The sequence below is a fragment of the Nicotiana tomentosiformis genome, chromosome 7 (genome assembly GCF_000390325.3).
Source record: "Nicotiana tomentosiformis chromosome 7, ASM39032v3, whole genome shotgun sequence".
In the NCBI taxonomy this organism is placed as follows: Eukaryota; Viridiplantae; Streptophyta; class Magnoliopsida; order Solanales; family Solanaceae; genus Nicotiana; species Nicotiana tomentosiformis.
The window spans coordinates 1142816-1214904 of NC_090818.1; the positions used below are offsets into that span (position 1 = coordinate 1142816).

The 72089-nt window shown below is 37.7% G+C and overlaps 4 protein-coding genes and 1 long non-coding RNA gene across 9 annotated transcripts; 3 read left to right on the top strand and 2 right to left on the bottom strand.

Moving 5' to 3' along the window:
• Positions 1-20956: 20956 nt before the first annotated feature.
• On the bottom strand, positions 20957-25571 carry LOC138896394 (uncharacterized). The gene is made up of 2 exons (XR_011409445.1): positions 21843-25571; positions 20957-21730 (listed from the first exon to the last, which is right to left on the bottom strand). It is a non-coding gene; the product is annotated as an uncharacterized lncRNA (long non-coding RNA).
• Positions 25572-26570: 999 nt separating this feature from the next.
• Positions 26571-41130, bottom strand: LOC104098661 (uncharacterized). 3 transcript variants are annotated; one of them, XM_009605450.4, is made up of 15 exons: positions 40985-41130; positions 40674-40746; positions 39045-39580; positions 38696-38951; positions 34422-34717; positions 32937-33119; positions 32009-32743; positions 31817-31911; positions 31670-31729; positions 31455-31543; positions 29700-30302; positions 29518-29592; positions 28701-28771; positions 28555-28612; positions 26571-27778 (listed from the first exon to the last, which is right to left on the bottom strand). In XM_009605450.4, exons 3-15 carry the CDS (start codon positions 39458-39460, stop codon positions 26906-26908), a joined length of 3810 nt encoding a protein of 1269 aa, XP_009603745.1. In that variant the 5' UTR covers positions 39461-39580; positions 40674-40746; positions 40985-41130; the 3' UTR covers positions 26571-26905. The 3 variants fall into 3 exon arrangements, with proteins under 3 accessions (XP_009603745.1, XP_018627129.1, XP_009603746.1); XM_018771613.2 differs by having other exon boundaries at positions 40981-41127; XM_009605451.4 differs by lacking the exon at positions 40985-41130 and adding an exon at positions 40833-40854.
• A 4155-nt stretch (positions 41131-45285) lies between these two features.
• Positions 45286-46317, top strand: LOC138895068 (uncharacterized). Its single transcript, XM_070179799.1, has 3 exons — positions 45286-45868; positions 45917-46036; positions 46121-46317. The coding sequence occupies exons 1-3, from the start codon at positions 45286-45288 to the stop codon at positions 46315-46317; spliced, it is 900 nt and encodes a 299-aa protein (XP_070035900.1).
• A 4132-nt stretch (positions 46318-50449) lies between these two features.
• LOC138895069 (uncharacterized) lies at positions 50450-51175 on the top strand. Its single transcript, XM_070179800.1, has one exon. The coding sequence runs from the start codon at positions 50450-50452 to the stop codon at positions 51173-51175; it is 726 nt and encodes a 241-aa protein (XP_070035901.1).
• A 10638-nt stretch (positions 51176-61813) lies between these two features.
• LOC104098659 (mitogen-activated protein kinase kinase SIPKK) lies at positions 61814-66620 on the top strand. 3 transcript variants are annotated; one of them, XM_009605448.4, is made up of 9 exons: positions 61814-62036; positions 62138-62222; positions 62579-62713; positions 62804-63028; positions 63110-63292; positions 63471-63694; positions 65158-65203; positions 65287-65386; positions 66235-66620. In XM_009605448.4, exons 1-8 carry the CDS (start codon positions 61960-61962, stop codon positions 65374-65376), a joined length of 1065 nt encoding a protein of 354 aa, XP_009603743.1. In that variant the 5' UTR covers positions 61814-61959; the 3' UTR covers positions 65377-65386; positions 66235-66620. The 3 variants fall into 3 exon arrangements, with proteins under 3 accessions (XP_009603743.1, XP_009603744.1, XP_033512657.1); XM_009605449.4 differs by having other exon boundaries at positions 61816-62036; positions 65287-65396; positions 66235-66316; XM_033656766.2 differs by having other exon boundaries at positions 61816-62036; positions 65287-65390; positions 66235-66316.
• Positions 66621-72089: the final 5469 nt, after the last annotated feature.

A 72089-nucleotide genomic window follows, 5' to 3' on the forward strand; every position in this document is an offset into this window, starting at 1 on the left:
AATAAATTAATTTTTGGTGGGTCGTCCCACACTAATTCTCTGTCCTTGCCACGTTGAGGTTTAGTTTTTGTGTTAAAAAATAAATAAAAAAATGACACAGTATAGTCGCTCTTAAAATAATAATCGAAAAAATATAAATTTTTCATATATATATACATTTTGTAAATATACTAAAATTAATCAAATTTTATATATTTTTTCAGCTATCGAATATAAATAATTTATGGCACAGGCTAAAGATAATAATACCAACAAAAAAAAAAGAAAAACTTTAGGGAGATGAGTAAAGACGGACAAACTGACGTTTAGCATCTTTTCCAATAAAAAATTATTTTAATTTTAGCGGTTAAAGGTGGTCTAGCTATTAATAGAAGTTGGAATTATTAATGGAGTTCAAATACCAGTAAAGACAATAAATATAAATAATACTAGTTAATTCCTTTTCATCCGTTTAAATTTTAATTTTTTTGATTTTTGTGCTGATGAATAATAATAAATATCTAATAAATTATTCGAGATATGCACAAATTAGCTCGAATAGCATCATAATTAAAATAAATTATAATTTTACTTTCTACTTCGTACCAGTGTGAGGCTAGTCTGATAGGATTTTGTCTTAGACTGCTAGTGGTTAATGTTACATTCACACTACTCTTCCGTTTTTCATAGTGTCGGACCTTATTTACTGGTTATTGTTTTTGTTTTTCATTTGTTTTCTGATTCTTATGATGTTGTTATTATTTCTATGGTTTCTGTTGATGGTACTAATATATTGTTTCTTTTCGTCTTCTTGAGTCGAGGGTCTATCATAAACAGCCCCTCTACTCCCTCGGGATAGGGTTAAGGTCTACGATTCTACGTACATACTACTCTCCCCAGACCCCGCTTGTGAAATTTTACTGTGTCGTTGTTGTTGTTGTTCTTGTTGTTGTTGTTGTTGATGATGATGGTATTTTGATCCTTTGTTGTAATTTCTTATCCTAATGTTGATTATGTGTTTCTTAAGCCGAGGGTCCGTCGGAAACAATCTCTCTATTTTCACAATGTAAGGCTAATGTCTGTATATACACCACCTTCCCTAGATTCCACTGGTAAAATTATACTGGTATGTTATTGTTGTTGCTGTTGTCAAAGGAGTTTAGTATTACTGCTGTGTTACTCCACCAAAAACTGGACAATTGCCCCAATTTCATCCATGATTCCAATGTTAGCCCAACCTCCGAATTGTTAATCAAAGGACGAGTGGAAATATTATCCAACTACCGATTAGTATTTGGTTATCTTAGAACTCAATTTTCTTTCACAACTTTATTCGGGAAATGAAGATTTACTATGAGCCAAAATCAATAGGAGTAGATATCTTCCATTAAAAAAAGAAAAAGGGAAGCTTATGTTTTCGTTAATTATGGCTGACTTTAAGACACTTGGTGAAATCTTAGTGAGTTCTGTAAAAAAAGTATACTAATCTACTTTTAAACCAATAATTTAAGTTATATACACCAATAGTGTATAGTTTTCATCTCATTATATTGTATGACTGATTCAGGATTTGATGACTACGGGTGCCACTGTCTAAATCTACCATTAGTGAAGAAGATTGAATTATAGTGTATATTGAGTCATTTCGATCCATTCGAATTAATTCGGCTTGTTTCAGTTCGATTCATTCTAAATTAATTTAGCTCGATTTATAAAATTTTTATGCATGAATAAATACATTATCTCCAAACTGAATAAGTTTTGTCCAATTCGATCTAATTCTCTTGATTCAAATTCTATTTGTTTATGTGACTTAAAAATATAAGCTAAAAATAATATTTTTTTTAATCTACGCATAACTAGATTAATATTATGTCTATCGATGCCATCATTCTACAAACATGAATCCAAGGAAAAGATAATATTATATGGATAAAAAGAGAAAAAATGATTAAAATCACAAGTATTTGAAAATGTAGAAAAAATGAAAAAAGGAATCAAACATATAATTTAATAAATAATAAAAATGGGGATGTACAAAAAGAAAGAACTGGAAAAGGGAACAAGGGTGAGTAAATTGACTTGGAATTTAGCAGAGTCTTGATCTTGCATCTTGCGTGGGGAAATTGCTAGTTTAAACATGGTACCTAGAGTTACTTTGTGATTGAGGGTGCCACTCTTTACTTATATAGATTTTCTTGTGTAAAATATTAATATAGACATAAAATTTTCTCCGAGCGTCTGGGTGGCATGGCACCCCAAACCCACTACATAGATCCGCCCCTGATTGTATGGAGCGGAGTCTTGGCCAGTCAAGAACGCTCATATCCAGAAGATGAAAGTAGCGCAAATGAGAATGTTGAGATGGATGTGTGGGTATACTATGAGAGAAATAGTTAGGAATGACCTCTATGGTAGACAAATGCGGGAAGTGAGGTTGAGATGGTTCGGGCATGTGAAAAGGAGATGCACAAATGCCCTAATGAGGAGGTGTCAAAGGGTCGCAGTGGTGGGTCTAAGGAGAGACAGAGGTAACCAAGAAGTATTGGGGAGAGGTAATTATGAATGACATTGCACGTCTTCAGCTTACTGAGGATATGACCCTTGATAGGAGGGTGTGGAGATGGGGTGTCACGACCCCAAATTTCCTCCGTAGGAGGTCGTGATGACACCTAGTCTTTAAGACTAGGTAAGCCTATCAATGCGGAATAATCTTAAATATCTGGAATAAATAAACTACAATTCAAATAATTACAACTCCCAAAACCCGGTAGAAATAAGTCACAAGCTTTTAAGAATTTATTCTCTATGTCTCTATACATCAGAGTCTAAAGCAAATAAGGAGGACAACATAGTAAGATAGAAGGGGACTCCGGAGTCTGCGGACGCTGGCAGATATACCTCGAAGTCTTCGTATACAGATACTCACTAATGTCTAGACTGGTAAGAAGTACCTGGATCTGCACAAAAAGATGTGCAGAAGCGTAGTATGAGTACACTACAGCGGTACTCGGTAAGTGCCAAGTCTAACCTCGGTACAGTAGTGACAAGGTCAGGTCAAGCCCTGCTGAAAAATAATAATAAATGGCATGGTAGAATGTTTCACAATATAATAAAATAAAATGACAATGGAAATGAATCAAATAGCATGTCACCATTTAATTACACAAAATAATGACAAATAATATCTCGGGGAATCAAAACAGAATTTCCTTTCATTTTTAAGAAAATCATAACAAATAATCAAAGGCAACTGCGGCCATAAATCAATATCTCATTTTCTTATCTCACCGCGGGAGCCTTCACAATTTATTTTTAAAGAAAATATTTTTTTTCTGAAATAGCATCCCGCGTTTTAGCCATCCTTATCATACCGCATGACTTTTAGTAATTTTCCTACTAGCCACGCGTATCAAGCCACCCTTATTTCACCGCATGTATTTCATACCCAAACCTTATACCACCGCATGCGTATCAATATCACAATTTACACCTCAAGTGCCCAAATATTTCAATTTGCCAAAATAATTCAACAACAATATTTTTTTTTCACAATAAAAAGCTCACGGCTCCATCACAATGAGTACAAAAATCTTACAAAAATATTCAGGAATAAATAATTCAGTAAAATAATATTTTAAAGTCTTTAATACGTTGCTTCAATACCAAATTTTAAAATATCAAATACTTTATATTAATAATATTTAATTAAAGAAAATTAATCTTCAAATAATACACAGAATAAAAGAAATCAAGTTTCAACTAAACATATAAAGCAATCAGCAGGAAAAAGTCAAGGAAATTTAAAGTATATAAATCAAATCAATGATGGAGAATATAACAAGATTTAATAATTTAATTAATATGCAATAGTGATCTTCATAATTTAAGAACATAATCCTTCGTATTTAGTCCGTATACACACTCGTTACCTCGTGTACACGACTTTCATTACATTACAATTAATACAAATCCTAGAAAAAATTTCTCACACACAAGGTTAGACAAGTCACTTACCTCGACTTGCTCCAATTTAACTAAGTAGTATGCATTTTTCTCGATTTTTCGACTCCGATCAACTCGTATCTAGTCATAATTAATTCGATACAGTCAACAAATATTATAGGAATCAATTTCATAAGAAAATACTATATTTTTCAATAAAATCCGAAATTAGCTAAAAATTGCCTGTGGGGACCACCTCTCAGAATCCGGCGAAACTTACAAACTCCGGTAACCCATTCAATTACAAGTCTAACCATACTAGTTTCACTCAAATCTGACTCTGAATCGATACCGAAATCTCAAAAATTCATTTTTATGAGATTTCTAAAAAATTTCCAAATTTTCATCTCAATACACTAATTAAATGGTGAAAATAATGATATATTCGTGTATATTGACCAAATCCGAATTAGAATCACTTACACAAATATTTCTCCTTAAACATCTGCTAAAAATCACTTCTACTCAAGCACAAGTTTGTCAAAAATGGCAACTAAGGACGAAATTTCCAATTTTATAAACTGCCGAGGCAGCCATCGATCCTGGCCTCGATCCTAGGCCTCGATCCCTAACCCTCGAGCCTTGCCTTCGATTGTGGCCCTCGAGCTGGGCATTCGATCATGCCTTCGATTGTGCCTTCGATCATGGCCCTCGAGTTGGGCCTTCGATCCTGCCTTCGATCATGGCCCTCGAGTTGGGCCTTTGATCCCGAGCCTCGTCCCTGGCTTCGACCCTGGCCTTCGACCCTGGGCTCGATTTTTGTAGTTACAGCAGAAGAAAATTGCAGCAGCTTTTTAAGCCCAACTTTTGATCTGTTAATAATCCGAAATTCACCTGAGGTCCTCGGGACCTTAACCAAATATACCAACAAGTCCTAAAATATCATACGAACTTATTTGAAACTTCAATCACATAAAACAACTCTAAAATCACGAATCATACTCCAATTCAAGCTTAATGAAACTTAGAATTTCCAACTTCTACATTCAATGTTGAAACCTATCAAATCAAGTCCGATTGACCTCAAATTTTGCACACAAGTCATAAATGACATAACGGATTTGTGAAAAATTTTAGAACTGGATTTCGACCCCGATATCAAAAAATCAACTCTCCGGTCAAACTTCCAAACTTAAATTCCTATCTTAGCCATTTCAAGCCTAATTTCACTACGGACTTTCAAATAAAATTATGATCACGCTCCTAAGTCCAAAATTACCATACGGAGCTGTTGGAATCATCAAAATTCTATTCCGGGGTCGTTTGCACATAATTCGACATCCGATCACTATTTGACTTAAGCTTTTAAAAACTTTTAATTTATCATCAAAATTTTATATCTCGGGCTAGGGACCCCGAAATTTGATTGTGGGCATACGCCCAAGTCTCAAATCACGATACGGACCTATCGAAACTGTCAAAATACTAATCCGAGTCCGTTTGCTCAAAATATTGACCAAAGTCATCTCAATTGAGTTTTAAAGCTCTAATTCATATTTTAATCCATTTTTCTCATAAAATTTTTCCGGAAAATTTTCCGGACTGCGCACGCAAGTCGAGTAATAATAGATAGTGCTTTTCGATATCTTAGAATACAGAATTAATTATTAACTTTAAAGATAATATTTTGGGTCATCACGTTCTCCACCTCTAAAATAAACGTTCGTCCTCGAACGGAGTTAGAAAAAGTACCTGAGCTGGTGAATAAGTGTGGATAACAGATGTGCATATCATGTTCGGTCTCTCAAGTCGCCTTCTCGACCGGATGACCCATCCACTGAACCTTTACGGAAGCAATATTCTTTGACCTCAGCTTTCGAACATGCCTATCTAAAATAGCTATTGTTTCCTCAACATAAGATAGATCCTTGTCCAACTGAACCGAACTGAAGTCTAACACATGATACGGATCGCCGTGATATTTCTGAAGCATAGAAACATGGAATACCGGATGAACTGTAGAGAGGCTAGGTGGTAGTGCAAGTATGTAAGCCACCTCTCCAACTCTCTCAAGAATCTCAAAAGACCCAATATACCTAGGGCTCAACTTGCCCGTCTTCCCGAACCTCATTACCCCCTTTATAGGCGAAACCCGGAGCAGGACCCGTTCACCAACCATGAATGTAACATCACGAACCTTCTGATCCGCATAACTCTTCTGTCTAGATTGGGTTGTACGAAGTCAATACTGAATCAACTTAACCTTTTCCAGGGCATCCTGAACCAAGTCTATACCTAACAGCTTAGCCTCGCTCGGTTCGAACCATCCCACTGGAGACCGGCACCGCCTACCATACAAGGCCTCATACGGAGCCATCTGAATGCTCGACTGGTAACTGTTGTAAGCAAACTCAGCAAGTGGTAAGAACTGGTCCCAAGCACCCCCCCCCCCAAAATCTATCACACATGCACGAAGCATATCCTCCAGTATCTGAATAGTGCATTCGGACTGCCCGTCCATCTGAGGGTGAAATATTATACTCAACTCTACACGAGTACCCAACGCACTTTGTACTGCCCTCCAGAACCGTGATGTAAACTACGTACCCTGGTCAGAGATGATAGATACTGGCACGCCGTGAAGTCTGCCAATCTCGCCAATATATACCTGAGCTAGCTGCTTTGAAGAGTAAGTAGTAATCACAGGAATGAAATGAGCTGACTTGGTCAATTTATCCACAATCACCCAAACTGCATCAAACTTCCTCTGAGTCCGTGGGAGTCCAACAACGAAATCCATAGTGATCCTCTCCCATTTCCATTCTGAAATCTCTAACTTCTGAAGCAATTCACCCGGTCGTTGATGCTCATATTTCACCTGTTGACAATTTAGACACCGAGCTACATACTCCACTATGTCTTTATTCATCCGCCTCCACTAATAATATTGTCTCAAGTCCTGATACATCTTTGCAGCACCCGGATGAATGGAGTACCGCGAACTATGAGCCTCCTGGAGAATCAACTCACGCAAACCATTTACATTAGGCACACATAGCCTGCACTACATCCGTAATACATCGTCATCTCCAATAGTGACTTCCTTGGCATCACCGTGCTGAACTATGTCCTTAAGGACAAGCAGATGAGGGTCATCGTACTGATGCTCTCTGATACGGTCATAAAGAGAAGACTGAGAAACCACACAAGCCAAAACTCGGCTAGGCTCGGAAACATCCAGTCTAACAAACTGGTTGGCCAAGGCCTGAACATCTAAGGCTAAAGGCCTCTCTGCTACTGGTAAATATGCTAAGCTGCCCAAACTCTCCGACTTACGACTCAAAGCATCGGCCACTACATTGGCCTTCCCAGGATGATAAAGAATGGTGATATCATAATCCTTAAGCAACTCCAACCATCTCCGCTACCGCAAATTAAGATCCTTCTGTTTAAACAGATGTTGTAGACTCTAGTGATCGGTGTAAACCTCACAATAGACATCGTACAAATAATGCTGCCAAATCTTCAAGGCATGAACAATAGCTGCTAACTTAAGGTCATGGATCAGATAATTCTTCTCATGTACCTTTAGCTGTCTGGACGTGTAGGAAATTACCCTACCGTCTTGCATCAACACTGCGCCGAGACCAATACACGATGCGTCACAATACACAGTATAAGACCTTGAACCTGTAGGTAATACCAATACTGGGGTTGTAGTCAAAGCTGTCTTGAGCTTTTGGAAGCTCTCCTCATATTCCTCGGTCCACTTGAACGGAGCACCCTTCTAGGTCAATTTGGACATAGATACAGTAATAGAAAAGAAACCCTTTACAAATCGACGATAATACCCTACCAAACCAATGAAACTCCGGATTTTTGTAACTGAGGACGGTCTGGACCAACTTTACACTGCTTCAATCTTCTTCGGATCTACCTTGATCCCCTCACACGAAACTATATGGCCCAAAAATCCCACTGAATCAAGCCAGAATTCACACTTTGAAAATTTTTCATATAACTTCTTTTCTCTCAAAGTCTGAAGCACAGTTCTCAAGTGGTGTTCATGATCTTCCCAACTCTGGGAATACACTAGAATGTCGTCAATAAACACAATGACGAAAGAATCAAGTTAGGGTTAAAATACACTATTTATTAAGTGCATAAATGTTGCTGGGAAAGACATCACAAGGAACTCGTAATGACCGTACCGAGTCTTGAAAGCAGTCTTCGGGATATCTGGCTCCCGAATCTTCAATTGATGATAGCCTGAACGCAATTCGATCTTAGAAAAAACTCTAGCACTCTGAAACTAATCAAATAGGTCATCAATACGTGGCAATGGATACCTGTTCTTCACTGTAACCTTGTTCAGCTGGCAGTAATTAATACACAACCACATAGAACCATCCTTCTTCTTCACAAATAAGATAGGAGTACCCCAAGGCGATACACTAGGCCGAATGAAGCCCTTATCTAGCAATTCCTGTAATTGTTCTTTTAATTCTTTCAACTCTGTTGGGGCCATACGATATGGTGGAATAGAAATGGGCTGAGTGCCCGATAATAAATCAATACCAAAGTCAATATCCCTGTCGGGTGGCATACCCGAAAGATCTGCTGAAAATACATTAGAAAAATCCCTTACTACATGAACTCACTCCACAGTAGGAGTATCAATACTAACATCTCTCACATAGGCCAGATACGCATCACACCCCTTCTCAACCATTCGTTGAGCTTTAAGAAATGAAACAACCCTACTAGGAACATGATTCGAGGTACCTCTCCACTCTAGCCACGGTAGACCTGGCATAACCAACGTCACCGTCTTGGCGTAACAATCAAGAATGACATGATAGGGGCGACAACACAATCATTGCCAGTACACTTACAAGGTGAACAAAGAGGATTGGCAGTATGACCCTCCACTGATGTATAAATTACTCAAAGAATAGCTATAACAATTGATAATTTTTTACACTTTTTCTCTAATTTGTGGTTTGTACATATGTGGTAGTTGACATTATATAGTGCACTTATTAATGCACTGAAATTGTAAGAGGATTGAAGCAACATTAGATTACATAAATATAACTAACTAATTCATTGGCCCCTGGGCCCGAAGAAACAATGTCACTCACAGACTGCAACCTTTTTGTCTGTGAAGATCTCACTATCATGAACTAGATCAGAATCATTTTCAACGAGTCCATAAGAGGTGATTCCATTTTTAACCAAAGATCTTGGACGACCGATCTAACAATTAGCAGAACAACTCAAAAGAAAAATAAGTATATTAATCTCTTCATGCTCATTCCAAGCTCGAAGTACCATTTATACAAATAAGAATTCCGAGGTCATTCTTATCTATTATAATGGATAATTCTCCAACGGAACACTATTAACTATTTGAAACTTATATATATTAGTAGACTGATACTAAGAGAAATAATAATGTTCAAATTCAGTACTACATGTTGCGTGCAACTAACTATATATGTGTATGCAAACCTGTCAATGAAGTAGTAGTAAACTTTGGAGTAGGAATGAAGAAATAGGCCGGTGGCATCGTCAAGTTAAGACCAATAGGCGGCTCGTTGAAAGACAAAAGGGTGCGGACGCTGCCATCTTGAAGGTCAATTCTGTTCAGATAATAATCACACGAACTTGAACTGTATCTGTCAAAATATAGTATATGGAATTTGATTTACATCCCAAAAAGTTGGAAGCCAAAACAGACATGGAACCACACTCACACAAGAACAAGGCATCGTCTCCCAAATTGTCCACATCTACAAACATCTTGTGACCAACTTGGAAATCTTAACACTTAATGCATGGCTCACGACACATTTCAACCCTTAGCAGCTCATCAGTTGTAGTCTTTACGAGATAAAATTCTCCACAGTAAAACCTATTCGTATCTGGATATACTGGCCGTACTAAATTATCAGATTCTAAAGTAGTTTTGTCAGTAGATGAAACGCCACCTCTGTCATTCACAGTGTAGTATTTACCACCATGGTCTATCATATCACAAAGACGGTCATAAGTATCTTGAGGACGAGTAAAAATCCAAGTTTTACTACCAGGTTTTAGGATAGCGAAATAATACGTGGGCCACTCGTAACTCATTGCCACGACCTCAAAACTATTTGGATTGGTTGAAGGATTATTTGATAGAATAACTTTAGAGGCATGAAATTTAAGACGAGGAAGATTGATTATCTCACCAGAGAAAGGATTGAAAAGGCCGATATAAGTTTGGAAATTACACTGATAAGCCAACCATGAGACGAACCACAACATATTTCAACCCGATGTAATGGTAATTTGATTCATGCCCAGAATAATATCGAAATCCACCATACTGAGGAATTAGGCTTGAAATGCCGAAAGTTTTATTTTTGAGAAGTTTGACCGGGGTTGACTTTTTGATATTGGGGTCGGAATCCGATTCTGAAAATTGAAATACCTATGTTATGTCATTTATGACTTGTGTGCAAAATTTGAGGTCAATCGGACGTGATTTGATAGGTCCCGAAGTTATTTGTAGAAATTAGAGATTTCAAAGTTCATTAGGCTTGAATTGGGGTGTAATTCATGGTTTTAGTATTGTTTGAGGTAATTTGAGGGTTCGACTAAGTCCGTATGATGTTTTACGACTTGTTGGTATATTTGGTTGAGGTCCTGAGGGGCTCGGGTGAGTTTCTGATGCACCATCTGGTTTCCTTCATCGCGTTCGCGAGTGGAGCCATGCGTTCGCGAAGAGGAACTGAGAGGCTGGCATATTTGCTCTTCGCATTCACGAAGAGAAGCACGCATTCGCGAAGGGTGGAATGGGTGTGCATCGCGAACGCGAGAGGTGTTACGCGTTCGCGAAGAAGAGAGGAAGCAGTCGAAGACCCCAGGCAATTGGTCTACGCGTTCGCGTAGGGGGTGTCGCGTTCGCGTAGTGAGAGGGAACGAAGCATCGCGTTCGCGATGGGTTGAATGCGTTCGCGTAGAAGGCATTGAGGCAGAGGCATTTTTGTGCTTCGCGAACGCGAGGGTGATGTCGCGTTCACGAAGGAGGAATTTGGACGGGAGCTATTTTGTGCTTCGCGAACGCGAGGCACTGACCGCATTCACGAAGAAGAAAAGTCTGGACAGTGAGTTTAAGTTCTGAAAATGGGACTCAGTATTTGGCGATTTGGAGCTTGGAAGTGAGGCGATTTTGGGTGATTTTCAGAGGAAACAATGGGGTAAGTGTTCTTAACTCAATATTGGTTAAATTACCCGAATCCATGGTTGTTTTTATCATTTAATTGGTGAATTGAGTTGGAAAAATTTGAAAACCCTCTTGGTTTAAATTGAAGATTTGAGGGTCGAGTTGGTGTCGAATTTTGATAAAATTGGTATGGTTAGACTCGTAGTTGAATGGGCTTCCAGATTTTGTAACTTTTGTCGAGTTTCGAAATGTGGGCCCCACGGGCAATTTTTGAGCTAATTTTCGGATTTTTATGGAAAATCATTATTATTTTGTGGAATTAATTCCAATGAATTTTATTGACTGAAATGAATTATTGATGACCAGATTCGAGGCGTTTGGAGACCAATTCACGAGGAAAGGACATTGCAAAATAAGAATTTCGCGGTTTGAGGTAAGTAACGATTGTAAATCTGACCCTGAGGGTATGAAACCCCGGATTTCGTATCATTCTACTATTTTGAAGTGAAGCACATGCTAGGTGACGGGAGTGTGGGTGTGCACTATTGGGGAATTGTGACTTGGTCCGTCCCGTAGCAACTGTAAAGTTGCATACTTTGTTGAAACTATTTGATACTTATATGTTTTAGAAATAATTTCTGTAAATTGGGCTGAATGTCATGTTTGGGCCTTGCGCCAATGCTATTTGAACCCTTAGGGGTTGCTTCTTACCATCCTCTCACTGTTTTCGATTGAAAATCTATACTCAGTCATGTTTATACTTGTTTACCGCATAACTCAGTTTTATGACTCTATTTTGATGCATATAAATGTTATTTTGGGCCGAATGCCCTATTTTACTGAAATGCCCGAGTGGCTTGAGAGGTTTATGACTGAGTGAGGCCGAGGGCCTGATTTGTGAGGATGAGTGTGGATCGGGGCTGCCCGTCTGCACCATATTTATGACTGAGTGAGGCCGAGGGCCTGATTTGTGAGAATGAGTGTGGATCGGGGCTGCCCGCCTGCACCATACTTTATTATTATAGCACGTGAGTTGTCCATGCAGATTATAGCGCTTGGGATGAAGGAGCCCCTCCGGAGTCTGTACACACCCCAGTGAGCGCAGGTACCTACTGAGTGCGAGTGCCGAGTGCTGAGTGACTGGGAGGCATGAGTGATTGTGAGGTATGCCCGAGTGGAAAGAGTGATTGTGAGGTATGCCCGAGTGGCACGAGTGACTGTGAGGTTTGCCCGAGGGGACGTTTATGAGTGATGTTTTGCCTGAGGGACTGTTTATGATTTCATCATTTCTTTTGCTCACCTTTGCATTGAGCCTTGGTTTGAAAAACTGTTGAAAAATTATATTTAAATGATTTTTACTAGAATCGGGTTTAAACGAGATGATTCGATTCAAACGCTGATTTTTAAAGCATGTTGTACTTTACTGAGATTTCATGATATGAACGTTATATGCTTTATTGCTCGTCACTACTGCTCAGTCTTTATTTATTCTTGTTACTTACTGAGTTGGCGTACTTACGTTACTCCCTGCACCTTGTGTGCAGATTCAGATGTAGTTGGACACGGTAGCAGTTATTGAGTGTTCTGATTGTAGATTTTTCTTGGAGATAGTAAGGTAGCTGTTTAGCGATCACAGCCCCTGCTCTTCTCCCTCTTATCTTCCTCTAGTTGTATTTAGCTATTTTTCAGGCTGAGTTAGCCTTGATATTGTTAGACAGATTGTAGTAGATGCTCATGACTAGTGACACCCCGATGTCGGGCTTTTCTTTTCCGCACTTCTGTTTTTCTTTGATTTGAACTCTTTAAGTGGAGGTTTTATGTTAAATAACCTTGAAATTTTCTTTGAAATGAAAATAACGGTTTGTTTTGGAAATGAGTCGGCTTGCCTAGTTCCATGATAAGCGCCATCACGACAGAGGTTAGTTTTGGGTCGTGACAATAATAAATCAGCTCTGGTCTCAAAACCACTAATAACAATTAAACACGACCGATACACACAATCCACAATAATAAATTCACCCACGGGTGTAGATACATAAACAGAAGAACTCAAGGAATCACGTGATACGCCCAAATACGGGACAAAATAAGATGACACATAAGAATAAGTGGAGCCTGCATCAAATAAGACTGATGCATCTCTATGATAGACTGGAATAATACATGTGATAATAGAATCAGATGCAACGGCATTTGTCCTAGTAGGAAGGGCATAATATCTGGCATGGCCTCCCCCTCTAGGGCAACCTCTACCTGTCTGACCTAAACCTCTGGCTGGCTGTACAGGTGGAGTGGCAACTGGTGCAGTAATCATTGCTTGAGAAGCCTGAGGGCCCTGTGGAATAGGTGGGGCCTGAGAAATCTGTGGAGGTGCACCCCTCATAAATCTAGGGAAATCTCTCATAATATGACGAGTGTCACCACACTCAAAACAAGCCCTCGGAGGACGTAGCTGCTGGGACCGGCTCGAGCCTGATCGACTAAACTGCCCGCTGAAAGCATGCCGTACAGGAGGTACAGTAGACACTGGCGGTGCATAATATGGAACCTGAGGTTTGGGAGTAGTCGGAACACCACTAGAAGTTGGAAGTGCTGAATGAATAGGACAGCTCATATAACCTCTACCATGACGGGCTGCAACTGGGGCACGGGAATTATTATATGTGCCAGAATCTCGGGGTCTCTTAGCTTCCCTCTCTTCCCTCTCCTGAGTCCGCATACCTTCCAATCTCCTAGCAATTGACACCACCTGTTGGTATGTGATGTCCATCTCTAACTCTCATGACATACTGTATCTGATACTACGGTGGAGACCCTCAATAAATCTGTGAACCCGCTCTCGAACAGTAGCAACTAAGGCTGGTGCATGCCTAGCCAAATCACTTAATCGGACCACATACTCTGACATGATCATAGAAGCCTGGTGCAGCTTCTCAAACTCTACGCGCCATGCATCTCTAAGACCCTGAGGAACATACTCCCTTAAGAACATATCTGAAAATTGAGTCCAAGTGAGTGAAGATGCCTCAGCGGAACTATCCAACTCATATGCCCGCCACCACTAGTAGGTTGCTCCTCTAAACTGGAATGCCGTGAAAGAAATCCCACTGGAATCCACAATACCCATAGTACGAAGGATACGGTGACATTCATGTAGAAACCCCTGATCATCCTCTGAAGCTAAGCCACTGAAAGTGAGAGGGTGGTACTTCTTGTACCTCTCGAGCCTGAGCTGCTTCCCCTCTGAAACTGTTGTCCTAATCTCAGGCCGAACTGGTACAACTGGCTGCACTGGTATAACCTTTGGGGCATGGTCAACTTGGGCCCGTGGCTCTGGAGTACGGGCGGCAGGAGTCTGTACTCCTCCCCCGGCCTGAGATGTGGCAGGAGCAAGTGGAATTAACCATGCCTGAGCTAGAGTGCCAAACATGCTCAAAAACTAGGCAAGAGCCTCCTGAAGTGTAGGAGTAGTAACAGGCGTCTTAGGTACCTGCTCTCCAACTGGAGCTACTGGTGGCTCTGCTGCAGCAGCTCGTGCAGGTGCTCTAGCTATACCACGTGGTCTTCCTCGGCCTCTACCCCGACCCCAGCCTCTTGCATCTCCAACAGGGGGCACGGGTATTTGATCATCGGATCCAGTTGTGTATGTCCTCACCATCTGTGATAGAAAAAAAAGATAATGGTTTAGAACTTTGAATTCAACAATTGCGCATGATAAGGAATCAAAGAAGTGAATATTTTCCTAACAGTTCCATAGCCTCTCGAAGATAAGTACATACGTCTCCGTACCGACCCGCAAGACTCTACTAAACCTGCTTGTGACTCATAACACCTATGAACCTAGAGCTCTGATACCAACTTGTCACGACCCCAAATTTCCTCCTTAGGAGGTCGTGATGGCACCTAGTCTCTAAGACTAGATAAGCCTATCAATGCGGAATAATCATAAATATCTGAAATAAATAAACTACAATTCAAATAATTACAACTCCCAAAATTCGGTAAAAATAAGTCACAAGCTTTTAAGAATTTATTCTCTATGTCTCTATACATCAGAGTCTAAATCAAATAAGGAAGACAACATAGTAAGATAGAAGGGGACTCCGGAGTCTGCGGATGCTGGCAGATATACCTCGAAATCTTCGTACACAGGTACTCGCTGATGTCTGGGCTGGTAAGAAATACCTGGATCTGCACAAAAAGATGTGCAGAAGCGTAGTATGAGTACACCACAACGGTACCCAGTAAGTGTCAAGCCTAACCTCGGTAGAGTAGTGACGAGATCAGGTCAAGCCCTACTGGAAAAAAATAATAAATGGCATGGTAAAATATTTCACAATATAATAAAATAAAATGAAAATGGAAATGAATCAAATAGCATGTCACTATTTAATTACACAAAATAATGGCAAATAATATCTCGGGGAATCAAAACAGAATTTTCTTTCAACTTTAAGAAAATCACAACAAATAATCAAAGGCAATTGCGGCCATAAATCAATATCAATAAGGGCACTCCCGAGGTACCGCCTCGTAGTCCCAAATCATAAAATTCACAATATCTCATTTCCTTATCTCACTGTCGGAGCCTTCACAATTTATTTTTAAAGAAAACATTTTTTTTTTCGAAATAGCATCCCGCATTTTAGCCATCCTTATCACACCGCATAACTTCAAGTAGTTTCCCCTACTAGCCACGCGTATCAAGCCACCCTTATCTCACCGCATGCGTTTCACACCCAAACCTTATACCACCGCATGCGTATCAATATCACAATATATCACAATTTGCACCTCAAGTGCCCAAATATTTTAATTTGCCAAAATAATTCAACAACAATATTATTTTTTTCCACAATAAAGAGCTCGCGGCTCATGCTAAAATAAATCGTCAATAATATTTTCCACAATAAAGAGCTCACGGCTCCATCACAATGAGTACAAAAATCTTACAAAAATATTCAGGCATAAATAATTCAGCAAAATAATATTTTAAAGTCTTTAATACGTTGCTTCAATACCAAATTTAAAAATGTCATAATACTTTATATTAATAATATTTAATTTAAAAAAAAATCAATCTTCAAATAATGCACAGAATAAAAGAAACCAAGTTTCAACTAAACAGATAAAACAATCAGTAGGAAAAGGTCGAGCAAATTTAAAGTATATAAATCAAATCAATGATGGAGAATATAACAAGATTTAATAATTTAATTAATATGCAACAGTGATCTTCACAATTTAAAAACATAATCCTTCACATTTAGTCTGTGTACACACTCGTCACCTCGTGTACACGACTTTCATCACATTACAATTAATACCAATCCTAGGGAAAATTTTTCCCACACAAGGTTAGACAAGTCACTTACCTCGACTTGCTCCAATTTAACCAAGTAGTATGCTTTTTCCTCGATTTTTCGACTCTGATCGACTCGTATCTAGTCATAATTAATTCGATACAGTCAACAAAAATTATTGGAATCAATTTCATAAGAAAATACTATATTTTTCAATAAAATCCGAAATTAGCTAAAAATTGCCTGCAGGGCCCACCTCTCGGAATCCGGCGAAACTTATAAACTACGGCAACCCATTCAATTACGAGTCTAACCATACTAGTTTCACTCAAATCTGACTCTGAATCGACACCGAAATTTCAAAAATTCGTTTTTATGAGATTTCTAAAAAATTTCCAAATTTTCATCTCAATACACTAATTAAATGGTGAAAATAGTGATATATTCGTGTATATTGACCAAATCCGAGTTAGAATCACTTACCCAAATATTTCTCCTTGAAAATCTACCAAAAATCGCTTCTGCTCAAGCTCAAGTTCGTAAAAAATGGCAACTGGGGACGAAATTCCAAGTTTTATAAACTGCCGAGGCAGCCATCGATCCTGGGTATCGGTTATGGCTTCGATCTTTATGTCCCTCGATCCTAAGCCTCGATCCCTAACCTTCGAGCCTTGTCTTCGATCGTGGCCCTCGAGCTGGGCATTCGATTCTGCCTTCGATCATGGCTTTGATCCTGCCTTCGATCATGACCCTCGAGCTGGGCCTTCGATCCTGAGCCTCGTCCCTGGCTTTGACCCTGGCCTTCGACCCTGGGCTCGATTTCTGCAGTTACAGCAGAAGAAAATTGCAACAACTTTTTAAGTCCAACTTTTGATCCGTTAACCATCTGAAACTCACCCGAGGCCCTCGGGACCTCAACCAAATATACCAACAAGTCCTAAAATATCATACGAACTTATTTGAAACCTCAATCACATTAAATAACACTAAAATCACAAATCATGCTCCAATTCAAGCTTAATGAATCTTAGAATTTTCAACTTCTACATTCGATGTCGAAACCTATCAAATCAAGTCCGATTGACCTCAAATTTTGCACACAAGTTATAAATAACATAACGGAGCTGTGAAAATTTTCAAAACTGTATTCCGACCCCGATATCAAAAAGTCAACTCCCCGGTCAAACTTCCAAACTTAAATTCCTATTTTAGTCATTTCAAGCCTAATTTCACTATGGACTTTCAAATAAAATTTCGATCATGCTTCTAAGTCCAAAATCACCATACGAAGCTGTTGGAATCATCAAAATTCTATTCCGGGGTCGCTTGCACATAATTCGACATCCGGTCACTATTTGACTTAAGCTTTTAAAAACCTTTAATTTATCATCAAAATTCTATATCTCGGGTTAGGGACCCCGAAATTTGATTGCGGGCATACGCCCAAGTCCCAAATCACGATACGGACCTACCGAAACTATCAAAATACCGATCCGAGTCCGTTTGCTCAAAATATTGACCAAAGTCAACTTAGTTAAGTTTTAAAGCTCTAATTCACATTTTAATTCATTTTTCACATAAAAACTTTCCGAAAAATTTTACGGACTGCGCACGCAAGTCGAGTAATGATAGATAGTACTTTTCGAGATCTTAGAATACATAATTAATTATTAACTTTAAAGATGATATTTTGGGTCATCACGTGGGGGGTTAAGGTAGTAGGTAGTCGCGACTCGCGAGTTTTTCTTCCGCATACTGGTAGTATTAGTATTATCCCTGTACTTTCTTAGTTCTTAGTTTTCTATTATTATCTATTAGTTCTTTGCTTCGGTTATCTTAGTTTTCTTGTTGTTGTTAGTGCTTTTTGGCTTCTCCACTATCGTTTTTTCTTTTAATGATTGATGGAATTATGCTTTTTTGAGTCAATTGTCTATCGAAAATAACCCCTCTAGCTTCACAAAGGTAAGAATAAGGTCTACATATACAAACCCAGATCCCACTTGTAAAATTTCATTGATATGTTGTTGTTGTTGTTAAACCAAAGTGTAAAAAAATCACTATCAATATAGTTTAATTTGTAATGACGGAATAATTAATATTTTTATCAAGTTATTAATATGTTGTATCGTTTGTCGTCGTTTCATGATGTCATACACAAACAATATGAAGAATAAACTTGCAATATTAAAAAAAAAAATATGACATGGAGTAAAATTATTATATAAAAAAATAGGGCCAAAGATAAAATATGATTATTTAATAATAAGGAGAGGTAAGATGAGAGAAAAAAGCAAGGAAAAGACGTCACCACACAAAATTCGTCGCTCCATAAAGTGACACTTTTCATCGTTACATAATGATGGATTTAATAATACGATATAATAAAATTTAAGTAACAATCAAAATAAATATTGTATTTTAAGTAATTGTACAGTACAAACAACCATCAATTTACATGTCCAAAAGCGTATCCAAATTAATAAAATCTTTCGCAATTTAAAAAACCGCGAGCAATAATGACAAAGTAGGGTAAGATCGCTGAACAACCTTTCAACGTGGCACTATATATATAGGAAGGAAAAATCTTTCCAAAACCTTTTCTTATCGTATTCAACGGCGGGCCTAGACGGACTGCAAATTAGCCACGTATTGGTCAATAAAACAACAAGGGCATTTAATTTAATAAATGTGTGAATGAATTGAGAAAATATCTCAATTATATTATTTATTTTATACCCCCAACCACTTGGCAAACAATCAACTCAAAGCAAGAGCATCCAATTTTCTCCAACCTTAATTTTCATATTTTTCTTCTTATAAAAACAAGGAAAAAGGCCCAAAAATGACCTTGAGGTATTCGAAATGGATCAATTATAACTCCCGTTTAAATTTGAATCCAAAAATGACCATGCCGTTATAAAATGGGTCTAATAATGCCCTTGTGTTATTCAAAATGGATCAATTATAACCCTCATTTAAATTTGAGCTCACTAATGACCCTGCCATTAAAGAATGGGTCTAATACTGCTATTTCCCTCGGTCAGTAATGATTAGGGGTGTAAATGAATATTTAAAAACCGACTAAACCGCCGAACTAATTTTTAGGTTTTTTTAATAAAACCGTATGTTTTTATATAAATCCATAACTGTACCGATAATTCTGGTAGATTTTTTATTTTATAAAAATAAACAGAAAAAATATTGAACCGTACGGTTCAATATTTGCAATATATATATTTTTAAGTCTTTTCAGTTTTTTTAAAGTATTTGTTTTTGTAAAGACTGAAAAAAAATATTTTTTTTAAAATGCTTTTAAAAACTGAAAAATATATATTCTGTAAAAACTAGAAAAAGAAAGGAATTTGCAAAATATATATTTTTAAGTCTTTTCAGTTTTTTTAAAGTATTTTTTTTGTAAAAAATAAAAAAAATATTTTTTTAAAAAAAAAGTGAAAAAAAAAAACTCTCCTAAAGTAGTGGACTACATATGCATTAGTTTTAAAAAAATAAAAATATTTTGCAAAATCTTTTTTTTTTCAATTTGACGGTTCAATATTTTTTCGGTTTATTTTTATAAAATAAAAAATCTACCATAATTATCAGTACAGTTATAGATTTATATAAAAACATACTATTTTATTTTTAAAAAAAAACTAAAAATCGGTTCGGCGCTGTACGATTATGTCAGTTTAGTCGGTTTTTAAATATTCATTTACACCCCTAATCATTACTGACTGAGGAAAATAGCAGTATTAGACTCATTCTTTAACGGCAGGGTCATTAGTGAGCTCAAATTTAAATGAGGGTTATAATTGATCCATTTTGAATAACACAGAGGCATTATTAGACCCATTTTATAACGGCATGGTCATTTTTGGACTCAAATTTAAACGGGGTTATAATTGATCCATTTCGAATACCACAAGGTCATTTTTGGACCTTTTCCCTAAAAACAAAGCTAGCAAAATTTGGACACCACTTTGCGCGATCCTTTAAGACATTAGTGTATTTACTAAATAATACATTATCTACAATAATGAATTTAAATACTTTTCCAGGAAAAAGAAAACGGTCGTAAACAACATTCGAGTTATTTTGAGTATATATTACCAATGAAGCTTATTTAAGTTTTATCTAAGGGATTTTCCTTGGGAGGTATGGGGAAGGATTTGGAATGGAATAATATTGATTCATACAGAAGAAAAGGTTCTCTATTGATTCAAACACTGTACCTAAGTTGTGGGATAGGGATCGAGGAAGGGGGAAAACCTAAGATTTCATATGGTACAAAAATAAAAAAGGTAAAAGCAAAAAATGATTGTAAGGAATTCGTTTCATAACTACTAATTACAATGCAAATCAAAATACTTATATCATTGTTAGTTGTATGGTGAGAAGAATTTTTTTAAATGAGATGCATACTTTTTTTATTAAGAACATAATTTGTTCTGAGGCAACACACCGGGGTAATACTTGAAAGAATGCACAAGCATTAGTTGGTAGAGATAGAGAGCAATCCTCAAAACCACCATTATGGTTTCTTTCTAGCAATCGCTTTCAACATTCATTCATCCATCACGTAACTAAAAGAGAAATTTAGCTATTTATACTAGTGTTTAGGTCTTCGGACAATTAGAAACTAATACAAAGTTGTAAATACTCCTTCATCCTTAACTAGGGGTCTTAGATTCGAGTCGTGGGTATTGAATCGCCTTTGTTAGGAAGCACTTTACCCCCTATGTGGGACTTCCAGGCGCGAATCCGGAAGCTGGCCCCAATGGGGGTAACAGAAGCTAGGTGGGAAACCAAAAAAAAAAAAACTAATACAAAGCATTGCGCCTTGGAAGATGCAAAGCATTGGGCCTCTTGAAAATGCCTTGGCACCTCTTCTCTTTGGGTGAATTGCTGCTCAAAATATGGCCAGATGCAAATGCACATTAGCTGGTTGCATACCTGCATTAGCATCTCAAAGATGTTCTTCCAGGTTGGGTTTTAGAGCTTGGAATGCAACAGCACTAGCTTGGGATGCGATGGCATCTCCAACCAAGTTCTCATCCTTTCTTGAGAATTTCTTCATGGTTCAATTCTGGAACTAGTTGGAGTTCCTTAAACTTCTTTACAAGCCTCTTCCAAGCTTTTTCCACCAATGGCATGGTCTAAATGTGACTTCTTTATCTTCAATCTCCTCTGGCATTATACCTCCCTTCCTTGGAAGGGCTCGACCTCCCTGGATTGGTATCATTCTCTCCTCCTTGGAACGATTCGACTCGAATGAGGAAGTTCTAAAAACCTACAGAAGCAAATAAGAACAAACTTAAGAATAGAGAAACTTAACCACACAACTAGTACAGCGCAAGAATAACACTAAATAATGTCCATACTAATTTCCTTCGGATTCTAACCTTTGTTTCCTAATTAAGCATTTGCTATATAACATCCATCATTGTCAATCGATGTTCCTATGTAACATACAAGTATAAAGTTCATTACCTTCTAAAATATCTTTGGTGCCTCAAGGAAGACCAAGTGCATAAGTAAACCAAAACATACATGCCATATTGATAAACAACATATATACTATGCTTGGTTCTTTTACCAATTTAAACCCATCTCCTACCTTACCTCATACGATGGATTACACAATTGAAGCTATTTGGCGCTTGATTTATCAGGAATCTGCCAAAAAAGAATATCAACGACAGAGTAAGAGATAGCAAGGTAGTTAATAGTTCTCAGGCCAACTCCCTTCATTTCACAAGTTGGTTTCTCCTCCCATGTTGTATCTTCAAGCCCTACACTTGGTTCAAGATCCTCAACATCCGCATCTTTAGTTCTTTCAATCTCCTTGGTAGACCTTGCTATTCATCCTCAAAGTCATTCCACAACTGATTGTCCCAAATCTCTGCATCCTTCTCCTTGGAAACTTCTCAACACAATGGCCTCACTATCAATACTTTCTTCTTCATCCATGGAATCCTTCGTCTTTTGGGTTGGTCACCTCCTTATGTTTGAATTTTCCTTCAAGGTCCCGCACAAAAGAAGTACATGCACTAAGGAAGGAATGAGTTAGTTTGCACATGAGTTAAGCTGGTCCGTCTCTACATCACACAAACACCAATGCGTCAACCGCAATTAACAAGTGAGACACTTGTACTGTATCATGTCCTCCCCTCCTATTTGTGGAGCGCCTCAAATACCCACCAGCCAAATGCCCTTCCATCACTGCTCTATCAGTTTTTGTTGGGTGCCTCCATCACAAAAAAGAAATAACATGGATAATATAGGATTCTCTTGTCTCAAGCCCCCGGTTCCCCCAAAAAGCCTATATGATTCCCATCGACCATAATTGAAAATCTCATAACAGATATGTAAAATGGTTCTACTGTCTCTAATTTTCTCTGCAACTATCCATAAACGAAGTCCAGAAAGCCCAAATTCACATGGTCATTAGCCTTTTCCTGATAGAACTTGCATAGTAGGTCCAACTACCTGACTCTAACTTGGATTCAACACAACTCATTTGCAATCAAAGCCGTATCTATGTTTATCAGCGTTCTAGAAAAGCATCCATTAGCACCTTCTTGAGCCTAAGGACAGCACAACAACAACAACAAATACGACTCAGTCTCAAATAAGTTGGGTTCGGACTTCGGCTATATGAATCATCACTGACTAGATTACTCCATTTAAATCAACTCATGCTAATATTATGCAAATACAAATACCCATCTAATTTTACCTCAATTTCACTTTTCGTATGTTGACTAAATTGCAGTAAATATACAGTCATACTTTTTTTATCCTAAAAATTTTTCAGAAAGGTAACATTGTATTAATCATCAGCACAAAGGCTGTGCTGCGAGCCATTTTAAAATTCCAAAAGGCAAAAGTATGTCCTTGTTCCTCTTACAAGGACTCTAGAAACTCTTGTAATGTTTCGGCTTCATCTATATAATTTCCTTTACACCGAAAATAAAATAACAAAATACAATTCACCCTGATTCTATGAATTGTGCAAGTTGTATCTTCAAGGCACCTAACATTTCTTTCCTTCTAAACAGCCCACCATATGCATGCTAGGATTGTTTTCCATCATTTCTTCTGCCTTACATTGCTTTCTACATTGTTCCATCACCTAAAACCCTTATCTCTAGAGTGCTTCACCATAGCTCAAATTTTTGGTTGACACCCTCGAAGTTTTCATCAATTAGCACTACATATCGTAAGTAGATAACATGCACCAAGGGATCTCATTTTGTATTGTGTTGGTTAGCTCATCCATAACTTTGGGTAAACAAGTACAAGCTCAATGCCGATCCTGGTATAAACCCACGGTTACGTGCAACTCCGTTGTATCTCCTAGTGCTGTTCTCAAGTTAGTGATGGCTCTTATAAATTCTTTCCTTCTCCAATACCTTTCTTGGTAATCTATCATATGCCTTTTCTAGGTCGAAGAACACCTTGTGCAGATCCTTCTTCATCTCATGATAAACTTCCATCAATCTCCTTGGCAAAACTAAGTCTAAGAATAGCACCGTAGGAAAACTTTGTGCACATTGTATGGGTAAAAACTTCATTTTAAGTGTTTGACCTAGTCAACGGTAAAAAAGCCCTTGGTGGCTGTGACGAGTTGATATGACTCTAAAAGGTCGAGGTCGAAGGCGAAGGATGAAGCAGTGCCGAGGTCGAACCAGATTGGCAGAAGACGAAGACGAGGACGAGCACCCATCTTCAGCACGAAGTGATGATCAGTCTTAGGATTTAGATTCCCTAGAGAATATTATGTGGATATTCCCTTCTGTTGTACTATCTAAGGTTTTGTGGCCCATGTACCCTTATAATAGGAAGAGATGTAAATCAGAGAGGGGATTAGACCTTCTGTAAAGAAATTCATCAACATTCTCTGTACAAGATTCTCACTTTATTGAATAGAAACAAAGCTTGACTTTATAGCTTTCCTCCTTTTATCCCTCTCTCGATCCAAGAAGGATCGGAATACACGTCTGCTTATCATCAGCCATCATTGTCAGAAAACACATCTGAGGATCTCATCCTTGTCGAGTTATCTGTCTCATTTACTATTTGGAAGTCATTTATTACTCCCTCTGTTTCAATTTAGATGACACACTTTCCTTATTAGTCCGTTCCGAAAAGAATGACACATTTTTACGATTGGAAATAATTCAACTTTAAACTCTTCGTTTTACCTATTTTACCCTTAATGAGAAAATTTATAACCACACAGATGTCATGGTCCCACAAATTTACCCCTTAAACTTTTAAGACCACAAGTCTCAAAAGTCTTTTTTTTTCCGTGCCAAATCGAACTACCTCATCTAAATTGAAACGAAGGGAGTATCATTTATTGCTCTTCTTTATAATTCTAAGTCTTTATTGCTCCATTACCACCTCAAGATTGCCTTCTTTTATACTATACATTAAATATTCGCCTTAAAGTGTTAGATCTATCATTGAATATTAATCTTGGCTACGATTAACCCTATTTTTCAACAAATCTAATTGTATAAAACCAAGATCTAATTTTTTGCGTCATACACACATGCTCCCCATTTCACTTGCAAGTCCAACATTGAAGTTAACTGCACTTTCCTTCTTTGGTATCACTATCAGAAGGATACAACATCCCAGTGTAATCCCACAAGTGAGATCTATGAGAATAGTGTATACACAGGCCTTACCCCTACCTTATGCAGGTAGAAAGGTTGTTTCCGATGAACTCTCTACTAAGGCAAGCATAAACACAGCAGTTTGGAAAAATACAGTAGTAAAGAAGTCGAGAAAAAAGAAGCAGTAACAACAACAAGATAAAAATACTCCTTCCGTTTCAATTTATGTGAACACATTTGACTGGGCACGGAGTTTAAGAAAATAGAGAAGACTTTTAAATTTGTGGTGTAAAATGAGGCACATATATTTTGTGTGGCTATAAATCATTGCATAAAGGTAAATTGTTTCCAAATAAGGAAAGAGATCATTCTTTTTGGCACGGACTAAAAAGGAAATAGGTGCATATAAATTGAAACGGAGGGAGTAGAACCGAAGCAAAAGCAATATCCGGTAGTAATAGGCAAGCTAAGAATAAGGAAATATGAGAATAATATATAAAATACTTTTACCTTAGATGGCAGAGAAGACTCCTGTAGTCTGGCAAATAGATAGCCAGCAGCAACTATTGCTGAAGCTTGTAGACTCTGACGCTCTCTTCCAGCAAGCATCTGCAGTGGTTCTCTTTCTACCCTCCCTCACAATCTTTTCTGGTTATCCTCTGTATCACGGAGCGTCTAAGTAGCACCAAAGGGAACAAATGTTGCAGTTCCTCAATCTTATGGAAATATCGGCTCTAGAAATATGGAAAATATAATCATTAAAATGGAAAAGAACATTTGCACTCAAGAAAAAACATGGTTGCAATCTACGGTTGTAGGTTCAGGTCAACATGTTACCATATAAAAAAAGAGCATAAATGCAGAACCTTCAGAGCATGCAAGACAGAATTCTAAAAGAGAAGATCCCAAATACAGCCAGACTGATATAAAAGCAATAGAATAGAATGTTACCTCCACAGGATGATGTATCCCGAAATGCTAGTCGAGTTAAGATGACAGTTTTGCATAAAATTCAAGTGAAGAGGGAATCTTTCATCATACTCCAAATTAGAGCTAATACAAAACCATCCAGTTTAAATACAACGACCATACAGTAATACCGTGAAAGAAAGCAAATTTTGCATTGGCCATGATATACTTGAGGTGCATTTTGCTTGCTTTGATGTTAAAAATTCCTCACAAATTGATATCCTACAGACAGCAGGAGCACATAATAGACAGCATGGAACTAGCAGGTCCATTTTAGCATTACAGGTTAGCTTCTTATAATAAAAGATAGCAATAGAAACCACCAATAGGTCATTCATAATCCATGAGAGCTCAGCATACAGCCACAAACCATAAGTTGCAGAGTTCCTGAATCATATGAACGCCAAAAAAATGTGACCGTGATAGCAAATGCATAGTATGCTAGACAGTAGAAGCAACTCACCAAATAAGACAAAATGAACAACTAAACATATATAATTAGGCTACATGGAAACTCATAATAGAAGGATGGGATGACTTAAATAAAGTGGTTTTATTGAACACTTACACAATTTATGTACAGAGGACATTATTTCCTTTACCTGTATTGCTAAAATACAGTATTTCTATGGTACTATAACTACAGTACTATCTTAAGCGTTATACAAAATCTACAGTCGAAGTCGACAAGTTGAAAGGGACAAAACCAAAGGGGTCGGAGGGTTCACTCGAGAATGAAGCAGCGTATGAGTATCTGAAAAAATATATGGCCCTAATTATGGACTGACGGGCACAGAAGCTGTCTGATAATTACTCAATATTGATGTTTCTCCCAGAGGCAATCAACGGGAATTACAGCAAAAATGACTTCAGACCATCATATTCAAATCTGACAGATCATCCATTGGAATCTCAAGGCCCATAAAGTCGTTATGATCTTGTAATCCATCATCATCAAAGTTCAACCATGAGCCTATGTCCTGTCCCTGACCGTCAAGGTCATCAGGGACACCTAAAACATCCATTCCAGGGAGTTGCAGACCAGATAAGTCAATGGGATCCTCTAATTCATCGAAGTCATGATCATTCTTATCTTTGATATCACTTGATTTCACTATTGAAGACCCTGATACTTTAGGTTGCTCTGACATCTTGCCTAGAAGGCCATTGACAGAAGTGGATAATTGAGTAGTTTTCAGCTTAGTTTTCGATTTAGGCTTTCTTTCTCCCTTAACATTGGAAGAGGAAGGTCGGCCAATCTTTATTGATCCACCACGCGATGATGCCTCTCTGCCATTTCCTTTTCCTTCTCGATCCCTCTCACTTCTCTTCCCTTTTGCACTGCTTGAAAGTGAACTCCCAACACCTGAAAAAGCACCAGAAGATACACCAATGCTAGTACCAAGGACATCTTCCAACTCCCTCCGCTTGACTCTACTTGCTTCAGAAGATAAATTGGCTTCATAAAGTATGTCCTGGCTTAGAGATGGGCTCTGCTGTGGGCTAAAATAAGATTTTGCAGCTTCACCGTCACTGTTGGAATCTGTTTGTCTGTCACTAAGGCGGGATATCGCAGAAAGGAACATATCCTTGTACAATGGCTCACTGAAGCAGCTCTTTCCTGTCACCTCAAATTCTTGGCACCGATCCAGAGTTCGCTTCACCAATGTTAAGGCAGCTTGCTTGGCCATTTTCCCAATAGCACCCTTCGCCCCGTGTGCATTTGGACCCCGACGACAACTCTGTCAAGGCAAGACAATGTCAATGAATGATTTTTATGAGTTTAAGGACAACTTCACACATAGACACTACAGATAAAATTTTGCTATCAACTACTAGAGGCTGTATGCAAGACTCAACACAATCTGTAAACGAACTACAATGAAAAGGTGATAATATAAATGATGCTATTAGCAACTAAGATAAATGATAAATCAATGGAACCTAAATGATTGCAGAACAAGAGAGAACAAAAAGCATACACAAAGCAGAATAGCCTTGATGAAATCAATCGAGGGCCCTGTGATGTCACAAAGATACAGACAGATTGACAGAGAGACAGAGGGAGATCTCACTTTGTCTAACATTTATGTGCAATGAATTATATGTAGAACACTGCAGACACATCCACTGTTATATATAAGAAAATAAAGGCACCAGCGTGACTTTCATTTCCTGCTTTTGCCTTGGAGCCAGAAATTAGATTGATATCAAGGCAGACTGTTTTTGGTTATAATATATATGGAAAGAAGAAGACGGAGATTGATTCCTTGAGAAAACTGCTCGGCAGAACTGAAAGGAAAGAAATATACATATAAACCAAGGGGGGATATTTTTCCACAGTAATAAGGCACCTAAATCAACCATTAGATACTCGGAGTTTAAGGTCTTCTAAGACGGGAGATAAACACTCACCCACAAAGATGGAAAGAGAAGTGCATATGATCCCTTGATATAAAATAAACAGATATATCAGAACTCTGACCAGGAAAGGAACTGGTTAAAATTCTCAACCTACCATATATTTCTTGTATGCCATTTCCACAAGTTTGTCAAGAGCATGCTGTTCGAACTCCCTATAAGAAAATTAAATGCTTGAGTTATTAACTCAATAAATGGGGTTAAGCAAGGATCAAGGTTATGCATCTGAAAGAAGCATAATACTTTTCTTGAAACTCTCTCGTCTCGGCAGCTGAATTCAACAGCTTTTCCAGCATCTCTTTCTTCTTAGAAACCTATGCAACAAGCAATCAAATAAGAAAAGCTGCCAGCAAAGACAATGTAAATAGGTTGCACAAACTATATCATGATACACAAAAAGAGCAAAAACTCTTATTTCAAACAAGAAGGACAATGCACCAATAAAATAATATTAGACAGCAGGGTGATAAGCACAGGTACTTCAGTGGTTCAAACACCCCAACTGCACTGTAACCAATATACATAGGGACAATAGGAGAAGGAAACAACTTAAGATTTAGGGTCTATACGACTCACAAGTGGAGGAAGCAATAGGCTCTAAAAAGTTAAAAGGAAAAGCTTCCACTCTAGAATATGTAGCTTCCCTCCTTCTGAGTGAGAAATTCATTTCCTTTTTCTAAAACACCTTTGCTCTTCTACTTCAGCCACATTTGGTATGGTGCTAGAACCTTGTTCAGAGATGCTTTTGTTGCATTGACCCATATTTAGATACTCAAATCAAAATTGAGAGCATTAAAGAAACCTCCCCAGCTTATTGAGAATGCTCATTCAAAGAGCACTCCTTGAAGAGGTATCAACCTCCATGTTAAATTTCCAATAGTCTCTCAGTAAGTGATGATAGAATGTGCATAGACATAGGTTCGAAGTTGATTCACTTTTGGTCTAGCAGCAGTTGGCTCAACAAATCAAGAAAAGCGAGAGGAACACTGAGCAAGAGACAAGGACAGAGGACAGAGAAGAGACATTACTTAAGAATGTACTAATTCGGAATAAGATTTACCATTTCCTGGTGCTTCTCATCCAATCTACTCATGTCCACGCTGATTTCTCCATCCCCTGTATGTGCTAAATCAGACTGCATCGACCATAAGCAATTAGCATACCAAGGAACAGTAAATCAAGGTGAGAGCACAAAGTACAGAACTATCACCATACAACATATTAAGGATCCTTGAAACCTACCTCCATTTGCGGATATATTCCAATACAGTGAATCTCAAGAAGAAGTTTCTCATCAATAGACATCTCATTATACTGATACTCAGAGCAGACAAAGTCAGGTGTGGTTTGCTGCTGTGGAAGTAAACATTTTTGTGAATGGTCATAGTTTAGAAAATCCCCATTGTCTGAGGCGGATGTAACATTATTATATGCCATAACTTGCTCCAAATTATCAAAGGGACCCCCACTGGCAGTTATCATGTATCTATTAGAGGCAGGGTATTTGGAAGTTTCACTGTCATATAATATTTGTGCACAAGAAGCATCTGATTCGGAATTCATTTCCATTTCAAATCCAGATTGATAACTATCGGAACTAAGATCTTCATTCCCACTGCAATAAAGATCTTCAGGTATTAGAGCTGCCATCACTCTTTGGTACAAGGAAATATCCTTAGGTTTACTCTTTCCAGAGACCATACGGTCCAGGGTACTTTCAAGACACTGTGTTTCATTTATATTTCCCCCAAACTCATTCAACCCAAAACCATTTGGGACTAAACTGGAACCATCAGCATCAAAAGGGTCAGAGACTGGTCCTGCCAGATTGGTCTCATGATTTACCTGTTAAGAGCAGAACACTGAAGATTAGTGCACCTCTCAAAAATTATAACTAGAGGAATGGCCCGTCTGATGATATTTAAGCAACTCCAGCATGGTCAAACACTTCCCTATTCTAGATCAAGCAAAATTCTTCAGACCCAGTAGGTAGGCATAACATTGCCAAGCATACAGCTATGATACTGGCCGAGAAAAAATGCACTAATGGGACAAGATGACCCATAAGGACCTGGTAGGGGAAAGTCAAAAAGTATGTGAAACTTGAGCATAAGAATTTTTATAATAAAATATTCTCTTCAAAGAATTCTTAAGAATAAAAAAATAGAAGCCTCCAGCTTGAAAGTATCATAAAGAAATGAAAAGAAAAGAACCGGTTGCTCGTAAAAGACTGGTAGCATGGATTACGGGCCAGCCTAAGCACCTACCACCCACCCATCCCCCTTCCAAAGCAGAAAGAAGAAAAAAGTGGGCATCTTATATGTGTTAAATAAGATAATAAGCTCGATAAGTTTTAAGGACAAACTATGATAGCAGTAAACACTGTGTACCAGCTCTAGTTCAACTTCACATGCACTTGATACTCATACTAAAAGATATTAAATGATCTCAACATGATTTGCTGCTTCACTTCAATTTGATTCTCTATAACCATACAAATGACAAACTAGAAAATAGAAATATGAAATAGCAATGCTTTCCTGGTTTGTTACTTCAAGAAAGAATTTATAATATAACCTTAGCAAAATCAACTATAATAACTACAAGATGGAGGCAAAGACAACCACCATTCCACTCCATAAAGAAAAGAAATACGGTCTGTAGAAGGGAATAAAAGGATGTATTATGACTAACCAAACTATAGAAATGATAATAGGCAAGTAAGGGACTTCCCAAGTTACTCCCCCACCCCCCCCCCCCACCCCCCGCGGGGAGGGGGGAAACTTAAGAAACGCAAATACTCAGGCCAAAAGTTTCCAATTTACATGCCACCAGAAAGCACGAGGCTAATATCTGTCAGTTAAGAAGTTGATAAGGACAGGAACCTTTGCAATTATCGTCATAGCTAGATATTTCTGTAGAATGCTAGCAAATCCCAGAAGTCAACCATGTATAGGCAAATATTATACACATCTACAAGACAAAACAGGCTACTACCTGCTGCCTTAAAAAGGCTGTATCTATTTCTGATATAAATCGAAAAAGTGGCTCCATCTGCTTCCAGAATAAGCCAGAGAGGGCTTGAGCTGCATTAAATATAGGTCCATCAAAAAAATCTTCTCAAACAAACATAAGTTGAACATGTCCGATTAGTGCTGCAAAGATAGATTTTATAGCAGCTAAACAAAAGCAGAAGGGGATCGATAGTGTACCAGTATTGGTAACAGCACTTGCAGCAGTCAGAAGCTCTTCATGCCCATCATCTGAACCAACTAAGAGAAATAAAAAGAGAAGTAAATAACCAAAGAGGAGAATGACTCAACACCTATACAATCCAGCTACCTTACTGCTATAACTACCTAGAAAATCAGCTGAGCCATTCATTGTGGCTTGTTTCTGTCGTTTGTAAGCCTTACGATCAGCAAGCTTTCTGGTAGGAGGTCGGCCTGCTTTGCTGCATAAATAGTCACATAAATGAAGAATAGTTATTCCACTGTCATTAAAAATGTCAGAAAAGACCCAATCATCAAAATAAGGAGATAAGGTTCAACCTTTCAGTCTTATCAAGACTATGTCTAGAGCTTCTGAGTTGTTTTGCTGTTCCAACAACTCCAAGCTTCCCAACCATCAAGGGTATTGGTGTCCTAGTGGAGGTAAACCCCCTTCCAGTCCTCCCTTGCCTACGAATACCATCTCCATGGTCTTCCCCACTAGCCCTCTTACTTTTCTTTGGTGGGAGCAGCAAAGACATCTTCTGAACATGGACCCCAGCTTTTTCATCCACCTCATCAGACCTGTTGCTCCTGTCCTTGGACTTAATCTCAGCAGCCCCGGACTCCTCACTTTCCGAAGCAGCTGAAGAGAAGTGATCGCTTTTTAATTTGACTTGTTGAGGGGAAGAACCAGAAAGACGCCTTCCATTACTGAGAACATCACTTGTGCTATCAAGAGAAGGGATTTCATCATTTTTGTGAACGATAGGAAAATTAGCCCTTCTTGCTGGTCGAGAGATCTTCTGGGGCCTTTGGCTGGCCCACTGAGCAACAGGTGGTGATGACGACCTCATAGAAGGGGTGCGTTTACGATTACCTGTCCCGACCGCAGATGGGTATCTGCTTGTGCAGTGGGAGACTTCCCAATCATTAGCAGCAGATGCCTGTTGAACTAGTGGAGACAATTTTGGTGAAACGCCTGAAACAGATCGCGGAGCACGAGCAGCAGAATTCATTTTCGTACTTGAAGTAGGACTAGTAGATGTGAATTCTCGAGCAGCTGCCTTCGTTTTACTACATAGATAAATAGAATAAAATGAACATCTAAAGAACATAAAATTACGAGAGGAAAATAAACCCTAAAAAGGATATCACTCATAACAAGGATTTCAAAATCATAAGAGCAAAGATGAAATTGCAAAAGCTACATCGCAGAGTCAACCAAAATGAACAAGAAAGGAAGTATAAAAAAGGTTGCATCCCATACTTTTTGATAGCTCTGATTTTCACCCTTTCTTGTTCTGAACCAATAGGGCGATCTCTTCTATCGATAAGATGGAGACTGCTATCTTGGTCAACCTTAGACATGGAAGAACGCACTTCTAAAGGCGCTTTCTGTGATACACCATCAGCTTTTCCAATTCCAACACCTCCTGGAGCAACTCCGAGTCTACTTGCAGAAAAGAAAAGTTATTTCAGAGTGAAAAAACAAATCTACTTCTTATCAGTTACGCAATCACAAGAATGATCTTGACCAACAAAGGAAAGAAAGATTACAAGCGGGCGCAATTGATTATTGGTATTTGGTATTTTCTCTCACTAACCAAATGGTTATAACTTTTATTCTTTTACACTTCCTATACAAAATTATGATACTACCTCTTTTAATTTTTTTTATTTTATTTTTTTAGAGGGCAACATGTTGGTATATATATTAAGCAGGGATTACACAAAGCAGTGTAGTTCTATATAGTTATAAGGAGAATTGAAGCCTGACTTCCTAGCCCTTAAACTATCATAAGTAATCTAAAATCTCATAAATGGATTCAGCTTCTTGAAAGTACTCCAGTTCACACCAAAAATAAAAGAGAACTAGACAATTCATCTTCAGTTTCTGAATGGAACTTCTATTATCTTCAAAACATCTCTGATTTCTCTCTTTCCAAATTGTCCACCAGATGCAAGCTGGGACAATCTTCCATCTCTCTTTGTGTCCCGAAAGGTTACCACCTCTCTTTTAATCTCAACTCCAATTTATTATATCCAAATAATCTACCTGTGAGATAGAGAAAGCATGTTGCTAAATAAGTATTCCCTCTTGACTTCGGTTCTCCATACTTAATTTAGAAAGAAAAAAGCTTGTCCAAATTCAAAGTAGACCTACTTGATGTTTCCAGCACAATAGGTACACTGAGTGGTAAACTTACCACTCTCGTAAATTGACATCTATATCTGAAGAAAAAATATAAAGCAACATGGATACAAATCATGGCTGAAGCAGACAAACAAATTAATAAACAAGCAAATTGAGAGTTCAGTTTAACCCCATTATGGTGAAAGGACTATCTTTCCTCCTTTGGTCTGATTCACTCCCCCCTTCTGTATCTGAAGCCACAAGGATGCTCTGCTGCAAATTACAAGGAGATATTGCCCAAAAATGCAAATAATTGTTTTCTCTGGCAAACCACTCCTTGGGAGGCTAGTAAGCTCCAATTTCTACTTCTACTATAGGATTTGATGCTCTTTGGATCAGTGCTCCTAATATAATTGTGTGTAACAAGGTAGCTTCTCAGATAAAAAGTGCTTCCAAACAATACCTCAACCATGGCAAAAAAAGGTAATCTACCAATAGAACCTTAGCGATTCATATACGTCTATAAGTTTTCACAGCAAAAGGGTAGGTAGAGACATATCATAATCTAAACACATCGAAGCTGGAGGTAAAATTTGATATTGATATTTGATACAACACCTGAAGCCATGGGTATCATTAAACCTCAAATTGCCATCAGCTGTAAGACGTGACTGCAGTCCTTGCTTTGGTTCCCTGTGGCCATCAATAGGTTTTGATGTCGAGGAGCCTCCAGTAGTATCAGGCTTTATTCCAGAACGTTTCTTTTTCATCTTAGACTTCTCCCAGCCCTCTACAGCAATGGATGATGTATGTTCCTCTCCCTGAACTGTGCTACCATTTGGAAGTCTCAATATCTCCCTATCTCTATCCATATTCCCAGATGGCCTTGATGGAGTGCTTGCTCGTACCTCCGGCTAATTCAACAAAACATATTCATCAGCCTTGAGGACGTAGGAACTGATTCCATGCACATGGTTGATGGATGAAAATGGATAAATTGAGTTGAAGGAGCATGTTCTACAAAAAAAAAATATGATTCTCTACAAAAGACACCTAATCTTCTATACTAATAGGGACCTCATTGGTGCCACAAAAGTTGGCTGAAAATAAAAGAACTACCCGTCAAGTATAAAATGTAATACCCCCAGCCCAAGCATGCTTTAAAAGTTATCGAAGTAACTTGTTGAACTAACAAGAACTTATGTAATGTGGCGACAACATTTTGTTTCTCTCATGAGAAAGAAAGAAATCATGTTGTGTTCTTTTCCTAATTGGGAATATAAGGAAGGAGTATATGTGTGCACTTTTTTAGATTAAATTGATAGTAAGGATTTGGATTAATATGTTCATAAATTTTTTATTTCCTTAAGTAGTACCAGAAAAGAAGTAGGGAGTGAGTATTAATGTTAAAGAGTATTCAAAAAAAACAACAACAACAACCCAGTATAATCCCACTAGTGGGGTCTGGGGAGGGTAGTGTGTATGCAGACCTTAACCCTCGGCATCCTTCCCTCCAAGAACTACCCACCTTGCTCTTGGGGTGACTCGAACTCACAACCTCTTGGTTGGAAGTGGAGGTTGCTTACCATCAGAGCAACCCCTATTCAAAAAATAGAGTATTCAAATTTATTGATAACAAAAAAACAACATAGAATAATGAGTCACATTATTTAATAAGAAAATAAGAGTGTTACAAATACTTACTTGGTAACTACTGAAAGTTATAAAATTTTATGAAACTTAGCCGACTGAGCCAATTTCATAATCCGAACTGCCACTATAATATAACTAGACTACATTTTACACCATTAATTATGTTAGAACACTTGTTGACTCGCATACCATTTCAAATAAGAGGTTGTTGCCGCATCAATAATCGTGGTCCAATAGGAGTTAAGCTCTAGCCATCAGACCTCCAAAGTCCTTACCATTTAAACCCCTCAAAGGAGGATTCCAAGGTGAGTAGGACGAAATCAGAATACTTGGAGTGCCAAGTTCAGTGATGGGAGCATGTAGCCGAAATGGACATGAAGCTCGATACACAAGTCATTCCCAAGAGAGAGTTTCAAATATCTTGGGTCTGTAATCCAAAGCGACGGGGAGAATGACGAGGATATCACATCGTATTGGAGCGGGGTGGATGAAATAGAGGCTCACTTCTGGTATTTTGTGTGATAAGAATGTGTCATCAAGACTAAAGGTCAAGTTCTACAGAGTGGTGGTTAGACTGACAATGCTTTATGGGGCTGAGTGCTGGCCAGTTAAGAAATCCCATGTGCAGAAGATGAGAGTAGCAGAAACGAGAATGTTGAGATGGATGTGTGGTCATACCCGAAAAGATAAGATTAAGAATGAAGTTATCAGGAATAAGGCGGGAGTAGCACCTGTGGAGGACAAGTTGCGGGAGTCGAGTTGAGATGGTTCAGGCATGTGAAGAGGAAATACATAGATGCCCCGGTAAGGAGATGTGAGAGGTTGACCATGGCAGCTCAGAGGAAGGGTAGAGGTAGACCAAAGAAGTACTGAGGAGAGGTGATTAGACAGGGCATGGCATTGCTTCACCTTACCGTAGACATGACCCTCGATAGGAAGGTCTGGAGGTCGAGAATTAAGGTTGAAGATTAACGGGTAGTGGAGAGTTTCCCCTCGTCTTACTAGTACTATTAGCACTATTCTTGTATTTTCTTACTTTTAGCTTTTTATTATTACTCGTTGTGCCGTTTGCTTCCGTTATCTTATTAACTTGTTGTTGCTATTGTTTGTTGCTTCTCTTTCATTGTTCTATGAGCCGAGGGTCTACCAGAAATAGTCTCTCTACCTTCACAAGGTAGGGGTAAGGTCTGCGTACATATTACCCTCCCCCGACCCTACTTGTGGGATTATACTGGGTTTGTTGTTGTTGTTGTTAAAACTTAAAGGAGCCTCGCGTTGGAGAGGGTTTTGTAAGTCCATTCTATCTTAAGTTTTCTTTCTTTACCTTTATATAGATATGTGGAGATTTTCCTTTAGAGAACACAAAATAAATTTTATATTTCAATACAATATACCTAATGTATAAACAGCAAAACTATAAGGAATTATACTATTTACTATTGGAGTATCGGCTCGAAAAACTCTCGTCTTTAGGAGCGACTTACTCTTGATATATAATAGTAGTATAGATTGATCACAGTATTGAGTATTGAAATCTCTGCATCGAATCTTTAAGCTCAGATTTGAACTAAGTGGACCCCTAACCTTTTAAAAGTAATTCCCCCAATAATGCATGTTTCAAGTGTTCAAAGCGCATAAACACAATTTAAATGTTCTTTTGCGAACTCGTGTTGTGGAGACGAATGGGTATGAGTATCACCATATTAATGAATTTTATGACTACCATTCTGACATATGATACTTATGTTGATGTTTATACGTTCTATGATTACGACTCAGGATATCTGAATGAAAGAAATGAGATTTGAATAATTTGATGTTCACCTATGACGGGTATGTTCACGACTAAGCCCGAGGAGTGTATTTTTTTTAAAAGGAAAATGCTCAAGTCCAAGGGGTTGTATTGGCAATATGTGTTGGGAGGAAACTTTAGATGACTGAAAGGATATTCGTCTACTGAGTAGTGGTGATTGGTGACATTTATCTAGAAATGACACGTGGTGGTATAGGGACATGACTATGATCAAGTATATCCACCTGGAATACCAATGGTGCATGCGTGTTTCTGGGTCTTGCTAGCAAACCTTAGCCTACTCATACGGTTTATGTGTTGGTGTAGTCCTAGCAGATCGGATGACTGATCGTACGCCATGATATACATGTGGCAAATGTCAGTGTCTAGTAGGAACCTTCAAAAAATTAGAAAAAAATGTCTTTATGGCCTACAAACAGCAACGGGTTTCAAAAAAAGTCTATTAAATGATTTACCAGCTGTTTATTGTTTTGAGATTTTATTGAAGGACATGAGAAATGTGACCGATATTAAAGAACATGTTTTCTTAAAATACTAATCCCACCTTTTTTAGGGAGGTCTGTGAGACTTACTAGGGACGTATTAGTCACTTATCTTTGTGCTCTACAAGTTCAAGTATCGCAACAGCGGTCACTAGTTGAGCACCAACTACATACTTTGGGTTGTGAGCCCCGCACTAGAGTTGTGGAGGCTTCTCTTGTCATTTTCTTCCATTATTATTACATGTCAGACTATGTCTCATTTCGCTATATATGTTATGTATTCCATAGAAGCTCCGTTGACTCACTGGGAGTTGGGAATATAACTGAATGATGTCCCACGTTGAGGCTTATTGTAGATATGGTATGCCTTCAGGCCTTTTTATGAGCATACTATATTTTATTAAAGCATTGATCGATAGCAATGGGTCGTTTGGGACCCAATGCATGTTACATTGATGGATGTTACGACGAGGTTGAGGGTTTGCTCGACGGGCTCCAAGATCGTTAGGTGACGGTCATGACCCCTAGTTTGGGTCGTGACATAAAAAGATTACATATCCCTTCAAAAGCTCTTATTTCTGCACTTCCTCAAATGTATTAAGTCTTACATGCATAGACCAGGAAAGTATCTGAAAAACACTTCACAATGAGCTCAACATTACACAAGCAAGTTAATAATGCAGACTCAATCCTAACACTCAACAACATCCAAATCCATTCGCTTTTTTGATATCCTCAACCAGCGCTCCAACAATCTCATGCAGTAATCACAAGCAGATCAGGAAAGGTTAGTGTCACTTCTCTACGTTATTTATAACTACTGATGCAATAATAGGAGATGCATCAAAAAGAGAATCTTAACTAGGAAGTATGCATTTAACGGAAAATATAAAATTCAGAAATACTGTATAAAGTTATAAAAGGATGCAATGAAAGACACGAACCCTCAGATCCACCATAGAAGTTCGAGTGCGCTTATTTGGAACAGAACTTTTAGTCCTTTCTTCGGACTTCTGTAGCTCCAACTCATAACCACTCTGGGTCCCTAATTTAGCAATGCCTGCCCCAGAAACTGACCGGTCACTTAGATTGGGTCGTTCATTCGATAAGACGTCTGATCGAGATCGCTTCCTTGATGGAATGCTTGGAAAGCATTTGTTGATCACAGATAAAGATTCAGTGAATATCTTCACACGTTCCCTGATATTTCATGAAAAATGTATCAGTGCAAATCTTTATCCAAGTTGACCAGCTAAAAAATAAGCCAATGGAACAAAGTATCGTAATAACTACCTAGCTTTAGTGCAGCTTTCCCGAAGACCAGCCTTCAGCCGTCTGGCTTCCTCTGGGAAGGACGAAGAGGACAGTTTGCCTTTAGAAGACACCAGAGGAGAATCCTCTACTGGCATGCCTAAAGCTAAACTTGCGAATCGCTTGAAATCAATGTGCCTATTAAGCTTGTGCTCTGTCACCATTGCTTTTGGATCAAAACGTAAGCACTGAAAAAAGTTAATGACATCTGTTTGTGTTATCGTTGAAGTACATCTTGTCATGTTAGGTAGAGTAGATAAGATTGGATTCTCCATGTTCTCACGGAAGCTACCCGACCTATCCAATGAAGCAGATGCATATGACCCACGCTGCCCGGAGGCATACAATGGCCTATCTGGGCTACTAGAAGATAGATTAAATTTGCTAGATGCTGACATGGCATCAGCTTGAACACGCTCTTTGTGTTACCCACCCAACTGACACAGCGGTGCATGGCAATAATCTACAACCAGAATGCATGAAACCCAGCTCAATCTCCTAATAATGATGGTTACAACCTGCAAGGATACCGTAATGGCATCAGAAGAGCTGCTCAGAAGAGTCCACAAAGACCATTAATAAGACCAAACATAAATAACTAGTTCCAGCCTAACATTAGGTGTAAAGTAAAAGAACAATTTGTTAAGAAGATGGAGTTTAAATGTATATAACGAAGTTTTGAACATGTATCCATACTGAAACAGAAGCAGCAAAGAAGCCAAAAGAGATCAACCATAATGAAGAATCATCTCAATTGCATAATAACCTTTTAAAGTGGTATTTAAGTCATCAGATGACAAACTACACTACAATGTAACCAGGTTCAATATGTGTAACCATGGATTTCCAGAAAGATACAAGCAAGAAGATAAACACTCATAAATGTAGAAGCCATCAGTTATACGCTCAATAAAAGAAGGATTTAAAAAACTTCTGCCATGACAAAAAACTGTCATGCAATGCCGCAACTTCTATACATTTAACTATCATTCACTTATTTAAGTACTTCAAGCCGACAAAGAGCTAAAACACCCATTAATGGAGAGAGAGAAAAGAAGGGGTTCACACCTAAATATTGAATAGTAAGAAGATGTTGCACGACTGCACCTTTGAGTAGACGAGCTAAATTAGTTGATGAATTACGTCTATCAATAATCGATTGCTGATAATTTTGATCCGTTTCGTTCGACCAGCACGTGCATCAGTGCAATAAACATTGTATTCAGTCTCTCTCTCTCTCTCTCTCTCTCTCTCTCTCTCTCTCTCTCTCTCTCTCTCTCTCTCTCTCTCTCTCTCTCTCCCCCTCCCTCCCTCCCTTCCTCCCCTATTCATCAAGTAGGGGAGACATTTTAGACAATCTTGCCACTAATTCAGCTTTCTACTTTGGATCATTCCACCAATTGAAAATGCTCTACTAATAAATCTTCTAGGAACAAAACAAATCACAACTTTCAAATCAAATGCTCAGCTTTGACACCAACGATTTTTGATACTCTTACTACTTAGCTTGATCAGAATACCAAAAATAATAATCTCCAGCAACATCAACAAACCAATAATTTCTACAAATTTACTAAAAGATCATCAGATAAAAAAATTAAATCGTTTTACCTGGTAACTTGCACTATACACATACAAAAACCCGAAAGAACGTGTGATCTGAACAACCTTGTATACCAAAATTCTGAAATGAACAATAAAACACATCAGAATTTGCCTTAGCTCGAGTTCAATTAGGGTTTTGAAAGTTTCGAATTCTAAGATAGTTACCTAAATAATTTATACCAAAAAAATCTAATACGCAGACGATAAGAAAATAAATATTGAAATACAATTTTGTGTGTTATAAACTGTGTTATTCACATAAAATCATGAAATTTATATATTTCAAGAGGAGACGAAGATAAGAACAATTTACATACATGGACGTCGTCGTTGATCGGAGTCGGGGACAGTCGGTCGAGAAATAACGTGGATCGTTTTTGTTGTTTCGTCACCTGATTTTAGCCCTCTTTTGATTTGGGCCCGGACCAAATTTCTGCTTAATTTTACGGGACGAATTGTACAAATAGCCATATTTAGGGGGTGAAGTATACAAATAGCCCTCAAAAGTAGATGGCGTTAGAATTTTTGTCCTCCCTAACTTCAACTTTAGTAAGTGTTGCCCCGCTTGCCCTGTGGGCCACATTTTTAACTTTTGACCTTCAAGTTTTGCTCATAGATAAACGAGGGACAAAACTTAAAACACCATACTAAAAGCCTGTTTGGACATAAGAATTTTTTTATTTTTTTCGAAAAAAATTTACTTTTTTTCGAAATCAGTGTTTGGCCATAAAATTTTCAATTTTCACTTGAAGATAATTTTGGAATTTTTTGAAAATTTAAAAAACTCCAAAAAGTATTTTTTTGAAATTTTCACTCAAATCACTCGCAAAACTTCAAATATAACCCAAATTATATTCATGTCCAAACACAACTCTAATTTTCAAATATCATTTTCACTTGAAAAAAATCATTTTTTAAAAAAACAATTACAATTCTTATGTCCAAACGCCCACTAAAGTTTTATATTTATACAATTTTTGGTTTGTAGGACAGCTAGAATAGCCGAAAGTTATAAAATTTAAAGTTTAGCCGTCTCAAAATTAAACTTCAGAACTTCAATCAAAGGTTTGAAGTTTCAGACTGTAAGGTCAGAATTTCGAAGGGATAAATTGAAACTTCAGATCTCGTGTCTAAAGTTCAAATGCAGTTCAAAATCGTATCGAAGGCACAACTTAACTTTAGACTCGAATATTGAAGTTTTAGTTTTGGCAATTCAAACTTTTATTCGCGTATGAAGTTTAGCTCTAGCACTTCAAGACTTCAACCAGGACGGTATGAAGTCTTAAATTTGTTAAAAATGACTAAACTCTAAATAACTTTTAAAAGTTAGATATGTATCAAATATAGGAATACAAAAAGCAGCTGCCTGGTATCTTTTCTACGATCTTACAAGTGGCTTTGTATATTTTGGTCCATTTAATTTACTAGCTCATTTTATTTCTAACTAGCTAATCAAGAGTCGTGATTTGAAATGTTCTAAGGAGCCAGATTGATACTTTGATTATGGTCTTGTTAGGCAGATTAAAATACATAAATTACTTATGCGTGAGTAATAATCTACTGCCTTTAGAAGCTCTACAAGTGTCCCAATAATATTCAGGTCATTAGCATATACATCAATTTTGTCAAATTCAAATCCGAACCTTTTCATAAAGCCACAAGGACAAATTAGATCATTCACCTTTTTTATATAGACACAAGAACAAATTAGATCATTTTTTGTAGTAATTAAAGACTTTTATTTAAAACATAGTACTTAATAGTCATTACAACATGAGATTTGCCTAGGCCACATAGCGCCTATTCCATCTCCATCAAAAATAGAAACAGCAAAAGCGTGAGGATAATAATACAACATTAATTTATCAAAAGAGTCCAAGTTGCATCCATTCTTGGCTAATTTATCCGCTACTCCATTAGCTTCTCTAAATGCATGCTTCAAAAGTGGTGTTCCCGCCTCAGTCAATAGGAACCTACAATCATCAATAATATTTTGATAAAGACAATTATCATTTGTTAGCATGTTGATGAGTTCCTGGCAGTCCGTTTCAATGATAAGAGGAGTTAGTCTTTTCTGATGGCTAGTTTTAACCCCTGTAAAAGAGGGACATGGTTTCCATATAGATGTTTGTGGTATGAGCGAACCCCATATTAAATTCTAATATCCAATTTCCATTGTTAACCCTAAATATTCCTCCTCTGCCTGGATTTCCTAGGCAAGAGTCATCGATATTTAATTTGAAAACCCCCTCGATATGGGGTTCCCATTTGATATGCATAGTCGTCTTTGGAATATTAGTAGGGCCAATTATTGTTGGTTGGCTTGACAGCACTGTTAGGAGTCATCACGACCTCTAATGAAATTTGGGTTGTGACATAACATGTGCCTTTGCAAATCAAAATTCAACTATAAAAGTTACCCATACTTATTAATTGAAGTGGAAGTAACTATGTTTGAATTTATTGATGTCTCAATGTCATGTGAAGCAGTATAGTTGGGAAATTTTTTTTATCATTACAAATTTTCAACTTATCTAGAAATTTATTGCGTAACATCTACATCACCAAATTTATACTATAACTAGTGTATTTTCCTACGCTTCGCGCAATCACGAGAGTAGCTGAATTTTAGTGTCATACTTTTTATAAAAGAGCATTTATCTTTACAAATCAAAAATTATTTCATGATTTTACCACTTTTTATGGCTCTTTTAACATCTTTTATATAAAAAGAAGTATGAGAAACATTTCGGAAAAACTATCAGTTATGTCCATTTATAAGTAGGTTATTACAAAAATTGGCCAATTCATAAAATATTACTAATATTAGCCAAATATGACCAAAATTATCCAATTAGATATTTATAGCCAAAAAAGGTCAAATTTTTGCTTTCTTTTGAGTGAGTGTTATTAGAATAGATTGGGTACATCTTAAGGAGTTTGAATCTTAGTTTCGGGATAATTTGGCGGAGCTTTGGGGTAGTTTGAATTGAAATTTGAAGTAGAAGATGAACATGAAAAAATGATATGTGTATCATACTGTGTATCATCTGTGTACCACATATGTATCATATTGTATCAAATGTGTATCACATGTATATATGTGTATGAGCTATATATGTGATACATGTGTCGTAGAAGTATTTTTTGAACTTGATTTTTACTACGAATTTTGATACCATATCAGTCCAAATCACATCCAATCTTCCTCAAATTTTGTATATTGGCTCATCTATATGTTTTTAATGAATTTCAACCATACCCATTGAAAAAGGTCCTTTTTTGCTTAGATTTTTGGAATCTTGTATATATATTTTTTGTATTTTATCACCTTGTTTGCTACCTCATCCATGAATTTCTTTTCCGTCATTCATGTAATGTTGTTGATCACGCTTAAAAATACGGAAGAAGATCTTTGCGTGTAATTCTTGAAGAGAAAGAACCTTATTTATTTGGATTTTAAATTTTTATATGTGCTTGTCTAGTTTTAGTAAGTCTATGATTAATGGCTAGAGGTTGGTAAGTAAGGACTTATTTCAGACATTTATGTAAGATTTCTAGGTTAAATACAAACTTTGAAGTAGTCCATCTAATCAATACTTGTGTTAAATCCCCGAATTTCCAGGGACCTTCTATAGGTATCATGCCAGCTGAAGCCTCCCTTACAATTTTATCACGCAATACATAAATGAAAAAATATTCTTATGATGAATAAGCTCTTTTGCATTTATTTTTCTATCGGTTAATATAAATCATAAGCACCAACAGATGGTCTCCCATTTAAATATATAATGGAAGAAGCAACAGAGCAGCTAGAGTGAAGTTATTAAGAGCAATTAGCTGTTAAGCACAATTAGTGAGCAGTTAGGAAATTAGTTACAAATTAGTTAGGAACACGTGAGGTGCACGTGTGAGAAGTGAGACACTAAACACTTGTATATAGATGAGCATCAGCTCATTTCTTAGAAGATGAATAACAAAATTTCCCTTTCTTTTCTTCCTTCTTCCCTAAGAAATTAGGTTTGCTTCTCATCTGCATGGATTAATTTCACATGGTATCAGAGTGGGTTGCTTGATGACGATTCATGCCCGTAATTTTGAGATTCACAGAGGGACACGAAGCACAGATCTGTGTAATTTTATGAGTCGCAGAAGAACACGAAGCTCAAATTTCTGTAAAAATGGCAGGAAATGAGGTTACTTCACTTGACCATAATCATCCGCTGTATCTTCAAGCTGGAGATGCGTCTGGACTAGTCCTAGTTCTGCTCAAACTCACAGGGCCAGATAATTACTCGTTGTGGAGTAGAGCGATGAAATTGGCTCTTCGAGGCAGAGGCAAATTAGGTTTTGTGGATGGAACTTGTGTCAAAAGCATGTATAGAGGAGAATTAGCAGAATAGTAGGAGAAGTGTAACGCTATTATTCTGTCATGGATAGGAAGCACAGTCGCAACTGAATTGATGGCCAATATCGTGTATGCGTCTAATGCTAAGAAAGTATGGAGTGAGTTTGAGGTGCGTTTTGATAGATCAAATTTGACTAGGATATTTCATTTGTGGACTGAAATTGCTACTTAAGACAAGGTACTGATTTTGTCACTTCATATTACTCTAAGATGAAGGATTTTGGGGATGAATTAGATGTTTTAGCTCCCCTGCCTTCTTGTGATTGTGAGGAGTCTTTACCTTATGTTGTGCGTTTAAGATCACAGAGGTTGTTGAAGTTCCTTATGGGACTTAATGAGTCCTATAGTAATCTAAGAAGTAATCTGCTAGCAAGGAGACCTATAGTGTCAGTAAATGAAGCTTATGCAACAATATCTCATGAGGAAAGCCAAAGATCCCTAGGTGTGGTAGAAATGAACAAGGATCCACTAACAATATTAGCAAGAAGAACACACCAAGGTTTTAAGCCTAAAAAGCCTGGTGTAATCTGTGAGCATTGTGGATACAAAGGGCACTTGAAGCAAAATTGTTATAAAATTGTTGGCTACCCATGGGATTTTAAGAGCAAGAAGAAGGGCACACAATCCGGTGGATTCAAACCTTTTGCCAATTCTACAGTAGCAGGAGAAAATGTGAATTCATCAGAGGGACAAGGTCATTTCTTCACTGAACAACAATACAAGCAGATTCTGAATATGCTGAATAAGCCAACATCAAGTGACAGTGCAGATAACATAACAGGTAATATGGCAGGTATGACCTCACTGTTATCCAACAATTTTGCTTGTGAATGGATAATAGATACAGGGGCATCACATCATATCACACCATATAAGGAGTTACTGACTACTTTTAGAACATTGAGAGATCATAATAGCAGTAGAGTTCAGGTACCTGCTGGTGGTAGAGCAGAGATCACAAGTATAGGAGATGCAGTGATTTAAGGAAGCTATAAGCTTGAGAATGTTCTGCATGTCCCATATTTCAAGTTTAATCTTCTTTCAGTGTCCAAGATAACCAAACAACTTTCTTGTGTGGCTTTGTTTTTCCCTAATTTTTGTGTGTTCCATGGACTCTTCAATGGAAAGGTTCTGGGGATTGGTAAGAAAAATGAAGGATTGTATATACTACAAGAAGCAATAAAACTTGCAGTAGGAGCAACAGTTCATAAAGAGGACAATGGTGGAAAGCTATGGCATTAGAGACTAGGGCATCCTTCTATTGGAGCAATGCAACACATTGCAGATGTCAAGAATAAAGTAGATGCTGAACTATTAGAATGTTGTGAAATTTGTGCCTTGGCAAAACAGAGCAGACTAAAGTTTTCTACTAGCAACAGTAGATCAAGTAGTCTTTTTCAGTTGATGCACCTAGATGTATGGGGTCCATACAGAAAACATACGTATGATAGAATGCACTACTTTGTTACCATAGTGGATGATTACAGCAGGTATACTTGGATATGTCTAATTCAATCTAAATGTGAAGTATTTGTAGTACCGAAGAACTTCTTTGCTCTAATAAAGAATCAGTTTGACAAGAATATCAAAATTCTTAGATCTGACAATAGTAGTGAGTTTTTTAACTCAAAATGTAATGAACTCCTAGCTTCCTATGGTGTGATTCATCAAAGTAATTGTCCATACACTCTACAACAAAATGGAGTTGTGGAGAGAAAGCATAGACAGATACTGGAAGTGGCACGAGCATTAATATTTCAAAGCTCAATGCCTATAAAATTTTGGAGAGATTGTGTTAGAACTGTTGTGTACTTGATCAACAAATTGCCATCAACAATGATGCAAGGGAAAACACCATTTGAGTTGTTGCATGGTAAGCTACCTCAACTATCTTATCTAAAAGTGTTTGACTGTCTTTGCTATGCGAGCAGATTGCCTAGAGGTGACAAATTCACACCAAGAGCTAGGAAGACTGTATTCGTGGGATATTCAGAAACACAAAAAGGTTACAAGTTGTATGATCTTGAAGATCATCAATTTTTTGTTAGTAGGGATGTTTAGCTTAAGGAATCACTATTTCCTTTTAAAACTGAAACTCAAGAGGAACTAGGTGACACTTTTCTATTTAAAGAGACAATAAATACAGGTATAAGCCAGACACATGCAGGAGATTCTCATGCTCAAGATCCTACAAGTGCAGAACTAATACCTGAACCGGGAAAAGCAATGCCAGGAGTGGAAAGTTCAGCCATTGATTCACCTAATCTCCCTGATGCAGCACCTGGCATAGAAGATGCGGTGGATCAACCACAGACACATGAAGCCCCTACAGCTGTAGTATCTGATCAAGTTGAGACACAACCAATTGAGTTGACAACATAAGCAGACCAACACCATGAGCAACATGATTCTGTTCAACCACACACAAAAGGGAGACCAAGCAAAACAATCAGGCCTCCAATTTAGATTAGTGACTACATCACTACTGTCAAGCCAAAGGCACATTGCTCGTATCTTATATCCCAATATGTGACCTACACTCATCTCACTCCCACCTACCAAGCCTACTTGGGTTCTTTCTTTGTGCCAATGGAACTTAGATCATTTAAGGCTTCTAAAGATCACAATTGTATTCAAGCAAAGCACCAGGAGATTGATGCATTAGAAGGGAACAAAACCTGGGAGTTAGTTCCACTACCTGCTGGCAAGAAGGCTATAGGCTCAAAGTAGGTATATAAAATCAAGTACAACTCCAATGGGGAGATAGACAAGTACAAAGTTCGCTTGGTGGCAAAGGGATACACACAAAGGGAAGAACTAGACTATCATGAAACCTTCTCTCCAGTCGCAAAAATGGTCACAGTTAGAACAGTCATCAGTGTGGCAGCTTTAAAGAAATGGTTTTTATACCAAATGGATGTCAACAATATTTTTCTTCAAGGAGATTTATATGAAGAAGACTATATGGACTTACCTCAAGGTTTTCATAGACAGGGGGAGTATAAGGTATGCAAACTCTTGAAACCTTTGTTTGAACTCAAACAAGCGTCGAGGTAATGGAATATCAAGCTAACTATTGTTCTGTTACAAGCAGGATACTGCCAGAGTCCTCATGATCATTCTCTGTTCACTAAACAGAGAGAAGGGTCTATTGTGATAATTTTAATCTATGTTGATGATCTTCTTATTACTGGGAGTGATAAAGACCTCATTGAAGAAGCTAAACAGACCTTACACAACAATTTCAAGGTCAAAGAACTTGGAGAACTCAAATATTTCTTGGGCATTGAAGTATTGAGATCAAAGCAAGGGATACTTCTCAATCAGAGAAAATATGCCTTAGAATTAATTTTTGATGTTGGACTGAGTGGTGCAAAGCTAGCCACAACACCACTTGAAGCCAATACCAAACTAACCACTGTTGAATTTGACAAATTGACTGGTAACACTGATGATCCTTTGCTTGAAGACATATGCAATTATCAAAAATTGGTTGGGAAGCTTATCTATCTTACCATCACATGCCCAGACATTTGCTTCACAGTTCAGGTACTCAGTCAATTCATGCAGCAGCCAAAGAGGTCACACTGGGAAGCAACATTGAGGGTGGTAAGATACATCAAGGGTAGTCCTGGTTTAGGGGTTTTTCTAAGCCAGACCTAATCCACTCAATTAACAGCCTATTGCGACTCTGATTGGGCTACTTGTCCTAACACTAGGTGCTCAGTGACATGATATATCATTAAGCTAGGTGATTCTCTGATCTCATGGAAGTCTAAGAAACAACACACAGTCAGTCGAAGCTCAGCAGAAGCTGAATATCGCAGCATGGCAGCTAGTGTGGCAAAAATTGTGTAGTTAGTTGGATTGCTACAAGACTTAGGTGTACCTATATCCAGACCAATCCAACTTCATTGTGATAGCAAAGCATCTATCCAAATTGCAGCAAATCCCACGTTTCATGAGCGCACCAAGTATATAGACATTGATTGTCATTTTGTCTGAGAAAAGGTGAAAGAAAGGCTTATTGAAACCAAGTATGTTGCCACACAATCTAAGATTGCAGACCTCCTAACTAAAGGTTTGGGAGTCAGTCAGCATCATCTCATTCTGTCCAAGCTAGGAGTGTTCGATGTCTTTCACCCTCCAGCTTGAGGCTGGAGTGAAGCAACAAAGCAACTGGAGTGAAGCTATTAAGAGCAATTAGCTGTTAAGCACAATTAATGAGCTGTTAGAAAATTAGTTACAAATCAATTAGGAACACTTGAGGTGCATGTGTGAGAAATGAGACACTAAATACTTGTATATAACTGAGCATCAGCTCATTTCTTAGAAGATGAATAACAGAATTTTCCTTTCTCTTCTTCCTTCTTCCCTAAGAAATTAGGTTCGATTCTCATCTGCATGACTTAATTTCACAATATACCTCTATTTTTTTTATTTGGTAAATACCATGCTACACAAATCTCTTTAGAATGGCTAAAATGATATAGACTTGTCTCAGCCATTAAGATGAAAATTAGGTATTGATCATGCTTGTAATGTTTCAAATTTAGAATAATGTAGCTTTAAATGCTTTATCATGAGAAAGTGATGGCAAAAGCAAACCTACCAGTGGTCTTAAAATATGCTGTCAAACTCCAAATCCGATCATATTAACCTCTAGAGTTTAATTTTTTAATGGTGGTGGAAAAAAATATGCGAAGAATGTATCATAACTTACACTAAAAATATGTAGGTGCTTGAGAGGGAAAAGTTTAAATATAGTATAACTTTTACTACTTAGACAAGATCCTCTAGCAGTAATGGAAAACCGATTTTAGGAAAAAATAATGATATCGGATATATCAATTCATTGAAGGTTAGATTAGATGTGCTTAATCAGAAATTATAATTTTGGCGCACGATAGTGGTGAATACTAACGTACGCCTTGCCGGAATAGCTAGGGATCGGGCAAGGAAGGTTACAAACAAGATCGAACTACCGAATATGAAGATGACCAAAGTGAATCGACGATTTGTTGAGCAAGATGAGGCAAGGCACAAGGAGGGGTGTAGGGGAGAAATGAGTACCCAAATCAATACAGCTCCAGCAAAATTGGTGGCTGCCCAAAAGCCTACACCACCTCCCTAAGTAGCTCCGCCACTCAATTTGACCAGCGACACACCAAAGGACCAAGTAATTCAGCAGGTAACTCCATAGCCAGCACTGTCGAGTCAAAATTCCATAGCCAAAACTCCAAAAATTGGGGATGAAGGTAACGCAAAGGGGGACAAGACTTGAAACAAAGAGTAATAAAACCCAATGATAAGGAAAAAAGGGAAACCCTAGAAGGGGGGACCCAAGGTGCGCAATGACGATTAGAACTAGGACATGAGGAAAGGGATAAACAACCATGAAGGCAACAAATATGCATCCAGAGGAATCAAGTTGAGCTACATCGCACCTACAATTCAAGAAGAAATCAAAATTGTGGAACTGGAAAAGGAGGAGGTTGATGCAGAGATGGAAAAATGGAGGAGGGCAGTCATATTATATGTTGTGGGTGAATCCACCACAATTGGAGCAGTGGAAAGATTTATAGCAAGCCAATGGAAGATAACAGAGAAACCAAGGGTATATTATTACAATGAGGGCTACTTTCTCATTCATTTCCACAATATGGAGTACCGGAATAGAGCTATGTCATCAACCCCCAATACCATCAACAACAAACCAATAATTATGAGGGAATGGACAACGGATTTCAATTTCAAGGAAGAAATGCCGAGCACACTACCATTATGGGTAAGATTCCCTAATCTACCAATGAATTGTTGGGGTGTCAAGTCCTTAAGCAGAATTGCGAGCAGTCTTGGTGTGCCTATCTATGTAGACGATTGCACTACTAGAATTGATAGGATTTCCTATGCAAGAGTGCTCATAGAGATAGACATCACAAAAGAACTCCCAGATAAGACAGTAGTAAGGGATCCAAATGGAAGAAGTTTTGAACAGGAAGTGACCTATGATTGGAGACCAATACACTGCAACACATGTCTACCACATGCCAGGAAAAGGAGATTTATGAAAAAGCAAATGAGAAGCCCAAACAAGTGAGGAGGAATGCCCCTAAATTCAGGTAGGAATAACAAGTAAAAAGGGTAATACAAGATGAGAAAAAGAAAGGAATAATGGAAGCAACAAAGAAATAAAATGAAGAACCAGAAAAGCATGCGAGTATGAAGGTAGGGGACAAAAATATGAATGAAGGATGGATAGAAGTGAGGGGCAAATCAGCAGGAAAGAGTCAAGCAATGATGAATCTAAATGAAAGCATGCAAACCAGAAATGGTTTTGATCCACTGGAAGCAAGTGATCAGCAACAGATTGCACAACTAAGCGTAGCAATAGAAGTGGGACAGTGTAGTGTGAACCTAGATACATCAACAACCTTCCAGTGTACGATGAAATTAATCATATGGAATGTTAGAGGGTTAAATAAGCTGTATAAGCAGAAGGAGTTAAAAGAGTTTCTAAAAATAAATAATGTAGGTATTATCTCAATAGTGGAGCAGAGAGTAGTAGAGGAGAATGCTAAGAGAATTATAAATAAAATAGCCCCCAGTGGGGTTGGTGCCACAATTATGGCACAGGCAAAAAAGGAAGGATTTGGATTCTATGGGATACAAACAAAGTTAAGTTTACAGTAGACTATACACATACACAACTAATACATGGACAGGTATGTGTATGGGACATAAACATGAAATTTAGCTTTACAGCTATATATGGTTTACATACAGTAGGTGATAGGAAAAGTCTATGGCATGAATTAAGTCAACTACATAATGTATAACATGGACCATGGGTTGCAATGGGAGATTTTAATGTTGTATTAACATAAGAAGATAGAATCAATGGGACTATAGTACATGAGAATGAGACTGTTGACTTTAAAGAGTTTATCCAAGACTGTAATATGGCTGAACTAAGAAGTGTTGGGGCACAATTCATATGGTCAAACAATACAGTAAGAAGCGGGATAGATAGAGGGATGGGGAATGCAGAATGGATGCTTGCTTACCCACTACTCGATATAGTAATCATGGCTCCATATTTCTCAGACCATGCTCCATTGGTAATCCAACTAACAGAGCAATAAAGCAAAAGTTATAGACCATTCAGGTTTTTTAACTTCATTGCGGAACATGCAGAATTTCAACAAAGTGTGGAGAAAGGATAGAAAAATATCAACAAGGGAGATTACATGGAGAATATATGGGGCAAACTGAAAAAGGTCAAGCAGGGGATCAAAAAAATCAACACAACGTAATACTCAGGAATAGGGGCCAAGATAAAGAGTTGCAGACAACAATTAATGGAAGTGCAAGAGGATCTAAGGATGCAAGGAAACTCCAATGAACTCAAACATGCAGAGAAAATGATCAGAGAGAAGCTGGAGAAATGGGTACTAATTGAAGAAAGTTTTGTAAAGCAAAATCCAGGAATCAGTGGCTGCAACTAGGGGACGACAATACATCCTACTTTTTTGCAACCATGAAAAGCAGAATGGCACAAATAAGATCAGAACTTTGGTGGATGATCGAGGTAATCTGATAGAAGGGGGAAATGATATACAGGAGCAAATTCTTGGGTACTACAAACAACTCCTAGGAGAAGCTGCCATTGCACTACCTGCAATCAATCCACAAGTCATGAAAGATGGCCAATACTTGACCAGGGAAATGCAATTAAAGCTGATTGAACCAGTATCTGAATTGGAGGTAAGAAATGCACTCAATAATATAGATGACAACAAGGCTCCAGGATGTGACAGATTTAATGCTGTATTTTTCAAAAAAGCCTGGAACATCATAGGAACGGAGATAACATCGTCAGTGATACAATTCTTTGATACCAGGAGAATGTATCTACCTATTAATTGCACCACAGTCACTCTAATACCAAAGGTCAAGAACCCTTATACTGTCAAACAATTCAGACCCATTTTTTGTTGCACTATAGTGTATAAACTGATATCAAAGATCTTAACCAAGAGGCTACAAGGAGTTATGAATTACCCGGTCGATCAAAATCAAGCAGCCTTTGTCCCAGGTAGAGTGATTTCTGATAACATTATAATTAGCCATGAGCTAGTTAAGGGATATATCAGGAAAGGAGTTTTCCCTAGGTGTATGGTGAAAGTAGATATGCAGAAGCCATACGACTCATTAGAATGGCCTTTCTTGGAACAAGTACTCAGTGCTCTGAACTTCCCAAGACTATTCATAGAGTAGATAGTGACATGTGTTAAAATTGTATCGTACTCGATCATTATAAATGGGAAACCTTGTGCACCATTTCCAGCCAAGAAGGGTCTAAGACAGGGGGACCCAATGTCCCCCTTCTTGTTTGTGATTTCCATGGAGTACCTAACCAGGAATCTTAAAACTCTACAGAGAAATCCAGATTTTAATTTCCACCCAAAATGTACAAAGATGCAAATTATACAATTGAGTTTTGCTAATGATTTACTCCTTTTCAGTAGAGGAGATGTGGGATCAATACGACTGCACATGGATTGTTTCAATGAATTCTCAAGGTATTCTGGTCTGATAGCAAATAAAGATAAAAGTTCCACTTACTTTGGAGGTATCAATAGAGAAATGCAAGATGAGATACTAGCAACATATGGATTTGCCAAAAGGGAATTGCCAATCAGATATCTTGGAGTCCCGTTGAGCTCTAAACGAATTTCAATAGTGCAATACTAACCAATGCTAGAGAAGATATTACTTCATGGACTACCAAATTCCTATCATATGTTGGACGATTTCAGTTGATAAATAATGTACTCTTCTCAATACAAGTCTTCTGGTCACAAATCTTTGTGCTACCAAAGAAAATTGTTAAGGTGATAGAAGCAACATGCAGAAGTTTTCTATGGACAGGCACAATTGATATATCAAGAAGAGCACTACTAGCATGGGAAAAAGTATGTTGGCCAAAGACAGCAGGTGGATTTAATGTACTGCATCTTGAGACCTAGAACAAGACTGCTGTGATTATACTACTGTGGAACCTATGCACAAAGAAAGATAAGATGTGGGTAAGGTGGGTCCATATATACTATGGTAAAGGAAGAAATATTTGGGAAGTTCAAGTTAACCAAGCCTCCTGGGTTCTAAACAAGGTACTAAAAGCTAAAACATATATTTCAAAGGCAGGGTTGTGCATCAATGATCTGCTGAAAATGAATTCATTCTCCATTAAAGTTATGTACCATCAGTTGAGAGAAGACTATCCTAAAATGCCATGGAGGAAACTAACTTGTAACAACTATGTTGTACCTAGGTGGGATTTTATACTAAACCTAGTGCTACAATCAAGGCTACATACCAAAGACAAGGTAGCAGGCTGGGGATTGATGATTGATCAAACATGTGAACTCTGTAAGGAAGAAAATGAAACCATGCAACATCTATTTTTTGAATGCAAGGTGACTAGAGAGGTTTGGGAAAGATTATTGAAATGGCAGGGGATTCAAAGATCAGTAATAACATGGAATGAAGAAGTGGAATGGGCAACAAAGGAAATGAAGGGGAAAACACCGAAGGCAGAAGTATATAGAATGACATTAGCAGGTTGCATCTACTACATATGGACAGAGAGGAACTCAAGAATATTCAAGGCTAAGTCTCAGCATGTAGAGGGGATACTTAGATCATTAATTCAGGACATCTTTCAGAGAGGCAATAGGAAAACTAAGATAAAATGTAGATTGAGAGAGCTTAATAGTTACCCATAGGCATAAAAGATATTAATATAGTGAGGAAGATAAGACGATCACTGCAGTTGGGGCTTCATGTCCAACTTGCAGGCAATAGCTCAGTGGTTCTCCAGTTTTTCCAATTTTGGACTTCTACATATATACTTGATAATAAAAAAATTTTAATTACCAAAAAAAAAAAAAGATAACTGATTCTTGACTAGGAAATATTAAACATGGAACCTTTATCCATCTCAAGCATTGCGTTTTAATTCAAAATCAGCACCTAACATTATTTTATTTACTATTTTAAGAGGTTGAAATGCTAAACTTCAGAAGTCAATATAAAAAAAATGAAGCTACAATTAGGAATATGAAAAGAACAAATTACAAATTAATTAGAGAAATTAGTTAGAATTCAAAAACGTATCACACAACATTACAAATAATTATAAGATAAAATGTAATAAATATTGAACAATAATAGGGTAAAGGAAGATACAATTAACGCAGAGAAAAAATAGAACATCTAGTATAGAAATCGTGGCAAAAAATGAGAAAAGATAACAAAAGAAGACACATAAAAAATTTCAGTGATGGAAAATATGTAGTAAAATATTCATAAACCTAAAATTATGAATCGGTCACCTCTTTGATTTTTTTCCAAATGGCAATATGTCCGTGTTTTGTATGAGTTTCTAAAAAATTAGAAAAAAATAAAACACATAAAATAAGAAAGAAAGCTTTTGATATTGCTCAGGCTTACGGTGAGCAAAACTGTATTTCCAAAATAATGCCAATTCTTGATAAACACGTTAGAAACTTTTATCTAGCTACATATTGATTATGAACTATATATATTCTTATACTTCAATGAACATGTGTTGAAAATACACAACATAATCCCATATATCCTAAAGCTATTTCAGCCTTTGTACATCAACATTATAATCCAACACAATGTAGCCTAAATAGGTCACGTGGTAAAAGTTGAAAAAATATAGAGAAACTAAGAACTGACCGAACATCTCTTCCTTGTCGTCAAAATCGTCAAGTGCCTTGAAAAATCAATAAGAATTAAAGGTAGTAAAAGGAAAAAGACTATCTAAGCGCTGGAAGGAATAATAATAATAATAATAAGTGGCGAGATCTTGCACAGAAGACATGCTCTAATACTGTTGTTGGAGATAGCACTTTAATCAAACCTTAAGACTTTTCGCCTTTGGAGAAATACCTGTTACTGAAACGTTAGAAACTTTTGGCTTTTGGGCTTCGTTTAAAAATATTGAAATAGCTAGCTGAATAACTGGCTGTGTTAATGTGTAATAAGCCAGCTAATGTACAACTATCATTAGAGGTAGTTAAACATTGTTAGTGGTGGTTAGAGACACATGATAGTCACGTGTATGTGAGTCTATAAAGGCAGCCAACTTGTACTCTTTCAAGCTAATGAGAAAAGCTTCTTCCTCTCTTCTATCGTTTACTTCTAGAAAATTCCTCCATGCATGAGCTCTAGGTTAGAGCATCACTGTCGTTATAGATCAACTCTCAATTGTCCTTAATTTTGACATGGTATCAGAGCGGCGATCATGAGAAATCTGCATCGGTGCAAAGCTCCGGTGAAATCGAGCTATTTTTCAAGGTAAAATCTGCAGATATGGCCGGAAATGAGGTAACCTCACTCGATCACACTCATCCGTTATTTCTCCAAGCATGAGATACTCCAGGGCTAGTTTTAATCTCAATTAAGCTCATTAGGTCAGAGAATTATGCCATATGGAGCAGAGCAATGAAATTGGCTCTACGAGGAAAGGGTAAGCTAAGATTTGTAGACGGATCTTGTGTAAAAAGTAGATACAGAGGTGAATTAGCTGAGCATTGGGAGAAATGTAATGTGATAGTTTTGTCATGGATTGGGAGTATAGTTTCGACTGAGTTGATACCGGGTATTGTATACGCCTCAGATGCGAGAAAAGTATGAAATGATTTTCGGGAAAGGTTTGACATATCATATCTAACTAGAATCTATCACCTTGGACTGAAATTGCAACAATGAGGTAGGGTACACACTCAGTGACTAATTACTACACAAAAGTAAAAGACCTATGGGATGAATTGGATGTTTTAGCCTCACTATCTTCCTGTGATTGTGAAGAGTCTAGGCCATTTGTAGAACACTTAAAGTCACAACGTGTGTTACAGTTTCTTATGGGCCTAAATGAGAGCCATGGCAATGTGAGAAGCAATATCCTTGCTAAAAGACCAGTTGTGACTGTGAATGAGGCCTATGTTGTTGTTACTCAGGAAGAAAGCCAGAGATCCCTAGGTGTGGTAGACACTCATAGGGATCCACTAACCATGATTGCAGGGAGGACACAAGGATTTAAGCAGAAAGTTGCAGGATTGGTGTGTGAACATTGTGGTTATAAAGGGCACTTAAAGGAGAATTGTTATAAGATTGTAGGATACCCTCCAGATTTCAAAAACAAGAAGAAAATAGGACAATTTGGTGGAAACTCAGGACAATCGAATGTAAGAACACAAGCTGATGGAGGCTTCAAACCTTATGTCAATAATGCAGTTGCAGAAGGTCAGATGCAAGGACATTTTTTCACTGAGGAAGAATACTCACAGTTGATGGGATTGCTAAACAAGCCACCACCAACTGATTGCAATACAAATATGGTAGCATGTACTGTTTCATTGTTATCTACTACATATGCTTGTAAATGGATGATTGACTCTGGAGCTTCACATCACATTACACCCTGCAAAGAGTTATTAGAAGAGTTAAGGAGTTTAGAGAAGCAACATGATAGTAGAGTATAGGTATCAACAGGGAATAAATCATCTATAACAAGTGCATGCAGTACAATGATCTTAGGAAGTCAAAAAATCACAAATGTGTTACATGTACTAGACTTCAAGTTCAATATGCTTTCAGTCTCGAAGTTAACCAAGAAGTTACTGTGTTCAGTCACCTTTTCCCCTAATTTATGTGTATTTCAGGGACTTTACAATGGAAAGGTGATGGGAATTGGTAGAGAGAACAATGGTCTTTACATTCTACAAAGAGGGTGTAAGCCTATTGTAGGTGCAACAATAATGAAGAATGATGAAAATGGAGCAGAACTATGGTACTTAAGACTAGGTCATCCATCAGCAGTTGCAATGCAACACATACCTAGTCTAAAGAATAAAGCCAATGGCATGGTGCAGGAACACTGTCCAGTATGTCCAATGGCAAAGCAAGTAAGGTTAAGCTTTCCTAATAGTATAAGAAAGTCCAGTAGTATTTTTCAGCTGATACATGTTGATGTTTGGGGGCCTTATAGAAAGCCTACATTCGGTAGAAAGCAGTATTTTGTAACCGTAGTTGATGACTATAGTAGATACACTTGGATTTGTCTGATTCAGTCAAAATGTGAGGTCTTAATTGTACTCAAGAATTTTCTGGCAATGATAAGAAATCAGTTTGATGTCACTGTGAAAACATTAAGATCGGATAATGGAACAAAAAATTCCAACTCTCAATGTAATGAATTATTCTCTTCTCTTGGTATAATTCACCAAAGCAGCTGTGCCTACACACCACAATAGAATGGAATAGTAGAAATGAAGCATAGGCATATACTGGAAGTTGCAAGAGCCCTGAAGATTCACAGTTCCATCCCTGTCAAATTTTAGGGAGAATGTGTGAAGACTGCAGTCTACTTGATCAATAAGTTACCTACTGCAGTGTTGGATGGGAATTCACCCTACAAATTGCTTCATGGCAAGGAGCCTAAACTGGACCATCTTAGGGTATTTGGATGTTTATGTTATGCAAGCACTTTACCTAGGGGTGACAAGCTAGCTCCAAGAGCTAGAAAGGCAGTACTGATGGGATACTCTAAGACTCAGAAAGGATATAGACTGTTTGATCTAGACTCAAAAACTTTCTTTGTTAGTAGGGATGTCAGCTTCAGAGAAGAAATTTTTCCCTTTAGATTAATGCCAGTTGAAAAGGAATAAGAGGTGTTGTTTATGCCTTTTACAGACATGACAAGCAATGTTAAACATGCACAAGATTATAATGTGTATGAGGATCAACCTCTTCCAGTTCAACAAGTAGATAACTCTGCAGGATTGGAGGAAGCAGTAGAACCAGTTTCCAATGCTGATCATGAGATGCAGACAATAGATATTGCAGACACAGAAGATCATGCCACGTCTTCACAGTCCAATACATCAGCAAATCCTATACAACTTATACAGGCTTTAGAACCAGCTGAAGAGGTCGCTGTTGGTGAACAAATGCCTGATTGTGGTAGAGGAAAGAGAGTAATCAAGCTACTTATTTGGCTAAAAGATTATGTCACCACTGCAGCAAAGCCTACCATATGTTCATACTCCATTGCCAATTATGTGGGGTATGATCACTTGCCTGGAGTCTATCAAGAATATCTCAGCCTATTCTCAGCTCATACAAAACCAAAAACCTTGAATGAAGCATCCAAAGATCAGAAGTAGATTAAAGCTATGCAACAAGAAATTAATGCATTAGAACAAAATCAGACTTGGGAGCTAGTAGACCTACCTAAAGGGAAGCAAGCAATTAGATCAAAATGGATGTATAAGATCAAGTACAAGCCAAATGGAGAAGTAGACAAGTACAAGGCAAGGCTTGTAGCTAAAGGCTACACTCAACAACAGGGATTGGACTACCATGAAACCTTTTCCCCAGTTGCCAAGATAGTAACTGTTAGGATAGTGATTGGTGTTGCAGCTTCACACAATTGGCCTATATACCAAATGGATGTCGATAATGCTTTCCTACATGGATATTTATTGGAAGAAGTCTACATGGCTCTGCCTCAAGGGTTCCAAAACCAGAGGGTATAAGGTGTGTAAATTTCTCAAATCGTTATGTGGTTTGAAACAGGCATCCAGGCAATGGAACATAAAGCTGACTGATGCTCTTCAAGCAGCTAACTACTTTCAGAGTCTCTATGATCATTCTTTATTTACCAGAAAAGAAGGAAAGGATATAGCTATCATTCTAGTGTATGTGGATGATCTCCTTATTACTGAAAATAGTGGAAGATTAATTGATCAAGCAAAACAAACACTACATAAGAACTTCAAGGTAAAAGATCTAGTTGAGCTCAAATTTTTTTTGGGATTGAAGTTCTGAGATCTCAAAAGGGGATACTACTTAATCAAAGAAAGTATACCCTTGAGCTAATCTCTGATGTTGGCTTAATTGGAGCCAAGCCAGTGAATACACCTTTGGAAGTAAATGCAAAGTTTACCACAGTAGACTGTGATGCACATGTAGAGGAATCACATATCCTATTCTTACAGACATTACCTCATACCAGAAGCTTATTGGGAGACTGATCTATCTCACTATCACCAGACCAGATATCAGCTTTGCTGTACAAGTGCTTAGTCAATTCATGCAGCACTTAGATTGGTAAGATACTTGAAAGGGTCACATGGTCAGGGTGTTCTGTTGAAAAATAGTCCATGCACATAGTTGACTGTGTACTGTGATAGTGATTGGGCAGCCTTCCCAAACACCAGACGGCCGGTGACTGGATACATTGTGAAGCTGGGGGATTCTCTTATATCATGGAAATAAAAAAAAAAACATACTGTGAGTAGAAGCTCAGCATAAGCATAATATAAAAGTATGGCAGCTGCAGTTTCAGAGGTGATTTGGCTAATTGGACTGTTAGAAGAGCTGAATGTATCTATCACTTGTAAAATTATTTTGTGATAGCAAGACAACTATCCAAATTGCATCAAATCCCATATATCATGAAAAAACGAAGCATATAGAGATAGACTGTCATTTTATTCGAGGCACCATTAAAGATGGTCTAATATTGCCTGAGCATGTCAACACCAAAGCTCAATTGACAGACCTTTTGACAAAGGCTTTGGGAACTGCTCAACACCAACTTGCTTTTATCCAAGTTTGGAGTGCTTGATGTGTTCCACCCTCCAACTTGAGGGGAGTATTGAAATAGTTAACTGAATAACTGGATGTGTTAATGTGTAATAAGCCAGCTAATGTACAACTGTCATTAGAGTTAGTTAAACACTGTTAGTGGTGGTTAGAGACACATGATAGTCACGTGCATGTGAGTCTATAAAGGCAACCAACTTGTACTCTTTCAAGCTAATGAGAAAAGCTTTCTTCTTCCTCTCTTCTATCGTTTACTTCTAGAAAATTCCTCCATGCATGAGCTCTAGGTTAGAGCATCATTGTCGTTGTAGATCAACTCTCAATAGTCCTTAATTTTGACAAAAAAAGTAACGGTTTTTGTTAAAAAAATTTTCTTGGGTTAGAGACAAATAATAGAAAAAAGGTTAAAAATGGATAAAAAAGATAAATTAAAATCCTGGCTTAGGAGAGTGCCACACTGCTTCTTCTATGTCCCTCAATTATATATATATATATATATATATATATATAGATTTTTCACAAAAAGCTTTGCAACAATATAATTATTTTTATTCTCTTTCTATTGGGGCAATGATTGTCAGTGGAGTATTTTGTCAAAGAACGTGGACATAATACTCCACTAAAAAAGAAACATGACCATTTTGAAACAAAACACACAGGTTTTTGCTCTTGGCTCTTGCTACTTCTAAGAATAAAATTGTTACACACGATAAGATCTCTTTTGAATTCTCTTCAGAAAATGAAAAAAGAAAAGTGGAGTAAAAAGATGTTTTTGTTTAAAATTTTTTAAATTTTCGAATATTTTGTTCAACTACTGTCTTTTCTTCAAATAGATTGAGGAGAAGTCAACGACTGTCTCAGCATCTTCCTCCTCCTTTTGAGTCTTTTCTTTTTTACTTCCCTCCTTTTTCAGTTTCTCTTGGTTGGTGAGATCAAACTTACTTTTCCCTTCTCTTTATTTACTCCAATATTGTCTTTCTCTGCCCTTTGTAGACGCAAATACCCATATAAAACGAGAAAAAATGTACCTATAGAAATCGTCTATCATTAAATGGAAGTTATCTTTCAGTAGACCCAGCTAAATCCCAAGATTTGCATAAAAAAGACAACTTTAACAACAACAGGAAATACCCAATTTCCCAGAAAACAGTTTTACACAGTTGCGTTCAACTGCAAATGAAGAAAGGAATTTTAGCCCCTAATCTCAAGCTTTCTCTTCCTCCTCCTGATGAAGTTAATCTCTCTAAATTCCTGTACTTCTCTCTCTCTCTCTCTCTCTCTCTCTCTCTCAATATGTGTGTGTGTGTTTGTTCATTGTTTGCATTTGTTAAATGATGAGGACTTTTGGGTGTAGGACTGAATCAGGGACGTTTAAGGATGGGGATCTTCTTGTGAATAGAGATGGAGTTCGAATTGTCTCTCAGAATGAAGTTGAAACTGTATGCTTTCTCAAGAATTCTTTTTTAAGGAATGTATTTAAAAATTTGAAATTTTACCTTGTGAAGTATTTAGTTCGTTATCTCATTGCACAAAGAATTGAAAATGTTGACAATCTTTTAATATTACTACTATTATTAGAATCTCATCTTAAACCAAGCCGATTATTGCAACAAATTTAGGCTTATAAGTCCAGGGATTTCGAATCCTACCTTGAGCCTTAGTTTTATTCTCATCTTGGGATTGGTCTGCAAAGCGATTTACTGGTTCTTTATGTTTTAGATCTCTCTTCCACATACATTTTGCTCCATTGCAACTATGGCAGGATATTTGTTCTTACATTTGCAACTTTGTTCAGTCTTCAGTTATACAGCCATCAGACAATCAGTTATGTTTAGCTGATTTTGAAGCGATTAAGGTTATTGGGAAGGGAAATGGTGGTCTAGTGCGGTTAGTTCAACATAAATGGATAGGCCAATTTTTCGCTCTCAAGGTATATATACTCTTCAGTCTTCACTGTCTACTGCTTCCTTTTTTGCCATCGTGAGGAACTGGTTTTTATACACTAGTTGTAACAATTCAGGTTATTCAAATGAATATTGAAGAGTCTGTTCGCAAGCATATTGCTCAGGAGCTGAGAATTAATCAGTCATCCCAATGTCCTTATGTTGTTATATGCTACCAATCATTCTTTGATAATGGTGCTATCTCCATAATCTTGGAGTATATGGATGGCGGCTCCCTAGCAGACTTTATGAAAAAAGTCAAAACGATTCCTGAACAATATCTTGCTGCCATCTGTAAGCAGGTAAAAAGTTAAATAATTGGATCTCAGCGAGAAGAAACTCTGACATGCTAATAAGTCGACCTTGTTTTATCGTGCAATTAGGTGCTCAAAGGTTTGTGGTATCTTCATCACGAGAAGCACATCATTCATAGAGACTTGAAACCTTCCAATTTGCTAATCAATCACAGAGGTGATGTCAAGATCACTGACTTTGGTGTGAGTGCAGTACTGGCAAGCACATCAGGACACGCCAATACGTTTGTTGGCACATACAATTATATGTCTGTGAGTATCTTGCAGCCTGATAGTTAATAAAAGCGAGAAAAAATATTAGACTACTAGGTAAATGTCATTCATAAATAACCTCAAAGAAATTGTTTTCTTTGCATATTTTGCTGCAACTATGTTTTGTACAATCTTTCGGAAAACCTTCAAGTTGCTGATATACTGCTATGTACTACAGCCAGAGAGAATTTCAGGAGGAGCCTATGGGTATAGAAGCGATATTTGGAGCTTGGGTTTAGTTTTTCTAGAGTGTGCAACAGGTCAATTCCCGTATTCACCACCCCAGGGAGAGGAAGGATGGGTTAATGTTTATGAGCTTATGGAAGCAATTATTGACCAACCAGCTCCTTGTGCTCCTTCTGACCAATTTTCTCCTCAGTTCTGCTCATTCATATCTGCATGGTAAGTGTTAGAGTAATTTATTGCCCTCTCTTTGTGTAAATGCATTAGTTTAGGCATAATTCATGTATCTATATATATGGTTCGTAACATTCTTGTGTATAAACAATATACATATCAGGTTGGTAATAACGCACATTGTACATTTTGTATGGGGCCAACTGCATAACTGCCCAAACACAAACCCTAACCATAAATTTAGTACAGACTCGCAGGTAGACCAAGTGCTGCCAGTGGCACTTTCTTGGTAGCCCTGTCTGCACCAACCAAAGTACCACCTGCTGTCGCTCGTGCCAACCTCCTAGTCACACATCCTCCCCGAGCCAATACAACCGCTCACTATGTTCCCCCTTTACCAGTTAGTGTGCTTAAATACCAGTGCACCAGTCCATGCTTCCAACCAATACATCGCTCACTGCACAGCAAGCAAAAAACGACTACTTTTTTCAGGACTTAAGTGCACCAAAAATTTTTGTCCCAATCCTCTCTCTTGCCTCCCCTTTCTCAAAGCTTCATATGATAAGATTTTACTATAAATTATTTTTCTCTCACTTGCTTTTAAACCATCTTATCTTCCCTTTTTATCCCTACCGAGTATTAAAAAAATTTCTGAAAGAATTCTTCGACCTCCTCTTGTTCCAATTCGTGAATAGGCATGCTAGAACTTATATATCGGATGACCCCTTGAATATCTCTTTTCAAGTAATCAGCTACCTGAATATTTTCTCATTCACTAGTCAATACATTTGTGGAAATGATTTCTCCACGAATACCCCCTGCATCATACATATCTGAAATATTTTTTAAGAGCCATTTCCCACCTTTTACTTATAAAAAAAGGAGCCATTTCCCTCCTTGTATTCAACACAGCTGGCGGATCTCTTATTCTCTTTGATAATCCCCTTTGACAAGATGACTCCGTACGAACTAACTCTTTTCACAAGCTTACTCTATAAGGAAAATCACAGATTTTGGCAAGCTGGACCTTGAGAAAACATATAATCATGTCAACGGGGAGTTTTTGGACTTTATAATGTGGAAGATGGAATTGGGGGATAGGTGAAGGAAGTGGATCAAGTTCTGCATATCAGCAGTCAGATTCTTAGTTCTAATATATGGATTCGTCGGCAGCTCGAGGGGCTTGAGACAGGGGGACATCCTTCCTTTTCTTTATGTTAATACACTTGTTAAAGCATGCTACATCTATTCCAATGTACCACTTGTAATATTCGTGTGTATAAATAATGTACATCTCAACCATACTACTCAATATAGCAAAATATTGGAAAGTACTATAGTTTCACATCTAACTATTTTCAAATCTTAATATGCTTCTCATTGATGTTGAGCTGGCTATATGGTAATGTGATACCTGGAGTTCGTGTGCAAATTGTTCTGTGTATATTTGTCAAATTTTGATTCTCTTATGGGGTTTCGAAAATTTCTAATGAAGTAACTTATGTCAGTGTCCAGAAGGATCCAAAGGACAGATTGTCAGCAAACGAACTCATGGTATTGATCTTACCTTTCAATTTTGTCGAAGTTATTATTGATCAATTACGCGTGGTGACTGTATGCAATTCTATGAAATGCAGAGGCATCCTTTTATCACTATGTACAATGACCAGGATGTTGATCTGGGGTCTTACTTTGCAGCTGCTGGACCTCCACTGGCAACACTTTGAGCTATAATTAGTATGTATGCGTACGTCTTTGTCTGTTTATATTTTGACCCCATGCCTTTACTCCTTTTATAGCTTTTACACAAGACATTATTTAAGATACTATTTCTTGGTATGTCTATGGTAGTATGTCGAAGGAGGACCAAGGAGCAGATTGTTCTTCTCTTTTTCCATTTTTTACTATCTTGACTCGTACAGTCTCAAGTTTCTGTGATTTGGTGCGTGCCTTTTTTTATTTTTTTTGGTCTGGAGGGCCCTAAAATATTTTGATCCGTTTCCTCTCTCTAGCAGTCGCCCAACTCTCATGCTAATCCTTTCCCTCGTATATGTCAGTACTCTTATTTATCTACCCACATTATGTAGAGTGAAAGTTGAAGGAATAACAAGCCGGCCTTTTTCATCTTTCAAATCATGCCATTGATATCTCTGTGCCGGGTAGTTTTGAATTGAGCTGACATATTATCTATCTTCTCATTTGCTTGAGAACTTTGAGATCATCTCATTTAGTTCAACTAAGTGTGCATCTAATCATTATTAGGTATTCATCAATACTTTAGCCAATCTTTCTTTGGTAACTTCATTAATCTATAATAATTTATACTTTCCACGTGAATATATGGCATATAGTAATTAGGGACTATATAGTTATAAGCTTCGTAATGTACATGCAGTTATGTTATTTCCCCAAACTTCTGTTGGCAGGAAAAAAGGGGAAGATTTAATAACTATATTCCTATTTTCCTCGGTAGAACAATATGTCAATTGTTTATATGTCAAAAAACAATATGTGAATTTGTATATCATCTGTGGCCTATTCTGTTGTGCCATTCCTGAAATCTCATCAACTTCTCATTCTCGCAGATTTTGTACCTTGTATTGCAATTCGTAAGTGGTTGCCTGCATCCACAATCGTGGCGAAGTAGTTTAACAAGTGCTCCAAAAATGTAAAAGACAACCTCCAGATATCCTGTCAAACTGCTGGCTTTGTAATTACAACAGGAACTACAACTCCAGATTTGCTATGATAGGAAGTTCTTTTTTGACATTTTCCGCGACACCAAGTTGTGGTATATGATTTTATAGCTGTTTGGAGCAGGATTTTTCAACAATGTTAAGTTGGAAGTAGAAAATGCAGTGAGTTCTCATTTTTACTTTGGAATCAACTGAGTCATAGCTTTTAAGTTGTAATAGTGTGGTGGTGAACTTTTCTAGGAATATTACATTACATAGCATTGATGTTTTGCGTATCCTGGCCCGGGTTATTTCGACTTCCAAATACTCTTTTTCAGCTTCAAGTTTAAGTACTCCTTTTCTCAGCTTAAACAAATATTGTTCTTAACTAAATATTGGGGCTCATGTGATATAACTGACTTAGTTAATACCTGTTGAAAGAAGGATCAATTCCCTATCACATCCGCGGATAAAGAGCATTTATAAAAATTGGGCAAGTGCCCTTATTGTTAAAGTCTGGGGGAAGAGGGTGGGTTATCAATTCCTTCAAAAACAAGTTACAAGCAATATGGAAACCAACTGAGGCCCTATCCCTCGTTGACCTAGGAAGTGACTATTACCTTATAAAATTCAATAAGCTAGAAAACTACAACAAAGCTCTTCACGACGGACCTTGGTTCATAGGAAACCAGTTCCTTACCGTTAGGAAATGGGAACCTAGATTCGTGGCATCTGAAGCCTCCCTAACTTACTCGGCCATATGGGCTAGATTACCTGAGCTTCCTATAGAATTTTACGACTACGACATCTTACAAAAAATAGGAAACAAACTAGGAGACTAATCCGCATTGACGCTTGCACTTCCTCAGCTCTTACGGGAAAATATGCTAGGCTTTGTATCCTAGCCCCGATTGAGAAACCTCTTTAAGACACATTATTCTAGGAAAATACTACCAACGGGTATCTTATGAGGGTTTTAACGTCCTATGCACCAGTTGTGGTCGACTAGGACATAACATCTCATTATGCCCTCACAACAAGATTGACACCCTAGAGGGAAACCACCATAACATACTTAATAACAGACCTACCCAAGACATGGACTCCATTACCAGAAAAATTGAGAACTGGACTATTGTTTCACATCAAAAAAGGAAAAAGAAATAGGAGGATGGGAAAACAAGCAATACAAATTCAATTAGCCTCAACAAGTCCATCACTGGAAGCCACCAACAAGCTTGCCCGATGGAGTCTCAAGACGGAGGCAACCAAGGCAAACTTCCATCCAAAAAAACAAACGGACAAAAGGAGGTATCCGTCGCTAACGGTTATGTGCACCCAAAGGGTAAAGAACATGTTCATGCAAGGGCTCCAAGTCAAGCTACACTTAACTCTATTACCAAAGAGTCCTACGTCAGCCATCCCAAAAACCTAGGGTACCATAAAACCATCGTCCAAACCCTAGAGAATCCTTTGGGTAATAAACAAGAGCTTACAAACTCCTCTCAATCAACTCATGTGAAGTACTTTAACAAAAAATCAAGTCATCTTAATGGGCTTAATGAGCATAATTTCGGTTCCACTTCACACACCAAACCTCATTCTTTTTGCCCCATAGTTAATACAGATTCTCTCTATTAAGGAAAAGGACTTGGGCATCAATCAAACACTCTCACCAAATAATTACGAGGTCATATCCTTAGACCTATCACCTAGAGGTCAAAACTAATTAATTGCAAACCAAAGTCCTTCCCGAAAAGCGGGCAACATAGCTTTGGAAAACCGCTACAGCTCCTTAGCAAGCTCTTCAACCTCACATCAAGCCATCTCCTTCATGTCATTAGATCACAATCTCATTAATGAAATTGATATCGAAATGCCTGGATGCATTAATGAGAAAGGCATATTAATTTCTCCAGTGGTTACTAACTTAAATCCAAACACTATCGTATATTCAACTCCCCTACCTCATTCTCCCCTTACTGTAAACACAAACAAACTTGAAGAAACCAACAATAAACCTACCAAAGATGCTGAGACTACCAAACAACTACCAAAAGAGAAATGTAAGAATAAAGAGGAATGTGTGGGTGAGGGACTAACACCAAAGGAACAACCACATGAGCAGACTATCCCAAACAATACCACATACTCTCCAAGGACCAATACTATGCACAACCCTACCCTTAGACCCGAATCACGTACCTCAAAGCTGGCTAAAGCATGGACTAATGGGCTACAACTTAAGCTTGAGCCTCCAAATCAACGGGGACGACATATTTATTCAAATCGAGGATCCATGCTACCTGGCTCAAATAGTAGCGTAAGGCTTGAGGATAGCCATGAGAAATATAGTGAACAAACCATGGTTAGCACATGCTACAACCTTATACCAGGGGATACGATCACCATGGAGCCGACATGCATGGCAGAATCAACAGGCATGGACACCTACTCACCCCTACAACCTTCTCAACTCGAACTCACCTTTATTCCCAAATGTCCAGCCACCCCCAAATCTCGCTCCTATTTTTCAGAATATGCCAAACCTACAGATGAACAAAACACCAACGATGATACCTACACCGGGTTTCCAGAACCACCAAATAAACACACCAACAATATCTCCTCCTCAATTACCACAACACAAACCCAGTCCAAGCGTAGAGGGAAGATGAGGAAGAAGAGGAAGACCTACCAAAGGAAAGGGCTGTTGATACCCAATTTTGCCCTCATATTTTTTCAAATAGTATATATACTTTCAAAATATTATTTTTTCATTATTATTTAGTTTACAAGCATTTTTTTTATAATTTTCCATAATTGTAGAGCTTCAAAATTAATTTTTCTTATATTTAAATTACTTGAATATCTATTAATTACTCCTTCAAATTATTTTGTGATGACTTAATTACCTAAAATTATTATTTGCACCCATAATACATGTTTCAAATATTTTTTTTACTTCGTTTTATATAATTACATTAGTATTTTTAAGCTATTTGCACAATCTTGCAATAATAGCCTATATTTTATAATTTTATTGCATTCGTTATTTTATTCAAGGTCGAAGTAGTATCTTACATTTTTATAATCTTCTACTATTATTTTAAAATATTAATTTGCATAAATGGCATTTTTATATTTTTATCTAACTATTTTTTATTAAATTATTTCCCCTTAATTCCCTATTTTAAATCTGGCCCAAAATTAGGATTAATTTCGGACCATTAAGGTCCAAATAAACCCCTGGCCCAACAACCTCATCAACCCAAACGACCAAATTCCCCAACCCAATCCAAAAATCAACCCCAGCCGTTGATCAAAATTAATCAACGACTCACAACATTTTCCCTCACTTTTCTTATATCCCCTCACCCAAACCCTAATCCCCATTCTCTCTTCAGCAACCGCCCTCAAACACTCCTCCCTCCCCCAGAAAAACCCTAGTCGCCCTCTCGTTCTTCTCCGAATCCCTCTCAATCATGGATTCCTTCCATGATTTTCTTGCCTTTTATGTATTATTTCAGTATTACCTGCAAGACCATGGTATCACTTAGTACTTGCCTAAACATGGCAAGTACTATCTCTCAGAATCTGGTCGGTCAACTTTAATCGCTTGAATCTGGACGATATCTCGTCCATGTGCATCATGGCCAGGCTATATGGGTCTGATTGGCCAAGATCTCCGGCCAATTTTCGATTTCTGTCAATTAGGGTTTACCTAATTTTTCCCTAATCCGATTTTTTATTGATTCTGCATGTTATTATTTCCTTATTTGGGTTGATTTTACAGTGTTTTCTTGATTCGTTTGCTTTATTTCTACTGCTATATAAACCCTTCCCACTCCCCTTTAACGGGGAGACTTTTTTACAACTGATTTTACTAAAACTTAAAGCTATTACTCTATTATTCTCTCATTCTCTACTTTGGTCCTTGGCCAGCTGAAAGCCAAGGCCACCATAATTCAATTTTTTCAATTTTTCTTGGTGCGAGCACTGCCCGGGGTTCGTTTGAAGCCCTTGGAAACTCTGATGCACTAAGATCTTGGGTTCTATTGCTCTTTGTTGGCATTCAGAATATTGTTGAATTTGTTCTTCCTTGTTTATCTATTTGTCAACTGATAACTGATGTGTTTCTTAGCTTTTGCGATTTTGTTTTTCTGCGTTCATGATTCACATATTTATATCTCTGTAATTTCGTGACCTAAATGTTTCCTAGACCATCTCTGAGTGCAACTTTGTGGCATTGAACTTGTTTCATGATCTGAACTCTTTTAGCATTGATTTCACATAAAAAATTCTCAGTCCTGAAGTATGCATCTATACATGCTTAACCTGAATAATTTGGACTCCCTTAAACTCGCTTAGACTAGTAGATTGGTATCTGAATATTTATCTTTACTGCCTAACATGAGTCTGTTTCCCTGCTTTGTCCTGAATCATTGTAATGACTAGCTCATGCTTGTAATGTACTTAAGGCATTCATGTTAGCTATGATCCGCTCTATGTTAGTTTTATCACTTCATTATATTTTGGTCTGCTAAATCCTGTACCCTCCAGTGATTATTTGACACTTTTAGAATAGTTGTCCTAACTGGCATTATTCATTATGAAGCTTTGACATTGGTCTGTTTCATGGTTTTCTAGTATTGTGATGCTTAACTTGAATAATTTGGACCCTTAGGTTTTAACCCTTTGAGTTGGTGCTTTACTTTGAACTCGCTTGGCATTGTGCACCTTTAATCTTAAAAAAAATCTGATTCCATTAACGCTTAATATGTTTGCTGCCAATATGTTATCTCTTGCTAAGTATTGGACTTATAATAGCGACCTGCCCTCTAAGTTTTGTTGAACCTCTTGATTGGCATGTTCTGTGTTTTTAAACAACTATGCTATGTCTGCTTCTGAAATGCAAGTGTATCTCTTTAAAGTCTGTCACTAATTTATGTTCTCTCAATCTCGTTTGCTATCTGTATCATTCTGAGTCTGTCATTCTTGGCCGGCTAAAAGACAAGGCCACCAAGACTCTCACCATTGCCCTCCCAAGTGTGAGCACTGCTCGGGGTCCATTTGAGGCCCTTGTGAATTCTGACACACTAGGGCTTGGGGGTCTTTTGGCCATTCTCTTTACTTTTGATACCTGAGTTATCTCAGACACTCAATTCTTTCCTCATTCTATCTGTTGAGCATATAAGCTGTTTAAAATAATTTCTGGGTAACTCGATGTTTGGTCATGTAGTCAATCTGTGGTTGTCTTATTTTGGTTTGGGTTTTTCCCTTTGATTTCTGGTTTGCTGATGGATGTAGTCCCTGTTAATCGGGGTGTGCTAATTTGGTGAAGGAGTTTTGTTGGAGGCCCAGGAAATGCTGGGTATTTCTTTTGGGCCTGTTATAGATCCACTGTTATTGTTTGTACAATTTCTTATAATTACATTACTGGGCCTGTAATAACTTTGTAATAAACAATTGAGGGTATTAGTAAAATGGGGAAACATGTATATTTAATGTTTGCATGGAAGGGTAGCCAGTATATATATAGGATTCATATGATTTATTTATCCAACCTGCTATATATGCCTTTCAATTTTGGGCGCACTGTTAGAAATCATGTCATTAGGATAATCCCACACACACACTACTCGCCTACCATTAAACATGAGTTCAAATGCTTTATTTATTTCTTTGTCTGCTGCTACGTGTTTCTAGACAGCGTGCCTATAGGAAGTAAACACTCATTTAATTTGCATAACTACTTCTAATAT

Coding starts and splice junctions, on each gene's coding strand:
- LOC104098661 (XM_009605450.4), bottom strand. CDS start 39,460: ATGTCAGCATCTAGCAAATTTAATCTATCTTCTAGTAGCCCAGATAGG. Junction 33,120..34,421: donor AATGATACCCATGGCTTCAG/GTGTTGTATCAA, acceptor TTCTGCAAGTAG/ACTCGGAGTTGCTCCAGGAG. Junction 29,593..29,699: donor GAATATATCCGCAAATGGAG/GTAGGTTTCAAG, acceptor TGGTCGATGCAG/TCTGATTTAGCACATACAGG.
- LOC138895068 (XM_070179799.1), top strand. CDS start 45,286: ATGAAGGATTTTGGGGATGAATTAGATGTTTTAGCTCCCCTGCCTTCT. Junction 45,869..45,916: donor CATAACAGGTAATATGGCAG/GTATGACCTCAC, acceptor AATGGATAATAG/ATACAGGGGCATCACATCAT. Junction 46,037..46,120: donor TGGTAGAGCAGAGATCACAA/GTATAGGAGATG, acceptor ATCTTCTTTCAG/TGTCCAAGATAACCAAACAA.
- LOC138895069 (XM_070179800.1), top strand. CDS start 50,450: ATGAGGAAAGGGATAAACAACCATGAAGGCAACAAATATGCATCCAGA.
- LOC104098659 (XM_009605448.4), top strand. CDS start 61,960: ATGAAGAAAGGAATTTTAGCCCCTAATCTCAAGCTTTCTCTTCCTCCT. Junction 62,223..62,578: donor CTCAGAATGAAGTTGAAACT/GTATGCTTTCTC, acceptor AACTTTGTTCAG/TCTTCAGTTATACAGCCATC. Junction 62,714..62,803: donor GCCAATTTTTCGCTCTCAAG/GTATATATACTC, acceptor GTAACAATTCAG/GTTATTCAAATGAATATTGA.